Below are 72089 nucleotides of genomic sequence, written 5' to 3'. Positions count from 1 at the left end.
AATAGCTGGGGGTAAGGTATAATTGGTTTTAACTGTTCTTAAAATAGGTCGTTGAAAAGCTCTACAGAGCTTATGTTGATTGTTTCACAAAGCGATGGTAAATAAATTTACCTTTAAAAAATCTACCTTTACAGAAATGAATGGAAAAGTTATTTCCTGGGCATATTTTTGGATTTAGCACTTTAACTAAATGTTATCTTGGAGTACAGTAACTAACCCTTATCACGTTGGACACGATTGATTCTGTTTTTTGTGACTAGTGCAGATCATGATCAGCCTGCACTTCCGTGTAGTCTGACCAATGTCTTCCCTGTTCGCCATTCAGGCAAATTGAAAATTGGACAAGTTCATTATAGAAATTTATCAGAGTAAGGGTTAAAACGAACAGGGTGTTTGAAAAACCTCCCAATAATGTATATCTGTATCGAATTTCGGTTAAACCGGTGTTTGGGGCATGTTTTATTATCTGAAATGAACAGACTCATTCAGACCAAGTATATCAATTACTATGTTTGGCTGCGTTTTATGTTTCCAAAGAACCTTCTTTACTTCCGATGTTGCTCATTGCAGACTTGGAGCGCTCTTCTGCGCATAGCCGGAAGTGATTATCAATTGGAGCGCACGGCAAAAATACGCAAATCATTGCATGTCCACACGCATTTAGTGTATAATATGTATAATATACTGACTAAAGGTTAGGGTAAGTATAACCATGGTTACATACATTTAAGGTATTTTTCGTTCAAATTGCTTGAATCAAGTGTATACCGGAGTCTGTAATTTACACTGGCGCTCCCAGGTACTCACTTCTATAGACTTTATAAAACTTCTATAGACTTTATAAGGCGTCATGCACCTATATTACCCGGGTTGATTGACCGACCACATGGCAGTCACGTCAGCCAAGAGTGAACTATTCTGCTTAACAAAAACAAGCACATTCATTAACATGTTCAAAGGATAAAGCAAAAAAACAAATGAGCCGTGCCATGAGAAAACCAATATAGTGGCTTTGCGACCAGCATGGATCCAGACCAGCCTGCGCATCCGCGCAGTCTGGCCAGGATCCATGCTGTTCGCTAACAGTTTTCTAATTGCAATAGGCTTTGAAAGCGAACAGCATGGATCCTGACCAGACTGCGCGGATGCGTAGGCTGGTCTGGATCCATGCTGGTCGCAAACCCAATATGTTGTTTTTCTCATGGCACGGCTCAAATACCTATCTTATTTTTGTAAGAGACAGGGGGTCTCTTGATTAAGGCGGCTTCTCTGATTTCGTTTGAACGAAATATAATATCCATATAAGGCAATAATACTGGGTGTGAGTTTTATAATTTAAAGCATCTTTTTTTTTCCACAACTACATCAGATATGATGCTGTCGTTGGTTGTGCAGTTGCCACTATGAATGTACGCATTTAAAAACTAATGACAAGTTGGAGTTCTTTTAAAGCCTGAAAGTAAGTTAAAAGTTTTGTTAATTTCGAAGATTTATAAGTTATACTGAGTTTAATGTAAGTAATATTTAATGGTGTACAAAAAATAATAATTTTGAAGCTGGTAGCATTGTAAGGCTTCTTTAGGTAAATAATATTCTAATATGTGAAATGAATACCAAGTAAACACTCGAAATTATTGACGATGATAAAATTGATTTCAAAAACACCTTGTGAAGTTCGTAATAATACTCTGGAAGTTATGACAGTTTCTTAAACTGAACTATTTATGTACATTTTCTATTTGTAATATATTGCTGTGCTTATTGTCTTTGCTATATTACTTAATTATTAGAGTTTTATTTGTAAATGACCAAAAGGATTTTTTTGTTTTGCTGATTATGCCAATAAACTTGAAACTTGGTATTTTTGAAAGTGTCCGAAACTGACTGAATGACCTCATTGCGCATTGCGACAGTATTCTTACCATTTTATTACCAGTTTTCCAACCTTTAAGGAATTTGGGCAAACTACATACAATTTATGAATTTTTCAGGACAATAAATTTGTTACCAAGTGAAGTGATGACTTGAACATCTCAGAATAAGGAATTGATTAACAAAGCTATACATCTCTAACAATAAGCAACAAATTCCAAATACATGTATTTTCAACATCGGGTGACAGATTCAATAACCTGTTCTTAAGCTACCAGCAAAAACACATGTAATAACTGTTTTAATGATGTAAGAACCTTAAGTTTTTTTAAACTTTTAAAGTTAATGCCGATTTTGATATTTATCACATTTTATATTTTAACTAATTTGTATGTCTTTTTTTCAAAACAAAATAAAATAACAGATGACAGGAAAGTTAAGACCAAAGTTTAAAAACTGTTACTTTTTTAATGGTACTTTAATTAGGCTAAGTGGCCAAACACTAAGAAACATATTTTCTCAATTGAAACAAAAGCAAAATAACAGTACAGTTTACATGTGTTTCTAAAAACTGGTTAAGAATGGTAAGAATCGACGAAACAGGAATTATTTAACTTTTTTTTCAGTCACCTCGCTCACATTGTTGTCATATTTTACAGAATTTATATAAGGTTTAAATCAAATTGTACAAATAAGTTTTTGATTATGTCACTAACATATATTTGACTTTGAAGAGTAGACAAAGTATGAAATTTCCATGAAAGACATTGCTTTACATAAAACAGATATTGCACACAATAAATATATATGCAAAACCTGAAAAAAAATAGCCAAAGAAACATTATTTTTGCACATCCTCTTGATATTGATAAAATACAATATTTGTTTGTTCATACATTTTAAATTTTGATAGCTGTAGCAGCTACCTTATATACCAAGTACATGCATCTGTCAGAGATGATATCATTCATGACCTACAAGTAAAATAAACGGAACATAAGTTTAGGGTTCGAAAACAGGTGGGGTTTGAAAACAGGTACGTTGATGATATAATGTTTTCAGTAGGAAACCTTTGTCTTAAAACTTATATTGGGCTTGATTTCACTTGGGGGTAGAAGTGGTTTTGCACATTTACCTCTTATGAACCGAATCTGCTACGAAGTTGCTTGACAATTGCAGTGTTGTAGTTCAACAATCAGCACTTACTAGGTCCTAAAATCGATTAAGATAGGTCTATCTGGTCCAAAATTGAATTTAAATTCCAAAATTATATGACTTGTAGCAGTTTTAAGCCGTTTAGCGTCATTTTACACCGTTTGGAGTAGATTGAAGGCTTTTTGAATGATTTTAAATTAGACAGTCAAAAAACTCTCATAAAAAAAGGATGAACACCAGTAAATCAAGTCGTTCTTTATTTCGTTTTAATAATAATAATAAAAATGATGATGATGATGATGATGATGATAATAATAATAATAATGATAATAATGATAATAATAATAATAATAATAATAACGTTATTTTCGACATTTTCTAGTGTATCAGATTTTTAGAGACATATTAACTTTTATATAAGAAACTTACGAGTCACTTAATGAAACCCATTGAATAACTTCTTTTTGCTTCTTTCAGTGTCTCTTTTCGGCATAAAACATAGAACAATTAGGTCGCCAGTTTTATCTAGCGAATAAGAATGTTTAAAAACACAAGCTTAGAAATTCATATAGATCTACACGAAAATTCAACCACAATATAAATTTACATAGAAATGATTCTTTTTTGTTTGATTATTTTTGTTCTATTTTGTTAGTTCGCTTAAGAATGTCATCCTCCGCTCCCTAGTATAGAGACGCAGGCATACAAATACGTAACGTTTACATCCGCAACATAGCAGACGATATCACAGCAGACGATATCATAGCAGCAGATATCATAGCAGACGACATCATAGCAGACGATATCATAGCAGACGACATCATAGCAGACGACATCATAGCAGACGATATCATAGCAGACGATATCACAGCAGACGACATCATAGCAGACGATATCATAGCAGACGACATCATAGCAGACGATATCATAGCAGACGATATTATAGCAGACGACATCATAGCAGACGATATCAGACCAGACGATATCATAGCAGAAGTTATCGGAGCAGACGATATTAATGAATCAGAGATTTGGAAGAGAAAAAGCAATTTTATATATCCACTGCTTATACATGTGAGTATATTTACCTTTATAAAAATCTAGACATTTAATATGGCCAAGGGATACGACAACAGAATACGAAATTGTTGAAATTTTGTGATAGGGAATATCATTTAATCGCTATGATACACTTAGTCACAATGCTTTCCACCTTTTGTTCAATATCTAGTAATTATTTCTTTGTCAGATATGTTGTTCACTTATTAAGCGTTGGGCATTTTCATATTTTGAACCCATAGCCTGCTAAATTTCTAAAATGGACTGGACCATCATTCAATTTGGGCAGTACCACTTATTATTCAAAGAGGTGATCACTGAAAATTTACTAACTAAATAACGACCAGTGCAGACTATTATCAGCCTGCAAAGGCGTGCAGCCTGATCTTGGTCTGCACTGGTCGCAAAAGCAGAATAATTAAATGTAAATAGGCTGCATCCTAATTCGAATTTCATCGGCAAATACATGTACATGTATGCACTTGTCAAAGGAAAACCGTTTGTAAACATGTATACATGTATTAGCCATTCCATTAGAAAACCTGTATCAGTGACATCATATAATTATTAAAGAAAAAAATTATAGAAAAAGAGTGCTTTAACACTATTTATGCACGATGGGCGGTATAATTTCACGAGGGCGCAGCCCGAGTAAAATTATTTGTACGATGTATTACCACTCGAGTGTATAAATAGCGTTAAAACACGGATGTGCTATAAATTATTTCGATTCTCATATGCTCTTAATCTAAAACAGTAGATAAAATATAGAAGCGCTTTTTCTTGTCGCAACAAAATTTTTGACGTCATCGCACGTTAACATGACGTCATTCTAACGTAAGAGTGTTTTAACAGAGACAGGCATATTAGAATGCATAAGAAGCAGTTAAAAATAAACAAATATCACTGTGTTTCTTATGTTTATGCAGAAACTAGAAACTAGTATCTTGTAATTCAATTATCTAGGGCACATCAAATGGTACAATATTTAGAAATACAATGTTATTTGTGTTGTCACGGCCACGCAAATTCCGAAACACAAATACATCATGAAAATTTAGAGATATATATTGATGAAAGGCCCATTTGATTATATGTATCTTAAATACATGAAAGTTTGGTTATATGTATCATACATCATTGTAAGTTTGGCTATACGTATCGTACATACATATAAGTTTGACTTTATGTACATTATAGCCATATAAATTTGATTATATGTATCTTACAGTTATGTAAGTTTGACTACACAAAATGTATGTGTATTATAGCCAAGTAATAAAATCTGTTAGAAGATCCTTTGGAAGCGCAAAATGCAACCAAGCAAAATAATAGCAGACTCGGTTTATAGAGTATGTTCATGAGAGGTAATGAAATATGCCAACACCCCTCACGCCCCATACCTTTAAGCGGAACTCTGTTACAGTAGTACATAAGTTTGAGTCATTTGTATCTTACAGCTATAATAGTTTGACTATATGTATCTTGCAGCCAATTATTCTAAATTTCATATTAACATTCTGTATTGAATTTTCAGGTTGATGAGGCAATTGCAGCACATCTGGTGTATTTCTGGCACTAAAGTTCATTTTACATATCTTAGATAATTATTTACATATATTTAGTATTATAAACTGTAAACCGTTTAAAGGTATACTAGACCAAAATTTCATTTGGTCACGTGAAAACACGATCACATACATATTTTTCATGTAAACGTAAAATTAGCAAGTTTATGTGTATTAAAAATACTGTGCATTATGTTAAAATAGTACAGCAAGTATACATAAAAAAGCTTAGCACATATAAATGAGTACAGCCACTAAAACACTGGAAGTTTTTTTTTTATTTTTATTTTTTTAATCGACTGTTATTTCATAACATTTAATTACGAGTGCAGTTCTTTAAGTTTACATATTTAGTAAAGCTAAATACACCTTATCAGGAGTTTGTACATTTGAAGTAAATAGCTAAATATAGAATATTTTAGTGAAAGATAGCCATTGGATATCTTTAAATTTTTAACAATAGTATTGTGTTGATCAGCTCAGGTAAATACTATTGTACAGCATTTTAGATAGAAGTAATACTTTGACAGAAATTCAAAGAATACTAACCAAATATGACATAAATCGATGTCGCTACTTGCCGACCTTGAGCGGTCTTCTGCGCAAGGTCAGAAGTGATTGTCAGTTGGAGCGCACGGCAAAAACGCGCAAATTATTGTATGCCCGCACACATTCAGTGTATAATATGTATAGTATACTGGCTAAAGCTTTAGGTTAGTATTACCATGGGTATAAAATATGTACATTAAAAATACTTTTCATTCAAATGGCTTGAATCCGGAATATACCGGAGTCTGTAATTTATACAGGCGCTCAGGTCTGCAGTGAGCTAAAGACTGACATAAATATGCCAAATTTTTTACCGCGTTTTGAATGAAATAATATCGTGATAAAAAGTCAAAACAAATATTGATAAAGAAAATGACACAAATATGTCAAATTTAGATCAATTCATCGAGTACCAAATTCATGTGGTCATAAATCGAATAGTGTTACCACTGTTGCTGGCTCTTGGAACATGCGGCAATATCATAACTATAATAGTTTTGATCAAATCAAACAATCGAAAGTCTTCTACCGCACGTTTTCTTTTGGTTCTTGCTGTATGCGACATCTTGACGCTTTGGCTGTCAGTGCCAAACCAATGGCTGATGTCGATGTACAATATACATCTCAAGGATTATTCAAATGTAGTTTGTAAAATTCATACGTATTTCGTATATTTAATGGCACAATTTTCTATAATGACAATTGTTGTCATTTCGGTAGAAAGGTTTATTTGCATAATATTTCCTTTTAAAGCAAAATCAATATGTTCTTTAAAGAATGCAAACATAGCTATTGCAGCAGCTATTCTAGGGTCGACTTTGATAAACATACACTTTTTGATTGGAATACATATCGGAGAAAAGGATACATGTGTTCAGAATAAAGAAATGTACACAAATTTTGGCTGGAAGCTCTGGCAAACGACTCACATTTTCCTCGTCAATTTTTGTTTCCCGATAATAGTATTAGTCACAAATATCTGTATCATTTCAAGGCTAATCAAAGGGAAATGCTTATCTAGAAAGGATAACACCGTCAGGAGTACAATCCAAGTGAACTCGGTAACAAATAAGAAGTCATTAAAAATCACAATCACGCTGGTATTTATAAACATTTCATTCCTTGTAAGTATGATTCCACTAGGGGTCTTTTACCTTCTATATAATGGTAGGCAACTAGAATATGGAACTACCCATGACGATGCTGTCATTTTGTTATTTTGGTCTCTTTCGGTTGCATTTCTCCTCATTAATAACGCAATCAACTTCTTTCTATATGTTGTTAGTGGGTCGAAATTTAGGAAAGAAGTGCGCCAGTTATGTTGCACGAGACAAAATCTTACGTCTCCAAATACCGCTATCTTACCTTAATCAAGTACGAGGGATCAAATGATTTAACCCTTAACCTGCTATATTTCTATAATGGACTTGTCCATCTTTCAATTTGGACAGTACCACTTATTACTCAAAGGGGTTTTCACTGAAAAGACTGCACGGATGTGCAGGCTGATCTTGGTCTGCACTGGTCGCAAAGGCAGAATCACTTGCCGCTAGCAGGCTAAGGGTTAAACGGACTATACACCTATGAGTTCCAATACTAAATTCCAATACAGAATCAAACTTGCCCAGCATGTGGAGTCCTAAATGCGTTGATGTTGCAGCTTACATAAGGCTAGTAGTTAACTATCTGAGCCGTGCCATGGGAAAAACAACATAGTGGCTTTGCGACCAGCATGGATCCAGACCAGCCTGCGCATTCGCGCAGTCTGGTCAGGATCTATGCTGTTCGCTTTCAAGGTATATTGCAGTTAGAGAAACCGTTAGCGAACAGCATGGATCCTGACCAGACTGCGCGGATGCGCAGGCTGGTCTCGATCCATGCTGGTCGCAAAACCACTATTTTTGTTTTCCCATGGCGTGGCTCAATTTTTATTTGACATCTTCAAATGTGCACATGTCTGTTTTACTAACAATAACCGAAAATAATGCAGTTTTTTTTTTTAATTTTCAATTTAAGAAATCAGCTGACCACACAAAAGTAAATTTCGCACAATAGTGGTTATTAATATTAATTATAAGCAATGCATAAACCAACTAAGAAAAGAGATGTGTAATATATACATTAGACAACAGTGCTCATCCCGTCATATCCCTGCATCTATTATACTAAGGTTGTTTTTACAAGAAAGATACGTTTTTATATGCTTTGAGTTAAGACTGAGATTTTAATACATGCATATAACAACAAGCAACTATAAATGAAGCGGGTGGCTCTCTACATAGAATTGGGTTTTGTTCTATTTGGGTACAGTTACAATGTTATGTCCTGTGACATTCCAAGCGCTCGCTGTAGAATTTGATTAAGACAGTTTATATATACTGTAACTATTTAAGAACTTGTAACCTCTTTAATGCTTAGTCCGCTAATTTCTAAAATGGACTGGTCCATCATTCAATTTGGGCAATACAATTTATTATTCGAAGTGGTGTTCACTGAAAAATTACCAACTGAATAGCGAACAGTGCAGACCATGATCAGCCTGCACGGATGTGCATGATGATCTTGGTCTGCACTGGTCACAAAGGCATCATCACTTGCCACCAGCAGACTAAGGGTTAAAACAATCTGACTAAAGTACACCTCCTATTACGCTACACATAGGATCTGAGAACGACCTATTCATAGCCTCGTTCTGACGATTCTTTCGCTAGCCAATCAGAGCTTAACTTACAACATTTTGCAAATCTAACTGTAGCCTTGACTTTTGATATTTACAATTCTTAAATCGGAAATTGTCAGATAGCCGGTTAGCTCAGTCGGTAGGCCATTTGTTTTGTAAGTGAGGGGTCCCGGGTTCGAGCCCTGGCATGACTGCACATTTTTCTTACTCTTTGACATTCGAACAAGTCGTCTGATTGGTTAAAATATAAAATAGCAATACTGGAAATCCAAAATATACAGAAGACATATGTGAATGGGTCGTTCTCAGATCTTCGTTTAGAAGCTCAAGTACTTAAGTCAGATTGAGGGTTAAAACATTATGTATTTCGTTGTAGTTATGTAGAGATTAATTTGTTGTTATAATTTGTTTAGTTTTAATAGGTGCAATATTTAAATACCTCATTCACTTATACTGTAATACGTTCAAGAAACTGTTACCTCTTTAAAACAGTATTTTATTTGTTGTATTAGTATTCAGGTAAACAATTACTGGTTAGTGGTTGTGTACTTTTGATAGGTGCAATATTTGATAAAGTCATTCACATATACTGTAATCCGTTCAAGAAATTGTTACCTCTTTGAAATAATATGTAATTTGTTTTATTAATACTTAGGTTAACGGCGATTTGTTGTGTAATTTTAAAAGGTGCACTATTTAATTAAGTCATTCACATATACTGTAAACCGTTCAAGAAATAGTTACCCCTTTTAAGTAGTATGTAAGTTGTTGTATTTGTAATCAGGTAAACAATGACTGGCTGTGTACTTTTAATAGGTGCAATATTTGATAAAGTCATTCACATAAACTGTGAAGAACTTGTAACCTCTTTAATGCTTAGCCCGCTAAATTTCTAAAATGGACTGGTCCATCATTCAATTTGTGCAATACAATTTATTATTCTGAAAGGTGTTCACTGAAAATTTACCGACTGAATAGCAAACAGTGTAGACCATGACCAGCCTGCACGGATGTGCTGATTGATCTTGGTCTGCACAGCTGCAGGACGCAAAGGCATCATCACTTGCCACCAGCAGACTACGGGGTAAAACATTATGTATTTCGTTGAAGTTATGTAGAGATTAATTTGTTGTTATAATTTGTTTAGTTTTAATAGGTGCAATATTTAAATACGTCATTCACATATACTGTAATACGTTCAAGAAATTGTTACCTCTTTAAAATAATACGTAAATTGTTGTATTTGTATTCAGGTAAAAGTGATTTTTGCGTACTTTTAATAGGTGCAGAATTTACTAAAGTCATTCACATATACTGTAAACCGTTCAAGAAATTGTTATCTCCTTAAAATATTATGTAACTTGTTGTATTAGTATTCAGGTAAACAATGATTTGTTGTGTACTTTTAATAGGTGCAGTATTTAATAAAGCCATTCATATATACTGTAAACCGTTCAAGAAATTGTTACCTCTTTAAAATATTATGTGATTTGTTGTATTAGTATTCAGGTAACCAGCGATTTTTGTGTATTTTTGATAGGTGCAATTTTTAAGTAAGCCATTCACATATACATGTACTGTAATCTGTTCAAGAAATCGTTACCTCTTTAAAACAGTAAGTAATTTGTTGTATTAGTATTCAGGTATACAGTGATCTGTTGTGTAATTTTAAAAGGTGCAATTTTTAATTAAGTCATTCACATGTACTGTTAACCGTTCAAGAAATTGTTACCTCTTTAAAATAGTAATACTATGTAATTTGTTGTATTTAGTATTTAGGTAAACAGTGATTCGTTGTTATTATTTTTTGTATTCGTTTTAATTGGTACAGTATTTAGTTAAGTATACAGTACCCATTCAAGAACTTGCAACATCTTTAAAATAGTATGTAATTTGTTGAATTAGTATTTATGTAGACAGTAATATGTTGCTATCATTTATTGTGTAAGTTTTAATTAGTAAATAAATATTAAATTCTTAAAAACATTCTGTGTTTTGTTATGTGAAATTGAAACAATTTTGTCAAGAATTCCATTTACATGTCTCAGCAAACGAAAAATATGTAACAAATAAAAGTTGTGTTGCTTGAAACCTCCAATCGCTTATGGTTCTTCAAAATATATGACATTTTTAAGATGCATGGCAAAAATAAACTGGATGACTACAGACGATTTCAGTTTCAGCCGATCCAGTGCAGTTTCAGACGTGTCGATTACTACGATTACAGTTTTACTCGTGTTGAATACAATTCTTTCCGTGCCAATTTACAGTTTTAGTGATGTGTGTTAATTACAGTTTCAGCCGTACCAATTACAGTATCAGCCGTTTGTAGAATGCAATTACTATTTTTCACAGTTTTCAAGTGACGAAATTTGAACTCTGTCCAATGGATTATATATTCAACACATTTGTAATATCATTCAACATAATTTGTTTATCTTTATCTAGGCTGTTTTTTCCGTCTGAAGGTACCTGGCCCATAATGACAATCGGCCGTTTACTTGATATTAAGTAATCTCACGATGCTTCTTCGGCATTCTTCAGCTGCAAATTAGCATGTACGAGCAACCAGACGAAGAATGCCGAAGTCTGTTACGGAGAATACGTAACCGCACGGAAATTGCCGATTTTCATTTTGGGTCTTCTACCTTAAAATAAACATGGACAATGACCCACTCAACCTCCATAATCGAAACGTTACAATAAAATTATATTTAAGGATATCTAAATTACTGATATCTACTCAAAACATAAGCAACGTAAAAGCTGGAAGATAAAAAGGAACAATGTGGGAATAGTGGCAAAAACATCTCTGGTGACTTTAAACCAGTTCGTGGTGTACACCATAACCCCACTCTTAATCCCAACCCTGATTCAAAATCACTGGACTGTATCTGTATTGATACTCGAAATTATCTCACTAATGAGCAAAAGTTATCGAGGGTGTGTGTGCGCTTGATGTAAGATGTTAATCGCGCGATCTATAGTCCAAGAGAGCACGTTTGAATATATCGTTTTTTGTACAAGTAACAAATGAGTCTGGTAATGAGTTCCAATCGCGGATGGTTTGAGGCACAAATGAGTTTTTGTATATGTCTGTATTACATGTCACTTGTATGATTGATTTAGAATTTGATCTTCGTTGTTGCCGTGGGTTATATTCCAGGAAATCATCAGCGGGGACGGCCACCAGGTCGTAGACGATCTTATGTAGGAATGCCAGGCGCTGGTCTCGTCGGCGCTCCTTTAAGGGTTTCCACTTCAGGTCACGCATCATGTTAAAAACATTACTTTTGCGCCTATAATCGTCAGAAACGAAACGCGCTGCGCGTCTTTGTACACCCTCAAGCTTGTCTATGTCTTTCTGGAGGTGGGGGTCCCAGACAACACTTGCATAACCTAACACAGATCGAACTAGGGAAATGTATGCTTGTTCTTTGAAGGCTTTATTACTATGTCGTAAGTTTCTTCTTATAAATCCAAGTAAACTACTTCAGCGATTACAAATTTTGTTAATGTGTGTTGACCATTTCAGATTGTCACTCATTTGAACTCCCAAGTATGGATTGTCTTCTACTTGTTGTAAAAATGATTGTTCAATGTATAGTTGTAAGTTGATTGTACTTTGCTGCGATGAATTGACATAAGGTAAAAACAAAGGCAAATATCAAACAGGGAATGCCACGTACCAAAATCGCAGCCTCTCCAAAACGAAACCTACAGCACGCAGACGCGCACACCACAAACACACACACACACACACACACACACACACACACACACACACACACAAAGCCAACACACGAGGACAAAACGAACAAACAAAGGAACACACACACACACACACGCGCGCGCACACACACAAAGGCCACACAAGAGGACAAAACGAACAAACAAAGGAACACAGTGGGGCACCGCCTTGGAACGGTCAGTGGCAAAAACACCACTGGGGAGCTTAAACCGGTTTATGGTGCGCACCCAACCTCACTCTTACCCCCAACCATGTTCCAAAGACACGGGACAGTGTAAATAAAAGTAATCCCCTCCAGGTGAATCTCTAACACACGTAATGGAAACAAAAAGGCATGGCATGTAAAACACAAAAATGCTCGTGTATAAATATATAAAAAGCAAACCTTAAGAACCAAAAACGTATGTACTCAATGCCTTTTCAGAAGACAGAGCAACAAGAGAAACACCCTTAACACTTTGTTGCATTGAATCTCATTCCCCAGTTGTCTGCCCAATTTTGGAATGATAATAAATATTCCTGTAGAGTTATGTGGTCTTGATATGACGAGATTTGCCGGTAAAGTAGACAGTCATCCGCAAATAGACGCACTTGGGATGTCACACTTTTGGGAAGATCATTGATATGACATAGGAAGAGAAGAGGACCAAGTACGGTTCCTTGGGGTACCCCGGAGTCAACTCTACATGACGATGATGCTTCCCCTTCAACAATAACTCTTTGTTCGCGTTCCATCAGAAAGGATAGAATCCATTTCTGGATGTTACCACGAATGCCGTAATTGTCTAGTTTGTGAAGTAATTTTCCATGAGGTACGGTATCAAACGCTTTACTGAAGTCTAATATAACCATATCTATTTGGTTCTTTTTGTCATATTTTTTCATTATGTCATCCATTGTTGTGATTAATTGACTTTCACAAGAGTGTCCATTTCGAAAACCATGTTGTAGAAAAGGTAATATTTTATGATGTTCCAGGTGTTTTAAGATGTGACGACATATGATATGTTCTAATGTCTTACAGCAGACGCTTGTTAGTGACACTGGCCGGTAATTGCTGGCTTCGTGGCGACTTCCCTTTTTAAAGATGGGCGAAACATTCGCTTTTCTCCAGTCTGAGGGTAGAGTGCCAGTAGATAGACTTATCTGAAAGATATGTGTTATTGCTGGAGCCAGTTCTTCGGAGCAGTGACGTAGTATTCTGTTTGGGATGCTGTCAGGACCACTTGCTTTATTTATGTTCAGTTTACTCAAAAGTTTTTCCACACCAGATGTTGTTATTTTGAAATCGTTTATGTCCGGGTATCGAATTTTGATTTAGTTTTGGTTTCTGAGCATATGGGTTTTCTTTAGTGAATACAGATTTAAATTGATTGTTAAGGATTTCTGCTTTTGTTCGACTGTCCTGATGGAGAACACCACTGCGTTTGAGACCCGCTACCCCAACATTGTCACAGCGTTTTGATTTAATGTACTTCCAGAATGATTTGTTGTTTCCATCTTGCATACTTTTAGACAGAGATTCATTGACATAAGTCCAGTGCGCATTTCTAATTTCTTTTTGGATTACTCTTTTATACGATCTGAAATTTTCCCAGTCCTCCTTGCTTTTTTGAGAGTTTAGCTTTTTGATGTAGTTTGTGTTTCTTTTCAATTTTTTTTCTCAAAGATGATGTGATCCATGGATGACTGTGTTTGTTCGATGACAATCTGGATGTTACTTCAGAGTTCAGAACGCTGTTAATTCCAGTTTTAAGATTGTTCCAACAGTCCTCAACGTTTTTCATGTTACAAACTTCAGATGATAATTTACACAATTTGCTTTAATATTTTCCCAGTTAGCTTTTTTATAGTGATAGATTTTGCGTCTTTTTGGCTTGTTATATTTTGGTTTTATATCAGAGTCTACGATGACCATTTCATGATCTGAGATGCCCGGTACGGTGTCACAAGTTTTTACTAGGCTGGGGTTAGATGTGAAGTACAGATCCAGATTATTGTCTTGTCTGGTTTGGTTCATTTGTATTTGTTCTAGACCATGTTCTTCAGCTATATGTAGGAGGTAGTGATGTTGGTTACTTTGATTGCAACTAGTCTTGACTGCCAATGAATTCCAGTCTATGTGAGGTAGGTTAAAGTCGCCGGCTAATATTAGGATTTTGTCTTTACATTTTTCTTTAACTCTGGATATTGATTCGTTTAAGTGTTCAAGTGTTTGAATACTAGCATTAGGTGGCCGATAGAATGATCCAATGACGACATTTTTCATAGTTGTTTGTAGTTCAGTCCAAATTATTTCACACTCTGCATCACTGTTGTCGACTGTCCACGTCTTAAATTGATCGTTTACTGCTATAAAGACCCCTCCTCCATTTTTGTTTCTGTCTTTCCGATGAATGTTAGTTTGATAACCTTCGGGGAATATTTCAGGATTTTTCATGTCATTTGCTAACCAAGATTCTGAGCCAATGATTATGTCTGGTTTCAAGTATTCAACTAATTCCGCCATTTGTGTCCTTTTATTACGAATACTTTGACAGTTAGTGATTAATACGCGTAGATTCTGCTTACGGTTTTGCGTTGTTTTTATTGAATTTGGTTCACTAGAAGAAGAAATCAGTCTCCGCTGTTTAGGGCTACTGAATGCTGTTGGACTGAAGGAAGAGTCGATAGACGGTATGGTTGATGCACGACTAACTTCGCTAAGAACACTAAATTGATCAGACATTTCAAGTTCGAAGGAGTGGTACGTGAAGTTATTGATGTTTTGCGTGTCACACTTAGCACATATCCATGATACATTTTCATATTGTAATAAGCTGATATCGTTTGTACTGCTTTCAATACACTGGGAATGGTACCAGATGCTACATTCATCACAGCATATAGCTCTGTTGTGGGACCATGTAACGGGGTGTTCACAGTATCCACAGGGATAAATACTGTCAGCTGGACCTGGATTTAGTTGTATATCACCCGAGAGCATTAGCGAGAGTACAAGAAATTTTAGTGGTGACGAACCTGAGAATACCGGTCGAACAATGTTTTCATTTTTTCTGTGCAACACAGATGGAACACAGTTTATAAGCAATGATGCTGGTGTTGACGATGGATAATGTACGATTGGATAAGTTCTTGCTGGTATGTTACTATTATTAAGCACAAAAACTAAAGCCAGAAATGCAAGTGACACCGGTGTTTTCACGATGGCAGCCATGTTGGATTTTGACATTCCTTTGTTTACCCTGGTGACCGACCCGCTAATCTGGTGAAACTACCACTTCATCTCTGGATCGGCGTATCCACAGTAACAATTAGTTTAAAGTGCCTCAAATAAAGTTAAATTGGAATGGGAATACTTTCCTAAACACTCTCAAAATTTAGTTTCATTAAAAAATTTCTTCTTTAAATTTTCCGCGACTTTCTTTTTCGCGCATGCGCACACCTTTTCGACAGTGTTAAAGTAACTCCTCCCAAGAAACGTATAACTACTATGTATGGAAAACACTGGTAATATGTGCTTTTACATACAGGGACAAAATACGGGACAAAACTTTAAATTCAAGACACGTACACTTTGGTCCACATATAAAAAGTTTCGCACAGTTAAACGTCTTCTTTCTTGAAGTATAACATTTTCGAAAATATCAATTTAGAATAACAAAATTATAGCCAAAACAATTTTTTTCTTTTTCTTTTTCTCATTTTATTTTTGTTTCGGGCCCTACTTAAAGGTAACTCCATTTATTTGATTCGTCAAATGACTAATAAGGGTCGCAGCACATCTCCTAGTAATCTTGCAAAATATTACACAATAATAATAGGTAAATGTTAGGTGCAAATGATAGGCTTTTTATTCTTGCTTGAAATGAAAACAAGCAATGAAGCCCAAGTTACATTTTTCTTATATGCTAATAAAAAAAAAGGAAATTCAAGCATACAAACAGATTAAGTTAATTTCTTACAAACATTTATTGTTTAGAAAAATCACAAACAAATTCAAACATTTTTTTATTTATACATAATTGCAACCTAGAACAAATGACTTAACCAAGAAATCAAGGTCAGTTAGTTAGAACTTAACATCTTTTTAAACAAGTCCTGCATCTTTTGCCATTCCATGGAAGATACTATCGGTGTTTTGTAACAAAGCCGCTGGTGAGTCGAATTCTGCCAATTTACCTTTGTCGAGGACCATCAATCTGAAAAAAATCGTTGGTAGTAGATATATTTCTATTTCAGAAATAGTATGTCCCAAACATTGGTTTCTCTTGAATAAAATTACTGTTTTGAGTTCAAATGCGGCGGCATTATATCACGAGGGTGTATTTCGATTGATATGATAATACGTATCTGAACGACAAACAATGATTTCATTCAGAAGAAGATGACAGTTGAGTTATACCATTCCAATTCTGATATGTTATAAAGGATTATTTTGTACAGATTAGATAACATCGATCATTCAAAGACCCACACACAAATACCCCCAAGGGAGGACGGGTATTTGTGATCATGTGTAGACTTTCGTAAAACTACATGATTTTAGAGCAATCTATTATGACTTCTCAATTTAAACCGCTTGTTCACCTGCTGCCCAGTTTGCAGTACAATAACACTATCCTAGGGTGGTGAGTAGTTCTACTAACCTACTGATGTGTGTCTGAATTTATAAACCGAGTGACAGTTCGACACTTCCTTCATGGCTACGGGGGGCCTCCGTGGCCGAGTGGTTAAGGTCGCTGACTTCAAATCACTTGCCCCTCATCGATGTGGGTTCGAGCCTCACTCGGGGCGTTGAATTCTTCATGTGAGGAAGCCATCCAGCTGGCTTACGGAAGGTCGGTGGTTCTACCCAGGTGCCCGCTCGTGATGAAATAATGCACGGAGGGGCACCTGGGGTCTTCCTCCACCATCAAAGCTGGAACGTCGCCATATGACCTATAATTGTGTCGGTGCGACGTTAAACCCAACAAAATAAATAAATTCATGGCTACGCTGTTCATGAAACGAGGCCAACATCTAAATGTCATTACAACAGACCATGAGTAATATAAAAAAAAATATGGCATTGATTTATTTCATTCCCACCAGGCCAAATATGTGAAAAACTTATGTTCCGATCAAAGCAATATTTGCTACGACAAAAAAATCTAGAAACATAACATCTTGGTACTTTAAAATTTACCTGTCATAATCCATGACGGTGCTTAGTCTGTGAGCAACTGCTAATATCGTGCAATCGTTGAACTGTTTTCGAATTGTTTCTGTAAATATGAATTTTTTCATTCTTATCTGTGTAACAAGTAATTACCGGTTGTATATCATATTACATATTACATGCTATTTCGGAAGTTAACAATTATAACAAATTTGAAGCACTTCAGCTAACATTAACAATTCATACTTTGGTTTAAACAGAATTTATTAACATAATTATAATTGTTACAGTAAATTGTTAAATGTACAAACATAGAGGATTGAGTAGGAAGCTATAAGCTTTTTCAGAAACTCTCTCCCTAATTCATACTATACGTTCATGTTTATAATTTAGACACGTATGACATACTGATTCATATATGACTGTGTTGTTCCAAAAATATATTTTTATGGTAACATAAAAGCTATTATTATATGGCACCATATGTAAATTGCCGGTCCAAGGTCTGTGCTCTTTGACCGATCTAAATTTATCACATGTTTAACAATTAAAGAAAACTTTAAAATTTATTTCCTATGTTATGTAATAAGATACTTTCTGAATAGCTTGGCGCTCAACAGTCGAAGCCTAGGATGTCGGACATTATATTTGACCATTGACTCGCAAGCTATTCAATTTCTTAATGTGTAATATTGGAAAAACGAATCAAAATAAGAAAAATAACATCCTTAAGTATATTCAGTATATAATTAAGCATAAGTAACTCTTAAAAGGTCACAGTTGATGGTTCTTTTACACCCAGCCTCGTGTCTAAATGACTTCTAATTAATTTTTCCGTTAGAAATGATTTTAATAAATCGTGCGATGGTCAGACATAGTTGCCAAATCTCTCACTACAGATGTTCAAAATTTCTGTTAAGGAGTACCTTGAATAAGATCGTCCGTTTCCATGTCAACAGCTGCTGTTGCTTCGTCAAGGATTAAAATCTTTGTCTTGTGAAGGAGAGTCCTTGCAAGACATACCAACTGTCTTTGTCCAACACTGAAAGAAATCACTGTTTTTTTAAAACTATTTTTCTATATATATATTTTTTTTTTGGGGGGGGGGGGGGTGGTTAACGTTGCATAGGCACACTTATTGGTCATGCTTTGATGGCTGAGGAAGACCCCAGTTGTCCCTCCATGCATTATTTCATCAGGAGCAGGCAACTGGTAGAACCACCAACCCTTCATAAGCCAGCTGGACGGCTCCCTACATGAAGAATTTAAAGTCCTGCGTGAAGTTCGAGCACACATCGGTTGGGGGCGTATGATTCGAAGTCATTTTCTAATTGCACTGTTATACCATGTAATATTGTCAACCAGTTGTATTTGTGTATTGTACAATTTATCTATAATGTTATTAAGTACTTAAAATGATTTGTATGTCATTAATCTTTACTCTGTTATATTTCTAAAATAGACTGGGCCATCATTCAGTTTGGGCAATACCATATATCATTTGAAGGGTTAATGTACTCTGGTGCAAAAATTGATTCAACTTCATCTCAATATTTAGACAGCCTGAATTTCACCATGCCAAATCTGTTTTCTGGTCAATTTGGAACTTTTAGTATCTTTTTCTTCTGCGTCTTCTTAAGCTTTGTCATAATATATATTTAAAATTGTTTGTGGAGTGGTAATCACATTTTCACAAAGCCATCAGTGAAAAAGAGGTATTATTAACATAGCCTGAACTACTATTTTATTCTGTCTTAAGCTCTTACTAAATTTTGTGTCAATGGTGGTTAAACTGTATATATTACCTTAAATTCTGACCAGATTCTCCACATTCGAAGTCCAGCAATGTCTCTTGACCCATAACAAAGTCCTTCAGATGGGCACACTCTATAGCAAACCATAGGCTCTCGTCATCGTAATGGTTGAACGGGTCCAAGTTGTTTCTCAGTGATCCAGAAAATAAAACTGGATCCTAAGATCATTAAGCGATAATGCCGTTAACAGTATATATTAAATATTTACTTTTGTTTTCACGTAAACAATGGAAACTTTCCTGTCTAGAATCTCCGAAAAATGAAAACCTATCAAAGCTTAATACATGTTTAAGTTTGAATGTTTTATTATTAATGAAAAACAAACACATCTGACAGCAGACCTTTCTTCAAAGATTATACATGTATTACCTTTGGACTCGTACCTGGTACATTGTTTTGTAGGTTTTAAGGCTTTACATTGTTTCATAAGGAACATTACAGACCTGTTTGATAGTTTTCAACAAATAATGAAAATGAAGGTGGATGTTGATATGTGCGCACAAGATTTGTAAAAATGTTTTACTGAATGAAAATGTCACTATATTGACACTTCTAACTTGTTCAAAAATGAGCAAAAACAAACATTAAACGGATAGCAAAATTAATCCATACTAAAAAACGTTCTTAGAAAGCCGACACGAACTAAGACAGTGATAATTTGCAATTAGATACATTTGTACATATCAATCCAATATTTTTTTTCAAGATTGATCCTTGTTAATGTATAATCCTTACATAAATTGTTTCTGTCAGTTTCATTAACTATGAAGAAAGTGAAGCATTGTATATTCTGCGATAAACATAGCTGACGCGTGGATAGGTTATCGAACATAATTACGCAAATTATGACGTCAACTAGTCACATGACGCTCGGTTATTTACTACTCAGGCGAATGGTGTTAAGTATAATTTTAGTATTTTGTTCCGATGAGCATATTAAAATGAAAATAAACAATGCCTTCTTGTTGTTTATAATCAGTTTTACGTTTATTTTTTTTTTAAAAATCATCGCGATAAAATTTATAATATTTCTTTAGTTGGACACACATTACAATAAGAATGCGATCCAAACCTGTGGTAATATGGTTAGTTTCTTCCTCAATTCGTGAAGACCAAGTGTAGAAATATCGACGCCATCAATAACTATAGCTCCATCCGCAGACTCAATCAGCCTGAACAGTGCAAGAGCCAGGGAGGACTTTCCTGCCCCAGTTCTTCCCACAATGCCAACCTGAAATCATTCCAACTCTGGATGAATCTTTGAAAAGGATATAAATGTAAACCACTGGACGAAATATAACAAACCTCCTATCATTGTAGTAACGGTATTTCTAAATTTCATCGTTTTTTTTTACCTTGACGTCATGCATGCGCGTTTTCATAGAATTTACTCACCCTTCCTACGTTGGCCAAGTTAGGAAAACACCCCACGGTTGCTATAAAATACATATTCAATTTTTTTTCAACTTCATATATTTTAAGGGCTGACATAATATGATAATAAGAGTCTGATTTGCGACTGGACAATTTGTTACATGTATTCGCGACTTCACAATTTTTCTCATGTAGCAATTGTTATAGCAAGATGAAACCGCGTTTGTTGGTTTTCTTTAATTGACTAAGAAGAACTAAATCATGGTTTACCACATGTTTTACGTCTTGGGAGTGAAATAGGGCCATTACATAAATTTGGTAATACACTTGTGTAATAAAGATAGGAGATGTTGGACATGCGACATCGGCATTCTCCGCGTGTTATGAAACAACAACAACAACAACAACAAAAAAAAAACCAAACAATTTTCTGGTATGCCCAAAGTATTCCGAAATAGCAAAATAGCAAACATGTAATTAAGGTCCTACTACTTTCAGACAACAAATGTATAAGAAGATCCTTCACAAAATGCAACCAAGCAAAATAATTGTAAACTTGGTTCCACTGAGTCTGTTCATAAGAGGTAATGGAAAGTGTAACATCCCTCACGCCCCCAAGCACCGGCTTATGCAAAACTCTATTACAAAAATATTGAATGAACTCAATGATCCCAAAGGACAAGAAAATCTAACAACCCTGAATTCAAGTACGGGTATAATTTTACAGCCGCCCTGCACAGCACATTTAAAGATTGCTGTTGAGATTTGAGTTAATAAAATTTGTATGAAGACACCTTTGGAAGCACAGAATACAACCAAGCAAAATAATAGCAGACTCGGTTAGATCGAGTCACAGATATGAATGTATATTTTATTCTAACACGACCAGCAAATAACCAACAAATATGTAGTGCAAAATCTATCTCGGGTTATTCTGCAATAAACCATATGCGTGCAATGACGTCATCCGATGTAGGTGCGTAGCACGGTCGTAAAAAGTAGTTACCATTTTTTTTTCTAACACTGTTGTTAGTATGCCATGTTAGAATCGAAATAATAAGTTCCCAAGTGTGATTTATCGTAGAATAAAAAGTTCTTATAAGAAACGATATATCACTACGACCTTCGTGATATATTCTTACGCATAAGAACTCAAAACTCGGGTTATTCTACGATAAACCACCTTTGGGAACTTATTATTTCTTAAGTATGCAAGATACATGTTAAGAATAACATAAACTTTCAAACTGGTTAATAGTAATTAACTAAATCGATCTTAAAATATACTTTTTCTCCTTCTCTAATTGTGCAATGAATTCCTTGAAGAACTAGTTCAAGTCCTGGTCTATATCGTGTCTTGTAACCGCGAAATTCGATCCGACCAAACTTAGGCCATTGCGGAGCATGCTGTGCGCTACTATCCGTTTCCCAGTTTGCCTGAAATAATAGAATGTATAGTTTTTTATTCTGGTTTCATTGTGTTAGATAATTGTTTTTTAGTTTTCATAAAATAATATAGAATAATAAAAATAGAAAACTTCAAAATACTTTCAGGTTCATACAGTTGGTATTTGTTTATACCTCTGCGTCATTTCCGCTGGTTCATCAAAATCATCAATTTAACGCTATGAGTAAAATTCATACAGTCAATACAATTCAATAAGGACTTCTTCAGTTGCATCAGCCATGGTACTTTTAATGTTTCACAAACGAATTATTCACAAATGTCTTGATTGTAAATGTCCAATGCGTGCCAGATATAATGATTTCTTGCTTAAAAAGACAAGATTACCTGGGTAGGAGCTAAACGGCTAAACGTGCGCTTATTGACGACATAATTTGTACATGATACAAGTGAATGACCAGGTTTTGATTTACAATATCTTATAAATATGCTGAAACACAATAATGTAATATCAATTGTAGTCAAAAAAATATTCAACATGTCTGCCTGAGTAATATATTTTGTAAAAAAGATCCTTTGGAAGCATAGAATGGAACCAAGGGTAACAGCAAAGTCGGTTTGATCGAGTCTGTTCATGAGAGGTAACAAAATGTGCAGCACCTCTCACACCCCCAAGCACCGACTTAAGCGGCACTCTATTGTACATCTATTGAATTGACTCCTTGATCCCAAAGGACCAGAAAATATAGCAACACTGAATGCAATTTTACAAAGCAGGTGTTTTCCCAAACCTTGCGGATAAGAGTGTATTAAAAACCTCGCTAACGCCCGGTTTTCAATTCCACACTGTCCCTCGGGTTTGGGGAAAGCCATATCTTAACCAGGCAGTCATATAACATCCATTAAATGCTGCAATGTATGAAGTTTGAGCAATTACAGAGCCCCTTACCTCAGCAGGTAGTGTTGTGTATTCCGTAACGCGTTCCGCGGATATAATATTCATCTCCATTTCACTAATAGCAAACACTCCAAAATTCAAAGTGATTGTAAGCTGTAATACGATTTGAAATTAACATTATAGTTCGACAAATGGTTAGAATTTAAAACATTCCTTAATTATCATTTCGAAAAAATTGTCTGGATGTTAGGTTCTTAATTTAACAAAACGTTTGTAATTTGACATAAAGTAAATTTACTATAGTTAATTAGGGCAATACAATTCATAACTCATGTGTGGATGCATCTTGGTGGATGCAAATCTTGTTTTTTTAAATACATACGGACCTACACTAATATGATTTAAGAGAAATTATGTTCTTCTTTAACCTGCGTGACAATGAAAATATCGTCGTTTACGATTGTTTTAACGCAACATATTTGACGTCAGAACTAAAGCAAGTAGTCCCACCATTCAATATTTTTCTGCATGCGGTGAGAGTAAAATACATGGTTTTGTATTCGTTAGTGAAATACATGATGTTTGTTTGTTTTGTTGTGTTCAACATCGAACATACACAATAATAGGTCAAATAGCGACTTTTCAGATTTGACGGTGAGGATGACCTGCAGGTGCTCCTCCGTGCATTAATTCATTACGAACAAGGCTCCTGTGTAGAACCACCGACCTCCCGTAAACCGGCAGTATAGTTTCCTTACATCCATGAAGAATTCAATACCCAGGATGAGGATCTAACTCACATTGGAGAAGTGCAAGTGAGTTTGAAGTGTGTCGGAAATTAAATCTGTAAAAAGTCTCTTTGAAAGCAAAGAATGCAACCAAGAAGAATAATAGCAGACTCGGTTTGACTGAGTCTGTTCATGAGAGGTTATGAAATGTGAAACACCTCTCACGCCACCTAGCACCGGCTTAAGCAGAACTCTATTACACGTATGTTGAATTGACTACATGATACCAAAGGACCAGAAAATATAACAACACTGAATCCAAGTACTGACGCAGACAATATAGATGCATCAGAGTTTACCTGTACGGCATATGTAACAGACATTCCTACTTGTGCACCATTTAAGTCGTACGAAATTAGCGCAAAAACAGCTGCAAGAAATGCAACAAGGTTCCCCATGACCTCCAGTCTCCAACCAACCCATCTGTAAAGCAATTTATGATCTAAGTTGTTATTTCTATGGTATTCGTTTACATTGCTAACTTAATAACATTAAAGATATATATCAGTAAGTCAACCTTTTCGTTTAGCTTTACAAAGGCATCGTCTATATTTTACTGAGAAAATAACGACGGCATAGCAGTTAAAAAAAGCGTGCATATCACACAACAATTTCACCTGTTACATCAAAGTCACATACATACCTTGCACCTGTAGTCGCAGCATAGTAGAATTTGATGTTTTCATCTATTCGTTCCCTGGACTCACGAACAAATCGGTCAGAACTCCGATAGGCGCGTATAACGCTTGCACCAGTTATAGTTTCACTAAAAATAATCATTGAATATTAAAGATCTTGGTCATATAAGCTATATATTCAAATGAGTTTAATAGATTTTTACGTCAGTTGGTTCAAATTGGCAGTAACATTTTTAGATTGTATTTTCTACTTTATTTATTTCATGTCTGTACGAGAAACGTAAATTATAAAGCATGCGGCCCGTAAATGATAAAGCATGCGGCCCGTAAATTATAAAGCAAGCGGCCCGTAAATTATAAAGCATGCGGCTCGTAAATTATAAAGCATGCGGCTCGTAAATTATAAAGCATGCGGCCCGTAAATTATAAAGCATGCGGCCCGTAAATTATAAAGCATGCGGCCCGTAAATTATAAAGCATGCGGCTCATCAAATGCATGGACAGTATAACCGGTGTATAACTACCGCGCATCAGAGAGTCAATGTTTGAGTTTTTAAGAATTGTTTTGGGCCTTTTTATTTGGCTAAAGTGCAAAGCAAATGTTAAAATTTGAAATGAAACATGTGGACATAAGAGGCAGGTGGTCTCTGTCAGATTTGCCGCCATTACAAAAACAGAACTAAGATTCAGTATTAGAAAATAAAACACGGTCCAAAAATGCGGTACACTAGTATGTGAATGGATAGGGAAATGACAGGCATTTACACAAAAACATAGACAAGGAATAAAAATGCGGACATGACAAAAAAAAACAGTGTGGCACCGCCTTAGACTGGTCAGTAAACAAAGAACACAACTGGGGAGTTTAACCTGGTTAATAGTGTACGAAGCCTCGCTTTACTCTCAATTTCTTAGTTAGTGTAAAAAATAAGTAATCCTCGCCAGGCGAATCCTTAACACACGAAAAAAGCGCTCATATATGCTGACATAAATAATTTTAACAGAAAAACTAACAAACCAGTATATGATCATGTACACAATGCATTTGAACATTTACCTGAAGTGATTATAAATAGGTGACCTTTTCACGGATTCGATCCGCCTCATCTGCCTAGCAGTGGGAAGATAGAACCTCTGAAAAATAAAGAATTTACAACCAGTCTTAGGCTTCGGAGGTTATTTCGTTCAATATCTCCGTACATGCTATAATAGAGATCGAACAGCCATCCACTCATATTTTAATCTTACAATATGATTAGACATCATTGTATTCCTATACATACACAAACTGCAGGTATATAATCTTAATGCACCTTTTAAGAAATGTGAAGAACTATGAGGAAATTTCCCGGTTTATCTAATTATTTCTAATTTTTTATTGAAATCAAACACTTTCGTAATTATTGTTCGGGCCTGATTACAAATATCCAGTTATCGTCCACATATCGACCTGATTTTGTACTGTTGAAACTCGGCATATCTCGAATTCCAAGGGATGAAGCGTTTTAGTTCGAGATAACCGAAATTCGACTTAAAGTGACACGTGCACGTGTTTTAGGGACGGAGATTGAAATATCTTCGAGATATCCGGATTTTGAGATAAGCGATCAAGCAGTTTAGTTCGAGATAACCGAAATTCGACTTAAAGTGATATGACGTGCATTCGTTTTACGGACAGGACTTGAAATCTCTCCGAGAACTGCACTGGTTATCTAGCAGATTATTACCTGCGATACCATTATAATGCCTCTTCATTAGCCCTTATATCTAAAAACGTAGGCAGAAAATGGGCCACCTTGTCTGTAGAACATATCAGTCAGACGACCGTTTTGTAAAAAAGAAATATTTCACTTCCAATTTGAAACAAACGTATTCATTTTTAAAGAGTTCTTACACATAAAGAAGTCTCAAGTTGTGAGCTATATGCTCCGAAGACGGAGTAAAATGCTAGCTGCAAGTCGGTGGAAAGTAGCAAAGCAGGTACTTTTTTGAGTCGGATAGGAATGTAGAATCTTTGAAAAATGTAGCTCTTATAAGCTCCCTTGTGTATATTGTTTGCAAGTAACTTTAGCAAATTTCAAGACGAGACACTCGCTTACCTCAATAGTCCGGCTATCTCGGAGACATTTCATTTCCTGTCCCAAAAACACATGCACAAAATAATATCTTTTTAAGTCGAATTTCGGTTATGCCGACATAAAGCTCTCGACCCCTTAGGATTTGAGATTCTTTGAATCAACTGTACATACCTACCTATACAGTGTTTTATATAGGTGAAAACGATTAACATGCAAGAGACATAGCAGCACAAAAAATAGTGTTCTTGAATATATCGTAATTAGTTGCTTACCACAAAGAAAACGTAGATTATGATTATCGGAAGGAGAACCGCGATGAATATCGGTGTCGATATGGTAACGACGGCAACGATAGCAATAGTAGAAAATATCATAGTCTGCCACAACCGGAAACTGTCGGGCAGTTTGTTATCCATAATGTCAACGTCACTGGAAAATCTGGATAAAAAGTTCACTATTCAGTCAGTAAATTTTCAGTAAACACCCCTTGAAATGATAAATGGTACTGCCCAAATTGAATTATGGACCAGTCCATTACAGAAATTTAGTAGGGTAAAGGTTAATGTTAATACAATCATTATTTCAAACCTATTTCTGAGAATTACAAAGTTGTATTATTATTATCATTAATGTGCTATTATCACTTTTATTTTCATTTTTACTATTAGCATGTTCATCATCATCATCATCATCATCATCATCGTCATAAAATGGTTATAAGATATTTGTATAGCAGTTTATTCAAGAACAAAATGTGGAACTCGATCAGCTGTTTTAAAATCTAAAATATACTTAATCTATTACAGATAAGTCAAGCTACCTATTCATTATACGTCCGATAGGTGTAGTATCAAAGAACGCCATTGGTGAGTGAAGGATGCTTTTCAACATAGAATCATGAAGTTTCCCCGATGCTCGAACCATCCTTGTTAATGCCAGATAGAAAGATATGTAGACAAATATCCCTGAATGATAAATTATGTGACATAATATCTCAGATACTCTAAGTTTAGTTACCAAACATGCCTTTACTAACAAATGATTTCGGATCAATCTGAGTCATAATAGCGACTGTGAAAAATATCTTCTATTAAAGGTGTGGGTTTTAACATTTTTTAACGCTTCAAGTAGATTTCTACAAAGATCCATTGCGTATAAGCAGTCAGTTAAACAATAAAATATGTAAGAAGAATCATCTTTGGAAGCATAGAATGCAATCAAGACAAATAATAGTAGACTCGGCTTGATCGAGTTTGTTTACGAGGGGAAATGGAAAGTGTAACTTCTGTTTATGAAAAGCGCAACACTCCTACCGGTTTAAGCGGAAGTCTACTCCAAACCAACTTTGAATGTACTTCGTGATCAAAAAAAGGATCATGAATAATTCACTTACCCATTGGCTTGGCCGGTTGTTGTTTTTTAGTTACTGTCTTTCAAAGCATTGGAAAAAATACAGAAACAGAGCTTAACATAAAAATACACCAATTCTGATATAACACAAAATAGCAGTAGCCCTGATTCTCTGTACCTTGTAAAATGCCTTGGAGCGCAAAACCTAGTAGATAGAACAGATACGTGTCTTCATAGTCCCGGGTACCAGCGAGGCTTGTGTTAAGTAACAATGTGTTCTCTGTCCAAAATGTCAGCCAGAAATTTGAATATACATTTAACCCTGTCAAAATAAAATCAGCCAAACAGTTAATATTCCACTGAAAATATTTTTACGATGAGTTTTTTTTCTGTTAACTAAATTAATATTTTCTTACGTAACACAATTTTTAAAAAATAGAAACTGAAGCGACCATGCATACTCTACTTCTCGCATTAAGTCACTATATCTAAAATCATTAATTGAATATTTTTTTTTTCAATTATCAGTCAAACCCTGCATGTTTAAGACTTTTATTATTTAAAATTGTTTGACTCTTGAATCGATGTTACCTTGAAAAATTGTCATTGTTACAAGGACAGTGATGACTGCAGGTAATCCCATCGCCCGCATAAAATGAAGCAAGACAGTTGGTTTTATCTAAAATGATAAGTAATTATTACTGTGAGTTATCCACGACTGTACGACAGTCGGTTTTATCTAAAATGATAATTACATTGAGTAATCCTATCGGCCACATATGCTCAGTACATCTAGAAACGCAACGTTTTTTCCCCTCGATTTTTTTTCATACTATCTAAGTGCAAGTATATTTGAAGTTTGTGGAGTAGTATTGTAAAATCGTATAGAAACCTCACCATCATCCAAAACCAATTCTCAGGTTAGAAAAGTATTGAATGTAGACCAAGTGTTGCGTTTCTAGATGTACTCAATATGAAATGAAGTAAGACAGTTTGTTTTATCTTAAATGGTAACAAGAAATTCAATCGCTCGCAAAAAATGAACTAAGACAGCCGGTTTTATCTAATTTGATAAGCAATAATTAATGCAAGTAATCCAATTGCCCGCATAAAACGAAGTAAGACTGTCGCTTTTATCGTGTTTACTAGTCCGCATATAAAAAAAGGAATTGAAAACATTTTTCTATGAAACCATTGTGCATTAAAATAGATCTTTTATAATTCGAAAAATCGAGAACGAAGGTTTGGTTACTGTTGTTAACACCCCAAATATGTTACTCCGTGTAAAATACACATGGTTAGATTAATGTGATGTAATATTTCAAACATATACTGCGTATGAAAATAGATTCAACATATGTGTATATATTTTATAACATAAGTATATATCTGTGTATGTATATGTTTGTAAAATTATATGTAATACTCACTGCACCCTCCTCCGAGGTTTCGTCCCCAGTCAACCTGGTTGTGTCCTGACCTACTTCTTTCTTTCTAATATCGGTTGACGCTCTCTTGATGACAGACCTTCCACTTATTTGGATACTATTTTTGACTGATCTTTTCAATCTAAAATACAGATTTCTATGTTAATATTTCGATTTGTTATGTTAAATATTTATATGAGCTACGCCATGAGAAAACCAACATAATGGCTTTGCGACCAGCAAGGATCAAGACAAGCCTGTGCATCCGCACAGTCTGGCCAGGATCCATGCTGTTCCCTTTCAAAGCCTATTGCAACCAGAGAAACTGTTATCGAACAGCATGGATTCTGACCAGATTGCGCGGATGCTCAGGCTGGTCTGGATCCATGTTGGTATAAAGCCACTATGTTGGTTTTCTCATGGCGCGGCTCATATATGCTTTTAGTTACGTCTATTCATCAAAAAGAAAAATTGAAAAAAAAAAAATGTTAGCTGATATTATGAATAAATCTGGCTAAAAGTGGCATCCGCATACACATTGACGTGCCTGTGGCACAATATTGATCAAGTAATACAGTTTAAGTTCCTTAATTGATTTCATTTTGAATGAAACCTGTTGTCAATCACAATTCTAAAAACTGTGATACATAATTTGTTTTCGGTCTTTCAACTTTTACATTTTTTATGCATAACAATAATAAGTAAGTTACAGGAATTAATACATTCATTCGTAACTTGTACGACGAAATGCAAGGTAAACAGTATAAAATGGAATAATCTACATATTAATATTTCGATATTTCGAACTCGCGCTTATCTCCTATTTCCGGCTATCTCGAAGTCATTTGCAAGTCTCGTTCCAAAACCACATGTAAAAAACATCATTTCAAGTCGAATTTCGGTTATCTCGTAGTAAAACAATATATCCCTTTGAACTTGAGAGACCGAGTTCAACTATATAATCATTTACTAGACTAAGTACAGAGGTCCTATACCCTATTCCCTGCACGAACCTTTTATGTCCTGACTGGGATCTGCCTTCTTCTTCAGAAGTTATGCCACCGTCTGATTTCAGTTCAATTTCTGCTTGGATTTGCTGTCGCATTTGAATAACTGAAAGGTAAGTCGAGGATTGTTTACCTAGTAAAATACAAATATCGCCTTTCATTTGCACATCAAATCAAGGACGTTTCCCCTGATTCTTCAAGTGCAATAAATTCGGAAAAAGCTGCAGCATATCTAATGGTATGACGGTCAATAGTGTGTAATATTAACTGCCCACAATTAATATATAGACGAGTCTTGATACATCCTTGTTCTCCATGGTATATAAACGTTTTATGTCATGTTAGGTAAGGCATGCCCTCATATGCGTAGTTAACATAGCTTTTGTAATTCCTAATATTTAATACTCAACCGATGAACTGGCACATGTACATCCTGTTTTGCATAAAAACGTGAAACATTTGTTGGTTGGGTTTAACGTTATTTATAGATTATATGTCGAGTTAGTATATCCTTGGTTTCAAAGTAAAAAGGTAAATGGTTGCAAAATGCATTTTATGTATAAGTTTGTGTATTTAGTCTACTAGTTCTTACTTTCCGGATCTTCGTCCTCGTCATCATTGCACTCTTGCAAGTAATTCTCAATGAATTCCGCAAAAGCTCCGCCCATATTGATAAGATCGCTGTACGTCCCAGACTCAGAAATTCTTCCGTCTTTCATGACTATGATACGATCGACCATTGGAAGCCAGTGAATCCCGTGCGTCACCAATATCCGTGTCTACGTTTGCAAAAATATACACATGTATTTATAATTGTTTTAATTTCATTTACTGTGTAATTCAGTGCCTTTAATATCATTATTTTATAACTCAATAATTTCATCTGGTTATGTGATTTTCGTTTTAAACTTTTGTTGTTCACAATACGTCGAGGTAAGGATAGATGTATTAATTAAATTGGCTATGTCATGTAGGCCTACAGTAAGCAAAAAGCAAAGTCCTTGCTTTTACAACAGTTGACAAAGGTTGACATATTTTGCACATTTCTGGTAGAGGTTTGGTACATTCATTCACATACATGTAAAACAGAAGCCAATATTATATACATTGTAAATTATTACGATTTTGTTTGTACTGAAACATTATAATGTCGTCAGAAGAATTTAAACTTTTTTCTTCATATGAAACTAATTACATTAATCAAAGTTTTTACCTTATTCTTCAGTAAACCATCTTTTCCGATCACCTTCTGGAACAAATGTTTCCCTACGTGGGAGTCCACGGCGCTCAAAGGATCATCCAGGAAATATATGTCAGCATTGTTATAAACTGACCGTGCAAGATTAACTCTCTGCTTCTGACCTCCGCTTATATTTATTCCCTGTATAATTCAACGCACCGTAATGACACTCGGCAATTTACGTGACATTTCGTTATATCCCGATACTACTTCGGCATTTTCCGGCTGCTGATGGAGCTTGTATGAGCAACCTGACGGAGAATGCCGAAGTTCTATACGGAGAATACGTATTCGCACGGAAATAACCGATTATGAGCAATAAGAATATGTATGGGAACATTTATGAAACATATCAAATATTTCTTTCTGTATTCAATATTGTTAACTCACAGTCTGATAATTAAAAAGTACTGTGTTTTCGAGATATGGTTTTAAAAGATGTAAGTACTGGAAACACACAGGAAAAGAAAAGCTCTTACGTAAATAAATTATATTGAATACAGTATTCAAGAACGACTTTATCCTTCCTTTAACCAGGACTGTCACAATCATTATTTTCTACACGAAATAACAGATATTTTATAATCTTGTTAATAGATGTGGTTTTAGTTAGTTTGATCCGAAAGTTTATGATCACATATCACTAAACAGGGTTTAAAAAGTAAGTATTGCAAATACATTGTAGGTGTAAATGACCAATACATCATCAATTCCATCTTTATCTGACAACTGTGACGTAAAGTATGACACAACCAGTTGATGTTACCTTTTCTCCAATTTCAGTCATGTCTCCTCCAGCAAGAATCTGCAGATCAGGAAGCAGCGCGCATGCGTCAATAACTCTTCTATATTTAGATTCCTGATAGTCCCTACCAAACAGAATGTTGTCCCTCAATGTCATGTTCTGTATCCACGCCTCTTGAGGTACATACGCCACTGAACCCTGCACAGAAACGCAGAGGAAAGTGTTCATCGGCTGACTATATCATTATGACTGTTTAGATCCGCCTAACATGTGGGTATGTTTCAGAGGCTTAAAACGTTTTCAATCATGAATTGTAAGAACATGAGGCCTTTGAAATTATAATAATTAGAAGAAATAGTTCTAAAAATTTGCCATTGTAAAGCAGTTGCTACAAAGTATTCTTCACATATTTTAATTCATCTCTGGCACAGGGTTCCCTTTTCTCCATACAAACATCGAAAGAGTCTCCTGATTATTGTTTTAAATTTTAACTTGCCTCAAGTCTAATATCTTCAGCAACGGTTTTATTTCTTTCTACGAGTAGTGAGTCTTTACCGTTTCATTCTAGTTCTTAGATTATGTTAAGGCTAACATCTCCGGAATGGGTTTTCATTGTTTCTTAGGATCAGGCAGGCTGTCTGAACAGTCTCGTTTCTTAATTACTTTTACAGCTAAAGTGCCAGGAGAGAAGTGTCTCCGCAGACTAGTTTGTTTTAATTCTCAAATAACTTGAAGTCTTACACCTCTGTATTTATATCTTTCTGCTCAATTATATATCACCTTAGGAGCAAGCACAGACGGACTCGTGACTTTAAATTCTTCACTTACTTTAAGGCTAACATCTCCGGCAATTGTTTCCATTTCTCCCATGCAAGAAGCAAGTAAAGACGACTTTCCAGATCCAACAGGGCCAACAACAGCTACAAGTTCCCCTTTGTTGACTTTTAAATTAATTCTTAAAAATAAAAAAAGGAGGTAAACCATTAGAAAGATATCTGAAATCTAAACACATTTGAAACTCGTTATCTCGAAGTCGATTATCTCAAAATTCCGGCTATCTCAAAGACATTTTCAAGTCCGTCTCTAAAACACGTGTACACATTATCATTTTAAGTCGAATTTCGGTTATCTTGAAGTTAAATGATTGAACGCTTGGAAATCGAGATATCCAGTTTCAATTGTATTATAATTTGACTGAATTGCCATTGTGTTTCCTCGAAAAGACCGTGCAACTTTATCGACATGTTTTGTCAAGGGATACAATGTATTTTCTGTACACTCGCATTATAAATGGCATGGTGTGACATACAAAAACATGTATTCAAATGTATAGTAAGGTTATTAATTGTTTTGAAGGATTCTGCTATGGTTTTCAGGCTAATCCAACTGAACTGGTTCTTTGCTTTTGCTGTAACAGGTACGAGTGTAAATATCGTACTGAACAAGAAATAAATATATATCATTCTACATTTATTTCGGTTTAATCTGATGATGTTATTTTTACGTCACAACGACACATGAATAGATCAAATGGCGGGCAACTTTCTAGCTTTTCATGGTGGAGGAAGATTTGGGATACCCATCCGGGCGTTATTCTAGACAAGAGCGTGCACCTCGGTAGAACAACAGACCTTCGGTAAGACAGTCAGAGAGTCTAGCGACTGTACGACTCTCCTGCACTTGGGTTCATTATTGTTATACTTTCCGGTCTTTTGTGATCAAGTAGTTCATTCCATTTTAACAATAGACTTCTGTTTAAACTGGTTTCAAGAGGCACTGGGTACTTCACGTGACATTTCCTATCCTGAACAGACTAAGAGCAACCAAGTCTGCTTTAATTTGCTTACTGTGAAATCATTAATATTCGCGGGGGACTAATTTTCGTGGATTTCGTGGTTGAGTCAATCCACGAAATTTAATCCCAACGAACAAGTAAAATTCCCATTCATTTTATATTCAAAAGTTGAAATCCACGAATTCATATCCCCAAGAAATTGCCGTTTTGACCAAAACCACGAAATTTCATGCCCACGAAATTTAATGATTTCACAGTAGTTGCATTGGTTCTTCTTACAAATTTATTCCTCACATAAAAGAATTTTCAAAGTCAAGCGACTACTCGGTCACAGAGGCCTGCTGCTACATTTATGTGAAATACCCTTGAATAAACTTATTCGTATCACCTTATTACTTCACTCACGGCTGTCATCAGTCGTAGAATATTAGACAGAAATTTCAGCAAAGTGCACAGTACAAGGGAGACTAATAAATATTGAATACCCAATTAGTGTTGCAAAAGGAGAGTCTCTGTCCCAGGTGAATGTACCATCTTTAACGCTTACAACATGTTTACCTGTTGAAATCAAATGAAATAAAGCGTTACATTCACGTTTAAATTTTTATTCTACAATTACGCTAGAATTATCTTATCCGCCGAACAGCTTCTTAGTTTGAATTCATTCCTGAATTAATTTTCATATAGAAACTGCGCAAACAAACCACCTGAGAAACTAAGGGGTAATAAATAGCGATTAAATACGTGTGGAAACGTATGTTTCGTGCAACTTAAAAAAAAAACAAAAAAAAACTATCAATAAGTAATAGGGATAGCTGGGTGCTTACACTTTATCAGTATAATGATCATATTAACTTTACAAAATAATTCTAAAACGCAAATAAATACTGGTAAAAAAGATCAACCAAGTTTTCTTATAACTACACATTCTCAGTCAGTGGAAGGTCACTTACAGTACCGCACAATTGTAAGATTGACTTTATAAAATTTAAAGATCTATTAAAAAGTGGTTATATAATCTTACACTAATTTTCAAAAATAAATAAATAGACAAACCGGACTTCTCTATTTCTCGAGTAACATTCAGTTCTAGATCGTCCTGGCAGAGGAACTCAGTTATCCTTCTGATAGAAACGCTGGCCTGGAATGAAAGTAAAACTTTGTATCAATTCGAAATTATACGTTGTATTATACTGTCACACTTAGACAGAATTCTAGAACAAGCAACACATTGTTGGAATTAAATCATTTCACAGTGTAAAAGTGTTTAAAGACATTGGCGTAAAAGCTGACTCAAAATTGTGGGTACCGGCCAGACTTTCCTAGAACATTTTCGGACAACCAAAAAAAAAAGTTCTTCCCCCTTACTGACAGTAAACATCCCATACTGTATTCATCCATGCATCTAAATGCTCTCTCAAACTGACTTTTTTCCTTACCTACTATGATTTTTCTAAGAAAAAATCAGTATTCTGGGTCAAAAATTAAGGGGATAGGGGAAAGTCATTTGCTGGCCTCCACTCTCAAAATCTGCTGCCCCCTTTCCGCTCCTACGCCCATGAAATAGTAAACAAAACTTAAATAACAAAAAAAAAAAAAAAAAAAAAAAAAAAAAAAAAAAAAAAAACATTCACCTGTACGCAGCCATTTACAAGAAATGGGCATATAGTTATTGGGAATTTTATAATGTTGATTATAGATATTGCTGTAAACGTTTCCTCAGCTCTCAGTGTATGTGTCGGTGACATCAGCACATGTATCAATACAAGCGTGAACAGAATCTGAAAGTAGATGTTGAGGAGTGGTGGTGAATCTGGTGATAGTGTAAACTTGAAATAAGAGAAGCATTTCGACAAACTTCAACACATTGTTACTCCCCCTTATCGGTACAGTAGACACTGCCACCACGTATAAATTGGGCTGAATTTCAGCCGAGTAACATTTTGAATTATTTTAATTTTGTTGTACGAAGTTTTCATCTTAGTAGTTAGATATTATATATTTTGCTTGTAAAACGAGCAAAACATTAAAAAATAATGCAGTAATACTAAAATTACTTCTTTTTCTGGTGTTGTGACGCGCACCTGCTAAAATGTAAACAATGAAATTATTTGACGGTATTTTGAGTACAGTAATGGAATTTGACGAATGACATACTGCAAAATATAGATACATTAAATAGTTTCATTATGTTCTTAAAGGTTGTATCATAAATGTCAATTTGCCTGTAGATTATGGCAAGCATTTGATTTACCCGGCGTTGCCAAGCGTGTCGCCATTTTAGGATCACATGGTTGTACCATTGTCACGTGATTTACTTGGAGGCAGGGATGATTGTTTGACCATATTCCTGCGCGGAGGATGGCATTTCGATGCGCCAAAAATACAATATGAACTTTAAACCACAATTATTGCATCAATGTATTTAACATGAAGATTAGACTTAAGCGTTGTGATTAGCTTGAAAAGAAGTTGAAGCACTAAGACAAGTGTGAAAACGTGCTGTTAGTTAACTCAGCGTAGTATACTCGAATTTCGAGAGACAATATGGGCAAGCCAAACATTTTCTGCCGAAGGATGGCAATTTTTCAATACAAATACAGACTTATCGCCACGTTATACATTAAAATAATTACATTTTATGCGTAGAAATTTCTTACATTTGAATTTACACATTTCAGTTTAAAGATATTTTACTGCCTTACCATGAAAGGACTGTGTATGGCAAAAACCACGGTGATAGTTGTAAGACGGGCATACCGCATCAATCTATCAAGTTCTTCATTCCGTATGTTTTGTATTTTCTTCATAAACGACAATTCCCAAGCATACATCTTAAGCACCTGAAATATAACTCCACTCTTTTTGACAATTGAAATTTGAATTCCACGAAACCAAAATGTAATCGGTGTTATTGACGATTCAGATAGGGAAAATAACCAAGTTGCACTCATTTTGTGACTTTTTATTTAAGGATGACTTTACTGTAACTTACAAGGCCCAATAAATTTATGTCCGATTACAGTCGTCTCACCTTTAATTATATTCAATTATATGTATATTTAATATCTTCAAGTTACTGTCTGATAAATCTAAATTTATTTAGCGAGTCGAAGAAAATATATAAGGCGAGGCTCTGCCGTGCCTTATATTTTTTCCGTAGACGAGCCTAATAGATTTAAATGTTTTCATACAGTAATCTAATATTCTATTTATCCTACCTGCTGAGAAAAATTGGGAAAATTTTCTTAAAATACGAAATATGGAGCAAAAGATAATGCACCCAGTTTTGATCTTTAACCAAAGTAGTCCATTTCAAAATGTTAAACTTTACCTTTATTCCACTGATAACCTCATTCAAAATTTTGATTCGCCTTCCCTTCAGATACAACATGTCTTTCTGCAGTTTGAATTGTTGAGTCGCAAGATACCCGACTATTGGCAACATAAAAAGTATGACCCCTATTCCACCAACACTGGCAATACCTAAAATAATAAACTGCTTTTATTTGAAATTTGTCATAAGCAGATGTAAGTAATTATTGCAAGCAACAATTTAAGCCTACCCGCTGAGCTCAATAGGGAGAGCGTTGGTCTTACGGATCGCGGTAATGTGATTTCGATCCTCAGGCGAGGCGTATGTTCCCCGCGATGATTTGATAGAAGACATTGTGTCTGAAATCATTTGTCCTCCACTTCTGATTCATATGGGGAAGTTGGCAGTTACTTGCGGAGAACAGGTTTGTACTTGTACAGAATCCAGGAAAACTGGTTAGGTTAACTGCTCGCCGTAACATAACTGAAATACTGTTGAAAAAAAGGCGTTGAACCAAAAGCAAACAAAGCAGCCAACAATTTAGAGATTCATTATACGACAAATTGACGCTCAAAGTTAAATCTGTTAGCTCGGGTGACCACTGTGTAGTGTAGCGGAATATTCAGCTATAAATAATTATTGCAAATATCTATTCAGAGACTTATCATATGACAAAGAGACGTTGAAAGGTGAACTTGTTTGCTCGGGTGACCTCTGTGCGGTGTGTAGTGGGGTATGCATGTGTAAATCATTATTGCAAGTATATATTCAGAGACGTCATATGATAAGGAGACGTTCAAAGGTGAACATATTAGCTCGAACGATCACTGTTTCGTGTGTAGCAAAGTACTTACTAGTGTAAATAGTTATTGCAAGTATAACTATTCAGAGACTTATCATATGACAAAGAGACGTTCAAGGATGAACGTGTTTGCTCGGGCGACCTCTGGCGTGTAGTGGAATATTTAGAACAAATTTGAGAGGTGTTCATATTAGAAACTACAGACAATTTTAAGTATCATCAAAGGGACCTATAGTTTGGTGTAGCGGAATATTTTGAACAAATTTGAGACGGGTTAAATATTAAAATCTACAGACAATGTATGTCAGGTATCATCAGGCGAACTTTTATTCTGGAGTAGCGAAAAGTTTTAAAGGTGTGCCAGAACAGTAACAGCAGATCATGTGTTGTAAGCATCCATTAATGTTTAAAATAAGAAAGTGGAAACTCCAAAGGTCGTTCAACTCGACAAAAATGAACATGTTGCAGGCTCGGTTTGACTGAGTCTGTCCAAGGACGGTAGTTGAAATGCATGTTATCGTCCACGCTCTCTAGCCACGGGTTGAGCAGAATTCAACATTAACGTACACGGGTTACAAATACAAAAAGTTAGAGACATCCGCAGATGTGTTCATACGCCAGTGACATGAAACCTTCAATGATACACTAGCATGAAATGCCATGAAAAGCGGCGTATGGTCCCCATTTAAAAATGGGGGATCTTAGGTTACGGAGCCTGCATATCAGTCAAGTGCTGTCTAGTTTTCTTCAATTTTAGGTACGGTGACCAACAGGAATCATACAAAACACATTAGATAAGATAAACATACCCATAAGCGTCCAAAGTTGCGCTAATGCAATACCAAACGTAAACAGAGTGACGAACGCATAAAAAGAGAACGTTAAAGAATCCTGTATTCTTTGACAATCTACAGACATTAGATTGACAATCTCTCCAATAGTTGATGCTTGAGTTCCACTTCTTTTCATCGTTAGTGCCTGAAAAAATGAGCATAAGTCTTCATGGAAAATACCATTTCAAAGTTGTATTAATTAACTTATTCAGAACAGAAGGGATCATTTTAAGTGGAAGTATCTGTTAGGTAAAATGATCTACAAACAACTTGGTAAATTTAATCAAGGAAACAACATAATCAAGACTATACAAATAATAAGGAAGACTGATAGGATGTATAGAGCTACAACAAATCAAGTCAAATAATAAGTTCTTTCAACCTCCCTACCCTTCTACCACCGGCTGAAATTCGAATAACCTCTATGATCCCAACATAACCAGAAATACATGCCAATAATCGAGTCCGTTCCAAGGCGGTGCCCAACTATGTTCCTTTTTTTGTTTGTTTTGTCCTCAGGTGTTTGCTTTGTATGCTAGTGTTAGAAGTGTGCACATCTGCGTGCTGTAAGTTTCGTTTAGGGGAGGCTGCGTTTTTGGAACGTGGCATTCCCTGTTTGATATTTATCTTTGATTTTTAGCCACTATATAAATCTGAAACTTCTACACTAACTGGGGTTATATTTTGAAACGATAATAGAACAAGACATGCTGTCTTGACTAAGACTCAACACGAATATTATTAAAAACAATTGACTTCTGCATGAGGAGTTGAAACATTATATAAATGGAACTTTTTGATTAAGGTAGTGGACCCGTTATGACAATCGGCAATTTCCGTGCGGTTACGTATCCTCCGTATGCGATTTCGGCATTCTTCGGTCATAACAAAGAAATATGTTTATATTGACCGGAGAATGCCGAAATCGCTTACGGAGAATACGTAAACGACCGGAAATTGCCGATCGTCATTTCGGGTCCACTACCTTAACTGAATTGAAGTTTCCTCCTAAAACCATATTTACTATCGAATTAATACAGTCAGCAATTTTATGAAACTACCTTTTTGTATATCAGACACATAAGTGCTGTTTTTACTTTGAGTCCGACGGCTTGTATGTGGTGGTAGGACATGTGATAGAAGCAAGAGCTGATACAGAGGTTCACAAACAACATACAACAGAAGAAATAACCTTCCCATTCAGGGGCGGAGCTCTTGTCCTCGGCTATAGTTATGATGAATCTAAAAGTAAAAAAAAGAAGAAACACTGAGGTATCTTTATTTAAAAAAGGTTAAATTAGTACGTTTGACATCCGGTGAAAATAACTAAATATTTGATACAATTGTAATTTCATAAATGTTAGATCTAGACTATCTGCGAATAAAGACACACAAGGTGTAATTACATATAAGATTGTCTGTATTTAGATTTAATCGAAACTGGTAGCATACCTGAGTGCAATAGGTTCAAGTAACCACAATACCTCAGCAATTGTTCGGTAAAATGTCGCTTCCGTCCAGTCCCACCAAAACACTCTAAGCAAGGCCAAGAACAGGTTAGGCTTTGTACTCTTCTCTGTTAATGTATACGAGTATGTTGAATGTTTACGCGATATTTTTTATAAATGTATAGAGGATATTACATGAATGTCTTCTCATATTGAATTATTCACATGTTTGATGTCGCAGGAGTGAAATAAAGCTATTAATAGTAATACATGAGATTAGTAATACACTAATGCACTTTGACGTCAACGCCGTATAAAAGAACCTAGAGTTCTACAGAATTACCATTTTGAAATCGAAACAGTGTGACATCGGACATACTTTACTAGAAAAACAACGATCAACCACTACAAATCTTTGCATTTGATTTCTATATATTCAACTAAATCCTCAAAATGTTGAACTTGAAAAAAAATCAACTGATGCCTTTTAGGTTCGCTTCAAGTTCGTCAGTTTCCAGGTCGGGTAAGTCCTCATTTAGATCTCACTTAGAGACAATTACTTTAGAATATCCATGAAACTGGTATTTGAATTTGTTTTTGATCATATGAAAGCATAACAACAGACACGCCTCATTACTGACTGATTGTTGCCACTTTCTTCGCATCGATATACAATGTATTTGATAAATATACAATTTAATTGATAAATATCATACATATAGAGTGGAAACACGTGCTTTACATTGGCACGAGCTTATGGATCGTATACTTATTATACACCACTATATAAAAGAAAAGAAAAAATTGTCTATTGTCTACAACAATATACTGCTAAATATATGTACACATTTTTACCATGTTCTTGTCTTGTAGACTGTCCGCTTATAATCGGTGATTTTTCAGAAAAATATGTTTTTTCGCCATTTGCCTTGTACGCAGTCGAAGCTGAATTCCTTGTCTTCCTCATTCTGCAAATCAAACATGTATTATCTAACAGTTACGATAATTAGATACCGTATTTGTTCGCTTATTAGACGCACTCGCTTATAAGACGCACCCCGACATCGGACATGCCATCTGGGCTTACTTTTCGCTTTAATTTTCTAGTAGTACACACTTATGAGATGCTTCCCATTCTTTGAACTTGAAAGATGACTCCTAATAATGCGTCTTATAAACGAAAATACACGATAATGGTTGGCTTACGGAAAGGTGTGCTTCTTCTCAGGTTCATGCCCGTTCCTAAGAAAATAGCCGAAGTATTTTAAATTTCGCTCTTATTTCATTAACTTAAACTTTCGAAACATATTAATGAAGAAACAATATATCAAATACAGTTATTTGTCGTTGAATTAATTATTTGGTATAACTTGTCTATTCTACATTTATCTTCCTCCTTTTTCTTTAATGTTTCTTTTGTCCCATTTACTGTTATAAATGTTACCTGTTAACATTACATTTGTCTATACTTCAGCTTTACATGCCGCCTCTAAAAGTGGCACGAGAGTGTCGCATTAAAATTGATTATTAATACCTGTTTGCATTACATTTGTCTACTTCAGCTTTCCATGCCGCCTCTAAAAGTGGCGCGAGAGTGTCACACTTCATTCTAGGAGAAGGGGACCAAAACCGTTCTGGAAAAAATCTTTTCTTGTGTACATTCCAGACGACGCTGCAAAAAAAAAAAAAAAAGACTATGATCTCACATCTTATTTCGCGGAAATTATGACAAATAAAAAGATACAATATAGAAAAGCTCTCCGAGGTTTTTCAATGTCAGAGAAACGTGTCAAAACATACTGTAGGATATTCGTGTACTTATATATACATCCATAAGGACCCTATAACAAAATATTAACTAGTTTCACATAAAGAAAAAATGTTTATCCTACAAAAGGTATTAATATATAATACACATATAACTTTCAATGCAAACCTCTTTCATGAAACCGTGAATATATTGAAAATAGACATGTCTCCAATTCATTAGCTATCAAAATAAACAAACCACATAGAAGCAATATTAACGTATTTACAAATATTCTGTACTTACCTGGTAAACCAGTGATATAATGTTTTGTTTAAAATTGATGCATCCTCTTCTGCCCATGGTTTCTATAATAATGGTTTGTAAGATAATGGTTTCTAAAATTATGGTTTCTAAGATATTGGTTTCTAAAATACTGATTTGTAAGATAATGGTTTCTAAGATAATTGCATGTGAAACATATCTATCCTGTCAGTGCTCTGTGTAGATAAGAAAACTAGTCAAGGTGACCTAACAGATTTACCGCGGTGACCTAAAAAATAAGTATACACGTTAAATGACTTGATTGCGTTGACATAAATAGATAAAGGTACACTTTAAATGAATTGGTCTCGGTAACCTTAATACATAGAGACACACATTAAATCAATTGGTCGCGGTGACCTTAATACATAGAGACACACGTTAAATCAATTGGTCGCGGTGACCTTAATACATAGAGACACACATTAAATCAATTGGTCGCGGTGACCTAAACAAATAAGGACAAAACGTTAAGTGATCAAAAATAAATTAAATGAATTGGTAGCACTGAACCAAGTTTATAAGGGCACACGTTAAAGGTGGTCAATCACATTTAATCAACATTTAATGACATTTTTTACTTTTTGTATATTCTGGTAGAGAATTATTTAAGGAACAAAAAGACCGATTACATAGAGTTAGATTCTTATTTGAAATGTATATTTTACTATTTTTATAAAATTTTGTAATTACTCCCCTTTAATATGAAAGTATATAAAAAGATGGGTATTTCTTTTTATTTCGATACAATGTCTAGTTTTACATTTGTATTTGATAGACATATCAACTATTGAACAATCTGAACCAAAATGCAAGTTTTAAAGCTGTGTGTAGCTTCTGAATTCTTTTATTTCCAATTTATCTTGGTTGCGCAACCAAGATAGGCAAAGGGCGGTAATAATAATTTTTCAAACTTGCGTTTCTAATGAATTCCATCTAAATACATAATTTTTAATGCAAATATTTTACAAATATATTACAATATGTCTAATATTTATACATTTCCTTACGTAAAGTACGTTTATCAAATTTATACTTATGATAAAATAACTCTATCTTGGTTGGGCAACCAGGATAGGAAAATGAAATTTTAAAAATACCTCCAGTGAAAATCTAATTTGTATTAAGTGTTAAGTGAACATAAATGAGTGTAAATGATCAGATGCTAAAGTTTCGAACAAATCCGTTACATGGCCAAAATCTGATTATCCACCTTTAAATAAAATAGTCACGATGACCTAAATGAAGTACAGACAAAACAGACGCACAAAACGTTAGTGATCCATATATGAGCCGCACCATAAGAAAAAAAAACATAGTGCGTTTAAGACCATCATCCGCGCGGTCTGGTCAGGACCTGTGCTGTTCGCTTACGGTTTCTCTAATTGCAATAGGCTTTGAAAGCGAACAGCCAGGATCCTGACCCGACTGCGTGGATGCACAAGCTGGTCTGAATTAATGCTGGTCGCATATGCACTATGTGTGTTTTCCTATGCTGCGGCTCAATTACAGCTTACCTTTTCATCTAGATTTTCGTATCCATGCGGTATATAAGATTCAGCCAAACTATGTAACACCAATTGCAAGATGATAAATGCAGAGTACAGGTAAAATACTGTATCTTCAGCACAGTGTTCCTACAAATAAAACAGTTCACGTCAAGATAGGTTACAATACACTAAATAGCTCTTCTTTATTCTGTATAAAATTGACATATTTCCAATGGCCGCAGCACACATCAGGATCTATTTTATTTAAATGTCTGTAACTTACATTTTCTTGAAGACTATTGTCAGTGCTGAATAAAATCAAAAGAAAAAAGGGGATCATGTTGACTTCAAAAAGAATATTGTCAGTCAAACACACAAACTGCAAAAATCAGCTAAGAAATAAAACCCCAAATTGTAGTGGTTGTGTATGGTCTAAGTTTCCATGAAATATTCTTTCAAGTTGTTATTTCATTATGAAAATGCCACCTATATGACATAGATCTGTTATGTGAATGTTGCAAAAAATGTAAAGAAAATAAGGAAAATAACTCTACAGAGGAAAACAATCTGAGGACTATTTGTATCCACCATTATGCTACCATTTTTTTCGCGTCTGTAAGTCCATAGATGCTCTAAAAATTACTTAATTGCTTAAGTGCACTCATGAAAATGAACACGTTATATTTTCTATACGTAACGCCTAAATTGAATTTAATGTAATTTGAATTATACTTACTATGACTTGCAAAACCTCCATTGCTCCAGCCTATTACACCACATTATAGAACTTTCACTTCTTTAAATTTTCAAATACATATGAGCCGCGCCAAGAGAAAATCAAGAGAGTGGGTTTGCGACCAGCATGGGTCCAGATCAGCCTGCGCATCCGCGCAGTCTGGTCAGGATCCATGCTGTTCGCTAACGGTTCCTCCAATTGCAGTAGGCTTTAAAAGCGAATAGCATGGATCCTGACCAGACTGCGCGGATGCGCAGACTGGTCTGGACCCATGTTGGTCGCAAACCCACTATATTGGTTTTCTCATGGCACGGCTCAATTATGTAAGATTTTGGCGTTGACGTACCGGTTTTGAAGCGTGTGAATACGTGGCGAGGCCTTCGGTCAACAACATCAGAAACCAGAAAACGAAAGGAATAGCTGAAGTCTTCAACCCCTTTCTCCGTTGATACTGCTGTAGAACTATAGACAACCACTGAAATGTTGTAAATGTGATTAGATATCTTCCAAGTTTTATATCTACCCTCTAATAGTGGGATAGCTTGGTATATTGTTGTATGTCTGTATGGCTGTGCACACAATTTATTTCAAAGTTTGAATAATAATGCCCAAATTCTGTAATAGTTAAAAGTACACGACACCCAAATTTTATATTAGGTTCAAACATGTCAGATCATTTTTCATGCCTATAACGTCCAAAATAGATCGTGGTTGCAAACCAATTTGAGGATTTTTTGGCTTTATTTATTTAGTATATGACGTCCTAACAGTGCCAGTATTATGTGACGTCATCTACGTAAACGTAATAGCACGGAAATTGCGGAACTTCGTTACAAGTTCAATAACTTAATTTAGTACTTACAAATGTAGCAAATTTTAATGCAGACGACACATAGCTCGCGGCTGATACAGCAGAGTAGGCTTCGCACCAAGGCCCATAATGCTCTTGTAGAATAAGTGACAACACAGTCAAACAGCTCAGTATGAATGACACCACCTATGAAACAAATGGCATATGAGCCGCGCCATGAGAAAACCAACATCGTGCATTTGCGATCCGCACAGTCTGGTCAGGATCTATGCTGTTCGATTTCAAAGCCTATTGGAATTTGAAAAAAAACAAAAAACACGTTAGCTAACAGCATTCATCCTGACCAGACTAAGCGGATGCGCAGGCTGGACTGGATCCACGCTGGTCGCAAATGTACTATGTCGGGTTTTTCATGGTGCGGCTCATTATTATGTTGTTATACATATTTGAAAGGGAAACGTGTGGTTATTTTCCATTCCAGTAAACTCTGGAACAAAATAAATGCGATTATTTAAAATGTAGAATGGTGGATGCTAATTATAATAATCATCGGTATACATGTGACGAAAAATGGTTATGAATGTATCGATCTTACAAAAAGTATTTGTCTGTTTGTTTGTTTTTGGGTTTAACGCCGTTTTTCAACAGTATTTCAAAAGTATATTGATATAACAGGGTTGATTATGGTAGCACCTTTTAGCTTGGATGCTGTTTTCGGCTCAAGTTGTCGAAATATGTATTTTTAATTTAGTGTGACGAAATAATTCCGCTATATTTCTCGTCTTGAACATTACGTCAATGATAATTTTGATAGTTCAAAATTTCTCTTCGCTTAACACGCATATAGATAAAGTTCGTCATGCAAACACTAATGAAAGTTAAAATGTGTCAAATAAATGAATGCAAATATTCATATTGAGTCATTGCCGTGATTCATTAGCGCAGGAATACCTTTGATAATATGATGTTTGGGAAATGATTTTAGTTTTGCGTGATTTGTTGACAAATAAAACACGATTTTGAGTTCAGATGCGTAGTAATCTAATCACGAAGACCGTTTGAATTACACTAGGAATGAATACTAATATAGAATCAGTTTTAGTCGTAAATGAATGGAGTAAACCGGAATTGCCAAAAGTAACTCAATTTGCGAAACATATTTAAATCGACAAGACAAAACACGGTAAAATCCTTCTTTGTTTATAGAAAAGAAAATCTTAAAAGTGTTAGAATTACTACTTATTGTACAATCACATGAATAGCTTTACCCCTTTGATCATGTTTAAACGTGACACCGGAAGTGGACTTTTCCTTGTTTTCTTCTTGATATAAAGCACAAAGAAAGGGGAGACAATCCACAGAAAAGCACATGGTATCAACGTCAGTGTATTAAGAAAACATGCTGAAAATTGGGGAGTTGCAGTGTTGATCGTGGTTTCATCCTGAAAAAAGAAATGAATTGTAGAAATTTCAAACAATCTAAACACTACAACCAGTCCAAATTCATTCGCTTCAGGCTGGTTGTTTCTGACTGGCTCTATCTGTGCATAAATTTGAAATTGACCAATGACAAGGCCGCTTTCTGAGACTTGTCTAATATCTTTAACAAGTATGTTTAAATGGAGCGGTGGTCTAGTGGTTGAAGTGTCGGCCGCTTACCCGTGGGTCTTGGGTTCGGAACAAATTAGGGTCATTACCGCACCTTTTCATATGACACCAATACTGGGTTTTCCAGGAAGCAGTCTCGAGATATTTAAAAAAAGCATGAAGCTGTCAACACAAGACATCTAAAACTGTATTGTAGCACTAGCAGTCTAGCAAGCTGTGCATAATGAAGCAATATCTAGTTTTTTGGTGTATTAATATCTTAACATAGGGCAAATATGAATCCATATATTTACAGTGGCAAAACATCACCAGTTAATTACTCTTTATCACCAATATCTCAACACCTTTCTAACCGCAAACGTGTGCTGAATGGAAAATCATCACATAGGACAAGATACAAGTTTAAATGCGAATTTTGATTGAAATGCTCCATACTCAGGAGTCATTTGGTTCGTAGTCATTTAGACCCGTATATATTGGACCCGTAGTTATTTTGGCCCGTAGACATTGGGCCCATAGTCATCAATGATTTAAGACTGGAATCAGTCAGACCTCTTAAAATGCAACTTGCAGTAACTTTCTTTTTAGTACATTCCGTACTGCTGAAACATTGCACAGCTGCATTGTTTTAGTATTATGTCATATTCATGAAAAGTTTCAGCAAAATCCGTACACGATTTGCAAATATTTGGGTAAGAGTACTTCTAGCATTTCGAAGCCTGACTCTCAAATTTAAAGTGTTCATGAATACGGGCACAATATCATTTTCTAAACATTTAACAAATACTGAAACAACGTCTTTGATAAATTAATGTTATATGAAACAATTTTAGCAATTAATTTTAACATTGACCTTGTGAAGAGAAATCTTTAAACGTTAATATTATTCTTTGGTAATTAGAAAATAAATAATGTAAGTAGCTTAAACATTTGTTTAAAACTAGACGACTTACGCGACATAATAAAAAAGTCTGCAAATTCAATAATCGTTCATTGGTAAATAATCATCACGATTTTTGAAAATTCAATAATCGTTCATCGGTAAATAATCATCGCGAATTTTTGAAAATTCAATAGTCGTTCATTGGTAAATAATCATCGCGAGTTTTTGAAAATTCAATAGTCGTTCATTGGTAAATAATCATCACGAATTTTTGAAAATTCAATAGTCGTCAAATAATCATCGCGAAGTTTTGAAAATTCAATAGTCATTCATTGGTAAATAATCATCGCGAATTTTTGCCAATTCAGTAGTCTTTCATTGGTAAGTAATTATCGCGAATTTTACAAATTCAAAAGTCGTTCATTGGGAAAATAATCATCGCGCGCTCTTGCAAAATCAACAGTTGTATATCCTGAAAAATAAACTCGTAGCTCAAATTCAATAGTCGTACATAGTAAAAATTCATTATGATTTCGATAATTTTCCTTACATTTGTTAGTCGTACATTGTGAAAAAAGTATAACGAGTTCCAACAAATTCAATAGTCGTTCATTGTAAAAAATAATCGTCGCGAGTTCATTAATATTCAGTAATCGTTCATTCTGAAAACAATCGTCGCAATTTTCCGTAAGAGTCAAATACGCTTGCAAGCAAATTACACAAGTCAGAGATGTAAGAACCTAAGGAATAGTGATGTGATGTGTAAATCACCTATAAAATTAGAACAGAACAAATATTACGAAATAAAAACTCAAAATTAAGATACTTAGAGAAAAAAAAACACAACACTTTTAGATATATTTTGAACGCCGATGACTAAGTTTCTAAACTAATTTTAAAGATATTAATGCCCTATTCTTTAGACATTTATATTTGTCCAAATATTTCTAAGACAAGATAATATTATATCTTATTTTCTTACATTCTATTTTTCATCTTACCCATAAAATTTCCCCTCCACAAAAGTCTAAAAATAACGAATTTGTTTTATTTAAGTCCATATCTGGAATAAGCATTAATAAGATCCAAATCAACTGGCTTTATATTCCTGTTATCAGCGACGTATGGATTTATACTATTTCAGTTTAATTAAGACATAATCTAAGGCACTCTGTCAACAAATTAACCGTTTGTTTCATGTGTCTCTATCATTTTTAATTATTCAGTTATTTTCAATTATTCGCAGCTATTCTAAATCGTTTCGTAAGCTAAGTTACGGGGTTTTGTAGGATAGCGGTGACAGAAGTGCGGCAGTGGGTTCCGCCATACCGACTCCATGCATGCCACATGGTGACTTTCCCAGCTTTAGAAATGTCTCAAGTGTCCATGCAGGCATTCGTTTCTGCATGGGCGAACACATTGAAAAACTGGCCAACCTGAAAACAAAAATCATTCCAAATTAATTCCAAAGCTGTATGATCCGATAAGCGGTTTTAACTACTCTGCCACAAAGGTCCCTATATAGTTTACATGCAGAAAGTATGCGCTACCAAATCGTAAAGCTATTTCCGTCAATATAAGTTCATTTACAATTGAGCCGCACCATGGGAAAACCAACATAGTGCATTTGTGACCAGCATGGATCTAGACCAGCCTGCACATCCGCGCTAACGGTTTCTCTAACTGTAATAGGCTTTGAAAGTGAACAGCAGGTTGGTCTGGATCCATGCTTGTCGCAAACGCGCTATGTTGGTTTTCTCATAGTGCGGCTCGTTTTATGTCACAGCGCAGCTGTTCTGTGATTATATTCTGCTATACTTAAGTCTTAAGATTTTTTTACATATATAATAGCCAAGCATTTCTTTATTCCATGAACTAAAGGAGTTAAAGAAAGGAACGGAAACAGAATAAAAGACAAGGGAGGATCTCTGACTTCGTTTTGCATAACTATTACAAGAGAGCAGCAATTTGATTTTCTTTTTAATTTCTTTTTTTTAATTCAATCGGTATTTGCGTTGTTTTTTTACTGCACTCTGTTTTTAAGCATTTCAAGCTTATTTATAGCCCCCACCGGTAACCAATAAGTGCGGCACTAAGTCTTCCAGAATACTGTTAGTGGAAAAATAGTGCAAGATGCAGAAGGCAGCTTTCCTGGTTTATCAGCTTTCCAGATGTAAACTAATCATGGAACACTTAGCCCAATGTTAGTTTAGTTTTGGAGCGGAGAATCGAACTTCCGAACCCCTTGTTTAGTAGTAAGACAGTATTACTACTGGACCAATGCGACCTCCCTTAGCTGTTCACTGTTCCAGAAAGCTGAATTTATAATTTTGCATTCCGAAGTCAAACTACAAAGTGTCAGATTAATTAGCAATTAATTATATCCTGTCAATTATTGCCATTAATTGCAAGGTCACGTTATTCGGCGTTGATAATGATATTTGTACACTAAGATAGAATAATATCAATATTATCCCCATGACAAAAGTTCATAAGTGTTCAATAGGTTTGAAATATTGTCGCCTCAACAAGTATATTCATTTCTATCACTAGAATTTTAATGCGATTTACTTTTTATATGTTGCAGATAACTAGATGTCTTCAATACACGTTACCAATATATGATTTTGTATAGTGTGCTCATCCAAAGAATTTCATTTAAGAGATGGAATGCGAATATTTGTTTAAAATCATTATCAAAGTAGCTTTTGAATGAGAAGGCTATACATTAAAAATCAAATTCTTTCTTTTTCACATTGTTTAAAGAAAAAATAGGTTTTCACATTATTTCGCTAAAATTGATATATTTTTCAAAGAAAAAATGTTATTTCTTATTTTTGGGACAATGGCATGTGGTGTAAACTTATTCAAGTTGTTGTTTTGCAATGTGTCTAATCCCTGTAAAAACTGTTTTATTTAAGATGATAAACAAAATTGTCATTTTACACATGTGTTTGCATGAAAATGAGGTACTGACGTTTAGGTTCATTGTTTAATGTGGAACTTAAAAAAAAAAAAAAAAAAAACAAAACATTAACTACATGCGTAACTTTAAGGTCTGTACTAAAGTTTTATCCTACTTTTGTTGATAGCATATCTCACCAGAGACCAGAATCATGATCTTGAAGGTATATACATTGAAATCTTTGCTTAACAAAAAAATAGATAATATAAATGCAATCATACGTTATCCATTTAACTAGTGATTTTAAAAAAATAATTTCATATCCTTATTTTTGACCAATTAACGTGAGAAAAATATTGACTTGTTTATAATAATTCACAGGTGTATAAGCGTCATGTGACGACGACATCGTGGAATTTGCGTGACATATCAAATATATGATATTAATATGCAAATTTTGTTTTGGAAATTATCGCCTTATAACTGTTTTAATTAAATTCGTGATGAAACTTAATTATATTTATAATACTATAATATAAATGCAGAATAATTACAAACATGTCTCAGATGGAATAATATCCATATCAATTATGAATATAGTGGGTAAGAAAACCTCATTTGAATCACAATAACATGCTAATTGTATTTACAATATGTCTTTTTTTTTCAAATTTCAAATTTTATTTTCCAACTTAGGTTAATGTGTTTTTAATGATTACCATTCAAAACCTGTTACTGAAGGAGCTCTTATCCTGTTGTAAGGGCCCGTTTTAGCTTATATCTTTTTGGTATATTAATAAACTTGTTGCGATTTAATCTCCTTTTGGGGCATTTCAGTTCTGCACATGGAAGAAGAAGGTCGTTTGCAAGAAGATGCCAGGGTTGATTTTGCTTCTTATCGAAGGAATCCTCGATTGTTTATACTTGCTGTTATTATTTTCCACGTTGTTCCAAATTCTCGACATGTGGCGGTTAGGTCAGCCTCCACCAGTATATCTTAACGTTGTGTAATAAGAAGTTTGTTTGTTTCAATTATACTGTATTAGGCCTCTGTTCACAGGGCCTCCACATCTGCATTTTAAACATATACTTTATATCATATGTATTTGTATATTGACATTTATGTGAAGCTGTGACCAATTTCTGCCAACCATTAATTTAAACGAAATTAGATATTAATTGCTTGCTATAGTAAAAGTAATATATTCATACAACTGTCTTGGGTTGTTCTTTTTAATATTATTATTTCTGTGCCAAGCTATCTTCAGTAACATCAAGTAAACAACATAAGCATCATATCCTAAGTTATATAGTGAGTAATGGCGGCATATCATATTAACAAATTTCTGTTCAATGGAGAACGACAAGCATATTATATATATTTATGTATATTTTCGAAATATTGCTTTCATAATTATTTATGATTTATGTATGCGAATAAAGTTTTTTCGTAACTTATCAAACTGCGGCATTACGAAAACCATTGCTAAGTCCACATTTACGAAGGACTATGGGAGCGCCTGTGTAAATTACAGACTCTGGTATATACCGGATTCAAGCGATTAGAATAATAAGTATCTTTAATGTATGTATTTTGTAACCATGATACTACTAACCCTAACCGTTAGTCAGTAATAGTATACAAATAAACAGTTAATATGTGCGGACATGCAATTATTTGCGTATTTTGCCAGTGCGACCGGATATGCGCAAAAGACCACTCCAGCACAGTAATGTTTCGGCATCCTTCGGCTTAAACAGAAACTTGTTTTTCCATAACATCCGAAAATTGCCGAAATAACATACGAGGAATACGTAATTGGAGTAAGTAGCTCTGCATGTTTAATAAACCGGACGTGTTGGCGTAACGTCATTTGTCCAACATGTAGAATAAATCCCGGAATGATTTTTTTGTTATGAATTAATGGCAACCCGTGAGTAAATTTATCAAAACGGCAACGTTATATCTTTCTAAAGATAAAATATTACATTAAAAAGTTTGCCAGGTTAAATAGTTCAAAATTTTATCTTACATTCAGCTTGAAATGAACGGATTTCTTTAATCTTTGGCAATTTTCTCAAAACACAAGCCCGCGGATCTATATATTTTATAAAACTATATTATAGATCATATATGTAATTAAGTGAGAAGTTTCATTGAATAATACATTGTAGAAAAAATTCTATTCGCGAAAATGTTATCAAAAAAAAGAAGTGAATTCCAATAGACGCCCATTATGAAAACCTCTATGAGGTTCAAACTTTTCAAAAAAGGCTAGCAAAAAAATCAAGCACTCGACGCTGCCTTTATCATTTGCCATTTTCCAAGTATATTTTGAAGTTTTGAAATTTCACATGGTAGAAATTTTTCACCCGAACGTGCAGAAATTATACGAGGGTCAACAATGGTGCTCACCTCAGACGCTTGAAATTCAAAAGTTGGTCACAGATATTATTGCCACGGAGACATCACAAATGTAAATGATGTTCACGTAGGTAACCATGGTTATATTAGCATGCACAGTTGGTAATTGACCGTATTATATACCTACGAGTTTTCTGTCTCAAGTGCAGCATGTATTTCACCATGTAACGAATATAAAACTGCATTGGATTACGGAAAATATTCAATCAGAAATGACGAAATGATGCCGTCTAGACGTTTCGTGTGTCACAAATGGGACCTTTTCAGTCTCATTTATCTAAAGGTATCGTCAATTTTGACTTAGATAACACTAGAAATAAGTATTTGAGCCGTGCCATGAGAAAACCAACATAGTGGGTTTGCGACCAGCATGGATCCAGACCAGCCTGCGCATCCGCGCAGTCTGGTCAGGATCCATGCTGTTCGCTTTTAAAGCCTACTGCAATTAGAGAAACCGTTAGCGAACAGCATGGATCCTGACCAGACTGCGCGGATGCGCAGGCTGATCTGGATCCATGCTGGTCGCAAACCCACTATGTTGGTTTTCTCATGGCACGGCTCATTTGTAAACAATGAAAGGCTAGTTAAAACAGAACTTTGATCTGCAATGATGCATTCGGCTCCCGTGGATTATTGCAGCCCGGATTCCCTCGGCGCAAAAGGCCTCGCGGAATCAAGATCTGGCAAAATCATCTCCAACTGAATAAAACATTGCAGGTTATTATTTATACTAATACCGGTATACTAATATAGTTTAGCACGATTATGATGAAAGATTCAAGCTTATTTGAACCAATCTCGAGTCCGCTTCCCGGAAAAAAACAGAACTGGTGTCAAATGAAAGAACGTGGTCGTGGCCCCGTGGTTCTCGAGCCCACTGTCCCTGGATGGAGCGGCCGACACCTTAACCACTAGATCACCTTTCCCTCAATATCGCAGATCGTGGTACTGTATACATAATTGCCCTATTTTATGAGTTGAACATTGAATCATTAATGATGGTATCAAATTATAGAACATGTTCGTGCGTACCATTCAAATTCGGCTGTAATATTGCTAATTTACATTTAATGCGCTTGCAAGAATTCGAAACTGTGTACATGTACACTATTTTTAGATACTGACAAAATCACAATGTGAAAGTACATAACCTTACCTTTGATAATGTATTTTTAAAATCTTTAGTCGATTATCGCAAAATTAATCCAATTTGCATAATTTGTGCGCAGTCATGCCAGTGCTTAATTTTCCGGAAAAACTCATAAACACTAAAGCTCATAGACACTAGTTAACTGGAAAATTTTTCTAAAATATGACATGTATATAAATCTCGTTGTGTGCATACAGTTAATGTTTTCCATACCTGATACCCTTTTCACTTTTTGTATATTCAATCAGTGATTTTTTTTAAGGAAAAAAGAAGACCTATCTTATGTAGTGTTGGATCTCCATCAGAAATGTGTATTTTATTGTTTTTATAAACTTTTGTAATAACCCCGATCTACTGCGAAAGTATTGAAAAAGGTTTAGTATGATTTATAAATAATTTATAGTCTTACATTTTCATGTGGTATGTAACAAAAAGGCAACTTTTTAAAACTGAGTTGCCTCGGAATTCATTCATTTTCAATCCTATCTTGGTTGTCCAACCAAGGCGAAGGGAGGTAATAATAATTGTACAAACTTGCATTGCTAATGAATTTCGGATGTGTATGGAATTGCTAATGTAAAACTTACACAGACATAATGCAGTTAATCTTATATTCATGTAATTTCGTAGGCTCTGTATATTTATCAAATTAATACTTATGCAAAAATAAGTATCTTGGGTGGGCAAACAGGATAGAAATATCAATTTAGAGAAAACCTAGCAGGTATTAAGTACTCAAAGCCGATAGATATGATCGTCAGATGTTTTAAGTTTTTGATCATTACTTGACCCAAATCTGATTAACTACCTTAAATTGACAAGTATTTGCCAATGATTAAAGATTTATTATACCAGACTTATATAGCGCCATTTTCATGTTCGAATACGCCAACGCTTGCGATGATAGTGACGTAAATCTAAACGTTAACGTAGCGGTGTCAAATGTGGTGTCCTTGACAAGGTCTATCCAGTATGATTTAATTTATCACCGTCGAAATAATTGAATGGTGTTTGGTGATAGTATCGTATGTTTCAATACACGATTTTAAAGAAAGAAAACAACAGTAGCAGCAGCAGCAGAAAAAACGACGACAACCTGCTTTTGACAAGAATTAGTCGATAACGTATTAAATGAACATACATTTATTTTGATTTAATGATTACTAGTGAAATATAATACTGAAGAACACAAATTGTAACCGGCCTCAAAAATGTAAAAATATTTGAGCCGCATCACGAAAAAACAAACAACATAATGCGTTTGCGACCAGCATGGATCCAGATCAGCCTGCGCATCCGCGAAGTCTGGTCAGGATCCATGCTGTTCACTTTCAAAGCCTATTGCAATTAGAGAAACCGTTAGCGAACAACATTGATCCTGACCAGACTGCGCGGATTCGCAGACTGGTATGGATCCATGCTGGTCACAAACGCACTATGTTGGTTTTCTCATCACTCAAGTGCTCTAGTTCATGAATGAGTGCGGAAATTCCTACGCTACTGTAATAAAATAGTGCTTGGAGGAAATGTACTCGTTTTGTTTATTTCTTCTAATATTCAAAGAATATGGCATGAAAGAAAAATAATATATCACTGGTTGAAGATATGGGTGGTTCAAACTATGGTCGATCGGGTGATAGTTTTGCGGTAACTAGACAGAGCCGCGTTACCGCCTGAGCAACCAGTGAAAGATTGTTATATTTCTTTAAAGACGCACCACAAAATAACTGTATTATTTCGTACTTCCATGATGGTAATTATACATGCTTCGCATGAAGAAAAATGAGAAATAACAAGTATATATCTACTTGTAGTTACAAACTGAGATTGACATGCATAATGCCAAGACAATGTGTTTAATGTCTAACTATATTGTTAATGTAGTAGTATGCACAGTACTTGGTGTATTAGGGTGAGTTTAGACCATACTTAGCTTTTACCTTAAAACACATTAAATTAAAGAGGGCCTAAATTGTTCGCCTGCTATCTTGTAGAATAGCTGTATTACCAGTATTATCAGAGTGATTTGCATAAAGTTCGTGTGGGAGAAAAAAGTAGGTCACTAGGTCGTGGTGGGTCTTTAAATGTCCATTGTTGATACTGTATGGTATTGTTTATAACACGAGCTTTACGAGACTTGTGGCAGCGGTCAAGTTTCATGTGTCACAAAGAAAACATATTGAAGCCGTTTTAATGAATTAAAATGCGAGTACTAGTAAAAAAATATTGATATAATAGTAAGAATGAAAGAGTTGCCAAATATGAATAAGGTGTTTTAAATGAATATTCACAAAAAAAAGCAAAATAGTAATTGAGAATTTATTACGGTAAGTCAGTTGGGACTGGAGCACATTTACATAAAGGACAGCCGTTTTTGTCCATTGAAAACCCCGCATAACAATCGAGCGAACAACTAAATACGCCGGGGCATACAAATGGCGCCAATGTTGAAGTGACGGGCGTTGTTGAGCCGCTGTTCATAGAAGGTATAGTGGCAATGTTTGGAAGGTTTGTGTCCACTTCCGGTGACGTCACTTTTGCAGACGTTACTCGTGTTGATGTCTTGGTTACCATTGGTATGACAGGAGTGGCTAGTTTAGACGTAGGTAGTGACATCACGAAAGGCGGAGTAACGGAAGCGCGGGAGAGTGGGCTGGAACGAATTGTTACGTTTGATGACGTCATTGTATTGGACTGGTGCCCTGGCGAGTGGTTTTGAGTAGTTTTTGATGACGTAGCCGTGGTTGTTGCTTTCACTGTCGACTTTGATTCGATATGTTTAGACACTGGTGTCACTTGTGTTGTCTGTATTGTTGAGGAGGTACTAGGAACCAGTGGCTGACCTGAAACATATCACAAATGTTTATACATTTTTTCTCTGGCTATTTGCTAATCAAGTACGTTAACGTTATTGAAAATCATGCATGTGCTCCATTGATGTCAAGCTTCTCTCACTTGTCCGCATGTTTACCGTTGTTTATCACAGAATATAAAACACTCGAGTTCCTTTTTTTAGTTAACTGAGAAGACATCGAGCAAAGTTAGAATGTCTTCTTTCTTGTTGGGTTTGACTTGCACCGACATAGCTATAGGTCATATGGCAACTTTCCAGCTTTGATGGTAGAGGAAGACCCAAGATGTTCCACTTTGTATTATTTCATCACAGACGAGCACCTGGGTAGAATCATCGACCTTCCCCTTAGCCAGTTCGACACCGGTAAAGGACAAGTGATGTGAGGTCACAAGACCTTATATCGCATTTGAAATAAAAAATATGATAAATGAATAACGAATTTATACGAACGCTGCTCTTTTAACAAATAAAAAAGAAACACTGCTTTTACCACATGGACATTCCAAACAACCACTTGCCGCGTTCACTGTTGACACGCATGCGCACTTTGTCCAGTCACCACATTCTGCACTTCCGGGAAATTTGTTGTGGCCTTAGAAGCATAGAATAATGAGACGGTAACATTTCCTTAACAAAATGTTTTTAACCCTTATATTCTCTTTTAACAATTTAATTTCAAAATGGTATAATTTTGAATTGGTTTAATTCAAAACGGTTTTGTTTTGAAATGATTTTATTCTAATATGGACAATTTTCAAAGTGGTTTAATTTTAAAAGTACTAATTCTAAAAGAATTTAATTTCAGATGTTTTAAATTTCAACAGTTTAAATAAAAAAAGGTTAGATTTCATTTGGATAAATGTGATATCGTTAACGAATCATTTCTATAAGTTTTTATCATTTAATTTTTAAAATTAAAGGATATGAAATGTGGTTGATTACATAAAAAAATCCCATGTTGCTCATTGCAGAGCTGAAGCGGTCTTCTGCGCATGTCCGGAAGTGATTACCTATTGGACCACACGGCAAAAACATCTTACAACTCAGTAAACATACCGCTTAATGGGTTTGAGGGATCTACGTTGTTTCCACCAGTGTTTCCTGAGCCCGGTATCTTAGGATGAGAAGGATCAATGCTGGAACAATCGCACGTGCTACATCCACTGGCATCTAACTTCAGACACATTGGAGGACACAACATTGAAATACCCTGGCATCTTAATTTGTCTGCAAGCTGATCGAACATGAAGCCTAGAAAGACATATTAAAACGTTATGGAAGGCCGGTGTGGTCTTTACTGGGAGGAGGTCTTTATTCATAGGTTAAAATGCACTGTAACTGTTAAATTGTGAAACAAAAAATGTGGTCTTTAGAGCCAGGTGGTCTCAGTTCAGAGGTGGTCTTAAACACAGGTTTAACTGTACATGCAAAATGCAAAAAGAAAAAAAAAATGCAGAAGCTTTTTGCAAAATGCTTTTAAAGTCAAATACCGAGGATAAAATTTACTGTCAAATGATAATGTTATTTGTTAATTGCCAAATGCGAAATAATAAACGCCAAATGCTTATCGCTAAGTGCTTGATCAATTTGAAAGGTGCAAAAATTCAATTTACATTCACAGGAAGTTAGAAGTTGTCATCTAGGTGCATGGAATTTGCATTTACTAATTTGAAAAATGTAATGTAGCAGTTTGCATTTTGGCGGATAATAACCTCTTTACAGTTTGATGGAACCAATTTTATTATTATTGCTAAACTTCTGAACAAGACTGGTCTGTCATTCAGTTTCGGCAGTACCATTTATTATTCGATGGGGTATTCGATGAAAATTGTCTAATTATATAGCGAACAGTGCAGACCATTACAAGTCTGCGGGTGCGGGATGATCTTGGTCTGCACTGGTCACAAAGGCATAAACACTAGCCGCCAGCAGGTTAAAGGTTAAGCATTATTTTGCATGGAAATGTTTAACTTTGTTTAATTGCCGCTTTTTAATATATCAGAGAAATATATATCTAACCTTTAGTAACAGTGAAGATCAGAGACAATATCAAGCAAAATTCCATCTTCTACTTCCGGTGTTATTACAAAAAACAAAACAAAAACAGACTGTGTCTATGCAAGCAGTCGACCTAAAGGAAGTACCAGAAATGAATTAATTTCGAACAAGTCTATATATTAATACAACCGTCAGGGAGAGTTTTATCACTTATATAAAGATATACTAGTCATGACAAATTAAATTCAGTGCCTTTTTATCAGAATACTTAAAGACTATCTATCAAAATTGGATAGTATTAAAATGAATATATTTTATCTTTTTTTCTGACCCTCATATGACGAGAAAACAAAATATACGTTATCGAAAATTGAAACTGTGTTGTTAAAGGATAAAGATAAGCTTTCATACGGACTAAAGTTGCATTACTATTTTAGTTGTCAAATTATGATATGATAAAAAATAACAAATAATTAAGAAACCACCATAAAATAACATCTGTGCATAGTGATATGAGCCGCGCCATGGGAAAACCAACATAGTGGCTTTGCGACCAGCATGGATCCAGACCAGCCTGCGCATCCGCGCAGTCTGGTCAGGATCCATGCTGTTCGCTTTCAAAGCCTATAGAAATTAGAGAAACTGTTAGCGAACAGCATGGATCCTGACCAGACTGCGCGGATGCGCAGGCTGGTCTGGATCCATGCTGGTCGCAAAGCCACTATGTTGGTTTTCCCATGGCACGGCTCATATAGCTAACTTTTAGCCTGCTGGTGGCAAGCGATTCTGCCTTTGCGACCAGTGGAAACCAATGGTCAGCACTGTTCGGAATTCTGTCAGTATATTTTCAGTGAGCACCACTTCAAATAGGAAGTGGTACTTTCCAAATTGAATGTCTATTTTAGAATTAAGCAGGGTAAATGTTAAAGATAATGGACCCATAATGTCGTTCGGTAATTTCCAAGCGATTACGTATCCTTGTAGGGCTTTGCGACCTTCTCCGGACATTTACGGTGCCGATACAAGCACCTGGCAACCCGTTTATGACAGAGACTGCCGAAATCACTGTAGATCCTTATTTTCGCATGATGACACACTCCTAAGTGCGAACCCGACTCATTAAAAACCGAAGTATGCCGAATTCACATATAGAGAATATGTAGCGAACGGAATATTTGTCATAACAGGTCCATTATGTATGTGTTAATGATGTTAGTTACCTTGCGCCAAAATTTAAAGTCTTTATTTAAGTCCCCGGAATAACTCATCCCTGTTATTGCAACTGTGAAATTTTCAAAGCGAGAGTCCTCAGGGAGAAGCAGAGCCATCAATGACATAATGCAATTTTTCCTGTTGACAAATTTCCACTTTTTCGCATGTTAATTATCTATTGGTATTTAGCATCATGTACATTGATTTTCTAAACTTTTAAAATTTAAAGTGACTTATAGGCCCAACGTGGCCGGGTGTTGTAAATTGTAAATTTATATGTATTGGTATTGTACATAACACGATGTCACTATAATAAAATTAACTTACTTACTTACTTACTTACTTACTTGTTATTAGAAAAAGAGAATAAAAAGTGGAAATAACAAATAGGAAACGAATATGGATTGCGTTTCGTTTGCTATTATAGGATCAGTAGAATTATTTCTACATTAAAAAGCCTTTAATATCAATGCGTTGTATGTTACACTGTTATTATCAAATTATTAAAATTTTGATAAAGAACTGGACTTTATCGGGCATATTGCACGCCTGATTACGTCATCGGCGATAACCGGAAGCAGTTATCTCACATGAGCAGGTGCGAGTGACAACCAATATAATGCGATATCAAGCAAGGTTTTCGGGAAAGGGCATGAAATGACATTGTGAAGTGTTCAACAAAAGAAAGCAGGATGGATTCCACCATGACAGGAAGGATATTTTTGTTCAGTTTATTTATTCTAAAAGCAGGTATCTCAAAAATTTTGTTTAGTAAATGTTTGAAATATATTAAGAACGTTTCCTGTCACCGTAAAATTTTAAACCGCATTATATCTAGCGATTTTATTAAAGGTTTGTTTGAAAACATTTTTTTTATTAATATCGTTTTTAAATTTATATTTATTATCCTTATTTTTTATTATCACCATTATTATTATAGTCAGTAATAGTATTACTGTCTTTATTTTTGACAACACAGCATGTTTGATTATTATATGCCGGCTATATATTTTCTGATAATCTTTGTATGTTAATTACCTTAAATATTTTATGGTTTAATTTTTAGCTGCGTACAGTGTGTGCCCATACCACGTGGAGTGCATACCCGGGTGTTTAAAGTTAGATCAACGTGGTTGTAAAATGTGTGCGTGTGGACCGATGATGTTTCATCCAGGGGCGGGATACCGCGGAATGCCCGGGGGTAAGGAAATCTAATATCACGAGTTGTAGAGCTAAGTGAAAAATATACACACGTCCATCTAGATACTTGCATACTGTTTATAAATATATAATGTACAACAGTTTCGTGTTCAATTCGGAAATACCAGGTTGTACAAACAAGCAAATGAATTGATATTCAAACACATATAATGAGACAACTATATCTAGTTTGCCTTTAGAAATTTCCATTTTATGTTTATATTATCCCATGAAATGCATCACTTATGTGAATGCAGATTGGTATCCTAGAATCAATTAATCAATTACATGTACTTGAGTGTCAAGATTGATCAATAATATCAGTTTTATTACTATGAACCCAAGTGTCTTACGATATCGGAGGTCGTGTCTCTCAATAGAATACTGGTATATAGTTTGGTTATCAAACGAGCAAAAAACTAAACCATAATGCAGTGATTAGAATTACATTTTTTTTTGTGTTGGAACATGCAAATAAAGAAATTATTTGAAAATGTTTTGACTACAGCAAAATAGAGGTACACTGAATACTTTCATTATCTTCCTAAAGGTTGTGATATAAATGTCAATTTGACTGTAGATGATCTACCACGCGTTGCCAAGCGTGTCGCCATTTTAGGATCACATTTTACCATCGTCACGTGAGTTGCCTTGAGGCAGGGGCAATTGTTTGAGAATATTTCTGCTACTAGACTAAACTCTCCAAAATCATATTGGCAATCAAAGATGATCATAGACCTATTTTTAATGTGTAATTCACAGGTATGATGGGCGGCGCCAGTTTCACACCCGGAACCTTGGGTGGAGGGAGTATGTTTGGCGGCCTCCAGGGAGGCTCTCACAACAGTCACAACAGCGGTGGATACCATGCTGTAAAAGAAAAACCGCTAAAGGTTAGTTTCACTATCTACTAAATTTCTCACACCAGAGATGAATAAACAAATCTTGCACGTGTACGTCTAGTAGCAATAGTAGCTGGCGCACTTCCATCTCCTTCTCCCAAACTCTCAACTAAACTCTGATGAGCACACATTCGTGACAATTGACTTGAGAAATCAGTCATTTTTTAGTAAACGGACAATTCGGCCCGCTTTGCTTACAAAGCTATTTGTAAATGTTATAATCGCTGATGTAGTGGGATCAAACGAAAGTCATACATATAATGCTATGAAACTTGGTCAACTTTTTAACTGGTATTTTTATGTAAGAAGACATTATGTACACATTTCTAAAATATTCGTATTGAAAGGATGCCATTATTCGACAATCAATTAATAGGTTGACAAAAGTAAAGAGAATATTCGCGATAATTATTTCAAAATACAATTCTTTTTTTGTACCAATTTCTTCACATTAGAATCACTTTAAAACACAACGTCTTATTGTGCTTCCAGGAATGCACTGGAACAATGCTTTGCATTATGACATGTAAGGGACACTACTCACTCAGCAAGGACGTCCAAAGTAATGGTTGTCGTTCTTGCACGTGCCCAAAACAACAAACACACACACAAGGTATATAATCTTTACATGCATGATAGTAAAATAGTTTTATGATTAAAATACTTATGTCATAAAATAAAATGTGAGATGAATAAAAAGTACATTGATATTAATATTTCAAAGTCTGGTTTTATGCCAAAAACAAACATACAAAGTTTAAATAATGTATATGAAATAGAACGTTTATAAAGGTATATGTAGTGTCAAATGAAACAAGATATTATAACCACTTTTGTTATTCATAGAATTGTCTACATCATTGAAAAGGCATTTTTAACTACAAAAATTGCTTTATAAATATCGGATAAAATTTCAAAGTTCAAGTTATTGTGGAGAAACCCCAACCGAAGCCCCAACCACAACCGAAGCCGCAACAAATAAAGCAGACGCAGGTGGTTTACGTTCAAAAACCGGCCACACACACTGACTGCACCGGAACTAAACTGTGTATGATGACGTGCAAGGGTAAATACATCCTCGGGAAGCATGGATCGGACGGATGTCAATCGTGCGCTTGCGTACCAGGTACATAGTTTATTCTATAGCCTCGTTTCCATCTAGATGTATACAAGATTGAAAGGGACGGCTAGTATTTCACTAAAATGTAGTAAACTGTATTTCAGTGACTTTTTTTTTCGCTTAATGATATGTGAACTTCAAAGCTATACATTTAAAAATAAGGAAATCTACTAAAAATCACTTCCATGTTTAAATTAGGTTAAACGTTTTTCTTTCTTTTCAACTCTATGATGAGTCAATGACTTTAGTAATATTTTGTTCCATATCCTCGCCGCCATTACTCCCATCGCAAGGTATCCCGTGACCATGAATATCACATGACCACTGCAAAAAATCAAAATTTCGATTTTGTTTTTCCCCATTATATTATACACATAAATTAGCCATAAATCTCACAATGATTTCAGTGACTAAAATCTAATGCTAAATGATGAAAATAAGCTGTTGATCAAAATCTTGATAAAATGTTTGTGTGGAGGATATCTCTCTTTATCGAGAGATTGAAATTAGGTATGGACCTTATTACATACGCCACGTTGAAAGGCAAGGAGTGTTGATTTGGGAGATTGTATTTGAGAACGGACACATTTCTGAACGCATCTGTAAAAGGCAAGCCCAATGGGTGTAAGTATAAAACATGTTCAATTTGAACGAATTCTCCTGATGAAATTACCTTTTACATCACAAAGAACTAAAAAATATCAATTTAAGAGAAATCTAAGATAATTTATATTTTTCCCTGAATTTGACGCAGTATCTAATCAAATCGTTACAGAACCAGAGCCAGTAGTAGTCCAGCCAGTAGAGAAGAAGGAATGTCACGAGACAGTCATGTGTATGCTGTCATGTAAACACGGATATTCCCTGTCACCAAAATGTAACGATGGCTGTCATGACGAATGCCAGAAATGTACATGTGTCGGTATGAAAATATTATTTCAATTTATTACTTTTTGTTTGGTTTAACCTTTAACCTGTGGCGGCAAATAATTCTGACTTTGCGATCAGTGCAGACCAAGATCAGCCTGCACATCCGTGCAGTCTGATCATGATCTGCACTGTTCGCTATTCAGTCAGTAAATTTTCAGTAAACACTCCTTTGAATAATAAATGGTATTGGACCAATTGAATGATTGACCGCTCCATTAAAGAAATATAGCAGGGTAAGGGTTAAGAACATACCGGCATAATAATAAGCCATGTGGCGACCTTCCAGCTTTACATTGTTGGGATAGACCCGAAAGAACACGTTGAGCTTGCAGGCTTGGGTGGGCACGACTGGGTAGAACCACTGACCTTTTTGTAAGCCGGCCAGATGACTTCCCCACATGAAATAAGTCTACACTTTAAGCGAGATTTCGAACTCACACCTGTCTGGGGCATGTGTAATGAAACCGAAGGTAACCACTCAACCACGCAGGCTCCGTGATATGATCTTATTGTCTTTTTTTTGTTTCAGCAGAATATCAAATACATTAGCTGTTCTTCTCTATACATACAGAAGTCTGATTTACATAAAAGTATGTGACTTGCTCCAACTTTTATAACTTTTTTTAAAGCCTTATCATTCTGCCTTTGCGACTAGGGTAGATGATGATCAGCCAGCACAATCGTGCAGTCTGATCATGATCTGAACTGTTCGCCATTAAGTCAGTAATGTTTGGTAAGCACCCCTTTTGACAGTTAATGATACTGATGGAAGATGGACAAGTTCATTATAGAAATTTAGCAGGGTAAAGGTTTATCAACGACAGTCTTTCCTTTATTAATGACCTTTGGTGGACCACGTTTGAAAAGTTGAGCACCCAGTCACTGTTCAGTGACTTTCACACATCATACCAAGACTTTTGTTTGTTTTGTTTTCCAACAGAGCCGACGCCGGCGCCAGTCATTGTTCAGACGCACAAGGTCGAATGTCCCAAGACTTTGGAGTGCATGTTACAGTGTAAGAATGGCTATCACCTGGGATCTGCCGGCCGTGATGGATGTCCGGAATGCAGCTGCTTGGCTCGTAAATATATTACTTGTTTTTATATAAACAATTTAAAAAGCCAACAAAACTGCTAAAAATAAAATACTGGAAAAAGGGAATTGTCTCCTGACGTTCTGCAACCGTATTACTCTGACTCAGTAATCGAGATACTGAAAACAGTTTTTGCGCTATGTTACTTAAATCATTTATGAATTTTAATCAAACTTGCCATAATGGAAGTAAATACTGCGACGTCAAGATATGCAAAGATATGGCAGCGAAAATACATTTCAAATGTAGTGACGGCAATTTTAACATTTCAGACTTTAAGTTATTGTAAAAAACATCGCCAAATGTTTTTAACTTGGTTATATGTAAAAATAACTGTGTATGCAGATCCATTTTCACAGTTAAGTATCATGAAATAACAGGCATTAGTTAACAGAAAATCAGTTTTACAAGTTCGTAATGTGATTTTAAGAATTTACCACTGTATAAAAGGATACATTCCCGTTCCCGGGTCAAAAAGTCAGCGAATTGACGATTCAATACGCTTTCAGAGCAGATGTATCCGCGAACCACCGGGATTCAAATGCCAAAGCTACAGGGTTTTTTGTTGTCTTTACTTGACTAGAATAACGTGTCTTGATGAACATGTAGAATCATGCTGATGGTTTTCTCGCGTATTTTTAAATACGCGAAATTTGCGTACTTTTCCACGTCACGAACTTTTCTTGTTCTGTATTTTAAGCGTAGCATACGACACTGCTTATGCACAAAAATATTGTGTTAACATAGCTACTATGTACTTTCTCTTCATTTTCACAGATATGAAATTTTGGGGATGATATATCTATAAAGATCTGTAACCAGATGTCTTTTTATACGGTCATTCACGTATGAGAGCGTTTTGTTTTCATCTTTATTTTAGCCCAGCCTGTGGTACAGGTCGTGTATGAAGTGAAATGTTCTACGGCACTGTCCTGCCCACGTGGATGTTCTGTTGGATACAAGTGCGACACAAATGGCTGCCCAACATGTGAATGTATCGCGCCACATGGTCAGTTCAAGATCATATATAATGGAATGCATCATGTCTCTAGACTAGTAGTAACACGTGCTTAATAATAATAGATAGAGTCTGCCAGGTACGGCAGAGGCAGGTTAGAACGACACGAAGGAATTTGTCAGTTATGTGATCTTAATTAGATTGAAGATGAATTTCATTTTGTTCTTAAATGTAGAGTTTATAAAGAATTACGTACACAGTTCATTAAACGTTATTCTGGTTATCTTGCGGTCAAATTGCCGCATAAAGTCTGCTTTTATTACTACACGGATAAATAAAGCCCATCATATTTCTTATAAAATATTTCAATGAGTATGCAAGTATAACGCCTTCGTGGTTCCATTCCAGTGCATCAGAACCCCGAACCTTTCTTAATCAGACGGCAAACTAGTCGAAGACCTCATTGCAACGCTTGACTTTGTTCTTTGTTTAACTATTAGAATATTAGAATAACGCTTATATTTACTTCTGATCTTTTTTTTGCAGTTGTTGGTGTTCTCACAGTGCACGAAATTCATACAACACAACAGCTCACGTGCAGGTCAGCGCTCACATGTCCTAAATCATGTTCCCTTGGTTATAAGTGCGGAACCGACGGCTGTCCCACGTGTGAATGCTTAGTAGAAGTACATACGGGTATAATCAAACGTTTACCAACCTTTTCAGTCTTTTCCTTTACTCCCTTCAGTGTTTATCATTCCTTTAACTCTGTCTACCTACGGAGTATAGCTTATACTTTTGCTTATAAGACGCAGTCACTAATAAGACGCACCTCTGCTTTGCTTTCTTTTTCTTTTAATTTCATTGTAGTACACGCTTATAAGATGCTCCCTACTATCTGAACTGGAAATATGATTCCTAATAATGAGTCTTTTAAGCGAAAGTATACGGTACGATTTCAAAGTGCTAAGAAAGCAGGCCTTTAACTTATTAGCATTTTAGAAATAATTTTGCTTACTAGAAATATATATTCATTTGCTATAAATATTATTGCCTGTCAATAACATCATTATTTCTACTCATCTTATGAAACGTTAATATTCAATTCCATAAAAGTTTCAGAAATATATCCTAGAAGTTTTTGCCAGGCAGGAATATTTTCATCAATGTTTTCATTTTATAATATACATGTAAAATAAGCACGTTAAATGTCTGTATGAAAAATGTTGAAATTCGGTATCTCACACTTGCTTTTCTCAAATTCCAGGCTCGGAAATATTTAAAAGTCCTTTCCCGGACACACGTTAACAAAGTTTTACACGAATTTCGCTTATCTCGAAGTAAAATGTTTGATCCATTGGAATCCAAAATACCTAGTTTCAACTGTGTTTTTACATTTCGTCCTTAAAGCTGCTCGCCCTCAGTTTGGTCAAAAATATTTAATTTCACAAAAGCAACATTTTTATGACTAGAATGTAAAATAAAAAGGCATGATCAACAAAATAAGCGAAAATCTACGTAACGTTCTGAGAAAATGGCTTATGAAAACAGGTTTACGGATTCACCGCTCTATATGGCTATATTGGAAAAATAATATACCGTTTGCAACGCTTTACTTTTTCCTACATAACCATATAGTGCTGCGAATCCGTAAACCTTTCTACGGGCGAGCAGCTTTAAGTAGAATATTCCCTCTGTTGATCAAATTCTGAAATATCCCGCTGATTGGAACACTTTGATTAAACTAGAATTTCGGTTATTTCGAAGGCAGAGGCTCTATCTATTGGAATTCGAGATACCTATAGTTTTATTTGTATTTTTACATTCCGTCCTTGAATATCCCGGTGATTGGAACCCTTTGATTAAACTGTTATTAAAGTTAAATACACTTTCAAAAAAGAAATATCTTTTTTTAAGATCTGTCCCAAACATGAGAAGAGACAGGTGTAAAATCGATTTTTAATCCTTAATCGAAAATTTTTTGTAAAAAATCAGCGTACAAATATAATTCAATTCATTTTGTTATAACGTAAGCCGAGTGCAAAGATGGGTGTGACACGCATACTTCCGGTGGTAGTGTTGTATCATCAGTGACCGGAAGTAACGGATATACATATAGCTCAGGTTCGGGATCTAAAGGACCATTTAATACTGGAGGAAGTGGCCTTGGACCATTCAATGCTGCCGGCAATGGAGGTTCCAATTTCAGTGGAGCGACTGGAAGTGGCGGACGTCCTTTTAATTTGGCAAATGGAGGGGCCAATGGAGGCGGTTCCGGAGGGACAGGTTTTGGAGCAAGTCCATTTAGCACATCAGCAGGGCCAGGGTCAAGCGGAACAAGTAGCCAAGGACCTTTTGCTGGAAGCAGTAATACTGCAGGTCCTTTTGCCAGTGCGACCTCTAGTGCTGGTAGCGGAAACGGTGCACAGCCTTTTGGAGATGCGGCAAGTGGAGGTATGACAAATGGTGCTGTATCTGGCGGAAGTCCATTTGCGAGCGCTATAGGAACAAACACAAATAATCAGGCAATAGGACAAACCGTAAATTCATGCGGACCGTCTGGTTGTCTGCCGGGTAGTTCGACGGCAAATTTGGGTGGACAATTGACACAAATTGACGGAGGTGGTACTGGTACAGTACAACAGTTCGGAAGTTTTAACAATCTCCATCAGACGGATACAAGTATTGGCCCTTCACCGTTCAGCAGTAACTCTAACACACACCAAACTCTTGTCGATGGAAAACCATCGCCATTTGCAACAAATGGAGTAGGAAATAGCCAAGGGCCTTTTGTCACCGGTAATACTGACGGAAGTGGAGGAAATACTGCCGGGAATGGAGGGTCACTTAATCAGATTAACGGCGGTGGAGCTGGCTATGTGTCACAGTTTGGAAATTCCAATAACATAGGTCAAGGTTCAACTAATGCAGGTCATGGGAATTCCCCTTTTACAGTGGGGTCAAGTGGAGGAGGTATGGGATCTGGAAATGGAGGAGGACCGTACACGGGAACGAACAATGGTGTTGGTGGTAAAAATCCATTTACTCCCGGAAACGGAAATGGGGGTACTTCCGGTGGAAACGGTGTTATCATTGGCGGTGGTTCTGGTCCTTTTGCCGGAGCATCTAACAGTGGACAAGGGTCAGTAATTGGTGTAACAAATGGCGGATCCGGACCATTTGCCAACGGATTGGGAAGTAACTGGCAAGCTGGCTCGGGTAACGGTAAAGGATGGGCAACAGGGGGAATAAAAGGTCCATTCTCGAACGGAAACGGAAGTGGTACCTCGTCCGGACAGTTCCATAACATGAATGGTTCTGGTTATGGTTTTAAACCTACAAATGGTATGGGAGGATCGGTAGTTGGTTATGGAGCTGGGGGTAATTCACAAACGGGGGGTAATTCAGGATTTAGCACTGGTTCAGGAAACCAAATTGGGACTTCTCCCGGAAGTGGAGGTAGTACACAAACAGGAGCTAATTTAGGGGCTGGACTTGGGACAGGAAGTCAGATGGGGATAGCACCAGGCACAGGTGGTCAAGGTCCATTTAGTATGTCACCCGGAACAGGAGGCCCAGCTAGTAATAGCAGTGGATTGCCTATGAGTCCTTTCTCTGCAGCGGCAGGCGGCAACGCTAATGGTGGCCCTTTCGCTGGAGCAGTTTCCGGCAGTGGAGGAACAAACGGCGGAGGAGCCGGTCCTTTTGCAGGTGCTATAAATGGCGGTTCAGTTCAAAACTTTGGTAACGGGGGTATGGATAATACTGCTGGTAGTAATAGTTACGGAGCAGGCGCTGGTCATCTCACAGATGGATCTGGAGGTAATATTGAACAGAACATTGGCGGGTATGGTACAGGACCTTTCGTCAGTGGTTCTATTGGTGGATTAGTTAGCGGACAAACGGGAGGATATGGTACGGCAACCGGTACGGGACTATTCGCCGGAATGGCTAATGGTCCCTTTACCACGGGAGGTAACGGAAGACCAATGACAGGAAGCGGCACAGGATCAAGTGGGCAGACGACAACACAAACTAATGCAGGACACTCTCACACAGATCTTCTCCAAACAATAAAGGATTGTCCAGAAGTTCTTAAATGTATGCAGTCTTGTATAAATGGATACAACCTAGACCACATACAATCTCAGGGATGTCCTATTTGCACATGCGCAAACAACAATGGAAACAGCTCGGTACCCGGAAACGAGAATCTCATACAGGAGACGGGTAAGTGATTCAGTTTTGTATTTTCATTAGAAAGAAATTATAATATTACATAATAAAACACAAAAATACGCTATTAGCTGAAATATCAAATAATATTCTAGCATTTTCGATTTATTTTTATTTGTATTAAAAAAGAAACTAATACATATATGTACTTTTCTAAGACATGAAAATGAAGAAAAACAAGAAAAAGGCATTTTTTTACTGTATCTCGTTTGTTTTCTATTTCTTAGTTGACCTTTCTTATTTCTCTGTGGAAAATGTCTGAATGCAAAAATATTTCAGAGACACTCGAGAAACACTATTTTAAATTTCTTCTGAACATTGTTGTGACATCTCATATTGACAGCTTATGTTCCGACTGGATGCGCCAAACATTTCAAATGTACTTCGTGTGGTGTAGGCTCACACCAGGGTTTTGCTAGTGACAAGAATGGTTGTCCTATATGTCAGTGTGTCGGGCAGCCAGATGGTAAGTTTGTTTCTATTTGTTTAAATGTCTGTCTGTGACAATACCATCCGTATCACCAGCACCGTTTGTAAATGCAAATATTACTTCAAATATTACTATATTTTTATGTCGATAGTTTAAATCTACAAAACTATCTGTAACTTTACACCTGTTTTCTTCTGCAACAAACAGTTATGATTTTTTTCGTAATTAATGCTAATTTGCTGCTACTTCAACACTATTTTCAACATTTACGTCAAGCTCAGTCGCTAATGCATTTGCGACTGTAGCTTGTACATATAGTGCCTA

General features: G+C 35.6%; 2 protein-coding genes and 1 long non-coding RNA gene across 3 annotated transcripts; all 3 read right to left on the bottom strand.

Moving 5' to 3' along the window:
• Positions 1–16653: 16653 nt before the first annotated feature.
• On the bottom strand, positions 16654–37835 carry LOC123542036 (multidrug resistance-associated protein 1-like). The gene is made up of 25 exons (XM_053531312.1): positions 37689–37835; positions 37060–37197; positions 35989–36135; positions 35411–35495; positions 34840–34912; positions 33388–33514; positions 32581–32757; positions 31788–31955; positions 31167–31353; positions 30581–30680; positions 29571–29709; positions 28732–28819; positions 28319–28462; positions 27611–27755; positions 27063–27228; positions 25770–25879; positions 24718–24840; positions 24374–24497; positions 23338–23439; positions 22271–22420; positions 20682–20840; positions 19601–19767; positions 18722–18837; positions 17823–17901; positions 16654–16836 (listed from the first exon to the last, which is right to left on the bottom strand). Exons 1-25 carry the CDS (start codon positions 37800–37802, stop codon positions 16725–16727), a joined length of 3240 nt encoding a protein of 1079 aa, XP_053387287.1. The 5' UTR covers positions 37803–37835; the 3' UTR covers positions 16654–16724.
• Positions 37836–38255: 420 nt separating this feature from the next.
• LOC128551038 (multidrug resistance-associated protein 1-like) lies at positions 38256–42864 on the bottom strand. Its single transcript, XM_053531311.1, has 7 exons — positions 42807–42864; positions 42288–42425; positions 41609–41721; positions 40758–40881; positions 40367–40547; positions 39282–39450; positions 38256–38296 (listed from the first exon to the last, which is right to left on the bottom strand). Exons 2-7 carry the CDS (start codon positions 42359–42361, stop codon positions 38256–38258), a joined length of 702 nt encoding a protein of 233 aa, XP_053387286.1. The 5' UTR covers positions 42362–42425; positions 42807–42864.
• Positions 42865–45912: 3048 nt separating this feature from the next.
• On the bottom strand, positions 45913–49459 carry LOC128551254 (uncharacterized). The gene is made up of 3 exons (XR_008368741.1): positions 49354–49459; positions 47130–47303; positions 45913–46047 (listed from the first exon to the last, which is right to left on the bottom strand). It is a non-coding gene; the product is annotated as an uncharacterized LOC128551254 (long non-coding RNA).
• Positions 49460–72089: the final 22630 nt, after the last annotated feature.

The sequence above is a fragment of the Mercenaria mercenaria genome, chromosome 19 (genome assembly GCF_021730395.1).
Source record: "Mercenaria mercenaria strain notata chromosome 19, MADL_Memer_1, whole genome shotgun sequence".
Taxonomy (NCBI): Eukaryota; Metazoa; Mollusca; class Bivalvia; order Venerida; family Veneridae; genus Mercenaria; species Mercenaria mercenaria.
This window is presented reverse-complemented; position numbering and strand designations above follow the sequence as displayed.

Excerpts from the sequence above, each read along its gene's own strand:
- LOC123542036 (XM_053531312.1), bottom strand. The coding sequence starts at position 37,802 with ATGTTGCCAATAGTCGGGTATCTTGCGACTCAACAATTCAAACTGCAG. Across the intron at positions 34,913-35,410 it reads TCGAGAAATAGAGAAGTCCG|GTAAACATGTTGTAAGCGTT; the intron begins GTTTGTCTATTT and ends TGATTTCAACAG. Across the intron at positions 29,710-30,580 it reads TCCCAGTCAGGACATAAAAG|ATTGAAAAGATCAGTCAAAA; the intron begins GTTCGTGCAGGG and ends TCTGTATTTTAG.
- LOC128551038 (XM_053531311.1), bottom strand. The coding sequence starts at position 42,361 with ATGAAGTGTGACACTCTCGCGCCACTTTTAGAGGCGGCATGGAAAGCT. Across the intron at positions 40,882-41,608 it reads GTCTACAAGACAAGAACATG|AGAAGAGTACAAAGCCTAAC; the intron begins GTAAAAATGTGT and ends ATACATTAACAG. Across the intron at positions 38,297-39,281 it reads GCAACTTTGGACGCTTATGG|CTGAATATTCCGCTACACTA; the intron begins GTATGTTTATCT and ends AATTATTTATAG.